The 72,089-nt window shown below is 37.8% G+C and overlaps 1 long non-coding RNA gene across 1 annotated transcript; it reads left to right on the top strand.

The window, feature by feature from the left end:
• Positions 1–44,861: 44,861 nt before the first annotated feature.
• LOC138833444 (uncharacterized) lies at positions 44,862–47,277 on the top strand. The gene is made up of 3 exons (XR_011373915.1): positions 44,862–44,957; positions 45,149–45,341; positions 47,003–47,277. It is a non-coding gene; the product is annotated as an uncharacterized lncRNA (long non-coding RNA).
• Positions 47,278–72,089: the final 24,812 nt, after the last annotated feature.

Here is a 72,089-nt window from a genome sequence, read left to right as displayed (position 1 = left end):
ACCCCACTGTATGCCCCCTGTGTTCACTGCACTTGATATTGGAATACTTTGTGCAGGGGAAGTGAAAAAAGAAATTGTTTAAATTGGGGTACAGGTGGATCCATTGCAACAATGAGATGTGCAAGACGTTATGTTGAAAAACGAACTTTACAACTTTAGCGGGAGGGGGGTCTGAGGAGGGACCACGGGGTGGGGGTGGTGAGTTGGGGTGGTATAGGAAGGGGAATCAAAGGAGGAGGCCACAGTGCTTGATAAGATATGTACTCATTACCTTGCCCATGTAATGGTAACCTCTCTGTATGGCATTTACACAATTAAAAAAAGTAAATTCCTCTGCCATATCTGCCTTGCTTGCTTTCACTCCCCTCATGTTGGCCTACTAGGAGGCCAAAATAACATGAAGCTCCAGAAACCTTTTGTATAGAATGGGAAACCACCGCATGGGATGTGAGGAGTGTATTACAAGAGATTGGGAACTGAACACAGGTAGAAGGGATCATAGATTCAGCCTCAGCTGCCTTATGAATCATTGCCCAGTTACCAGCTATAAGCCTTTGCTCCAAAATCTATGTGGCGAATCCTGCAATTCTTACTGAATCATCCAAACACAGACTTAGATAGGCATCCAGCATGACACAAAATACACATTTCATGAATCAGAGAAATCGGTACGGGAGAAAATGTGCAGAAAGAACTTAATTTAATCAGGTTCACGTCATTTTTACAGGCTTATAATTTGACTGAGAGAACAATATCAAATTCTCTTAGCCTTCACAAAATCAAAATATCCAAGCAATACACCACTGTAATGAAAAAAATCTTTTTATTAAAGTGAGTATTTGGAATGGGAAAAAATCAAATATTATAAACTTAAAAATTGATCAAATACCAAAAGACAAAGAAAGACACTGATCAAGAACGAAATACCAATATGTTTAGTAAATAAATGAAATGTTTGAGATTCTTATCCACAGAGGAAATACATAGGAAAATAAATAGGAAATTCACTAAGATCCCATCTTACACACCAGAAGAGCTATCACCACGCAAATAAAAGAACTGCTGGAGAGGTTGAAAAAATCAGGAACTGTGTTTGGTGGTGTGGCATTGTAAACTAGTGAAACCCATATGGAGATCATAATGGAAGTTTACACGATACAAAAAACACAAATATCTTGAAGACCATTATTGCAAATTGGATACATACTGAAAGAATATAAATCAATATGAACATATATGTTCATGGCAGCAATATTCATAGCAACCAAGCTGTGTAATCAACCTGGATGTTCCATAAAGAGAGAATAAAGAAAATGCACCTTTCATAGCTATAAACATGTTTTGGTATATAAGAGAAGTGGATGTTTCTACTATATCATTGCTAAATATTTTTGGATAGATACCTAATCTTAATTTCACTGGTTTTGTGGCATTGCGTTTTTTTGTTAATGAAGGACTTCCATATTGATTTCAGAGCAATTACAATAGGATGAAAATATCATATAAAATGTGCATATTAGATAAAAATTTAAATTTATAAATGAACACATACAGATCATCATATAGAGTTTATAATTTGAAGCACTTTTAAGAACGCAACAGTAGGGGGAAAAGACATTGTTAGAAGCTTAATAACAAATACAAATATGAAAAAATACAAAAAAAGGTGCAACTAATTGGTACTAACAGTAACAAAATATTTTCTTCAGGTTTTAAAAATGAAACTATTAAAATAATACTTAATAACATCAAATAAATATGGCATGGAATAAAATATAGCATAGACATATTTTCCCAAAAATTTGTTTTATATTATAACAAATGGATTAAAACAAAATGTAATTACATGTCTGAAGATGATAACACTTTCAAGTGTCATTGATTGAATCCAGCAAAGGAAAGTAACCGACAAGTACAGGGTAAGAACAACCTCGGTTATGGAAGAAGATACTTAGTAGAACTTGGTGAGGAAACAATGTGCTCCTTTTTCCTCATCAAATTAGTACAGCTACCTTTTGAGAGAACACTTGTAATGTAGGCAGAGCAGTGGAGTTACTAATGTAGGTAGTAATTTATTTTATTCCCAAATCCTGTGATGTGATTCCCAAATGATGTGAGTGATCCTAGATTTTCTGAGCATTTTTTTCACACAGTGTTTCTAATTGCTCCCAATGCCAATGATTCTTCTGACACTCTCATTTCTCCTTGTTTCTCAACTCAACTCCTGTGACCTTTATTTTCATGAGAAAGAGCTGAAGAAATATGAGGATGGCCTGGTGTCTGAGGTAACATCCACTCCTGTTTAGCGGATCTGGGGAAGGACCACCAAGTAGGCCTCATAATCAGATATTAATTGACCTCTTTGGAAATGGAGAAACTCACTCCCTCAGGCAGAATCTGTCATTCCTTGACTTTCTCTGAAGGGATTTGGTAATAGGGAACAATTCAGAGAATGAGCTTTCCCACCACCTACCACAGCCTTGTCAGAATGAAAAGGAACAAAATTAAAAGTGGCCTCAGTTCCCATCGGGCTAATCAAAGGCCAAGATACCACACATTCCTCCTCATCAGGGACCTTCTGGTAGGAATAGAGTCTGGGCAAAGTCTAAGATGGTGATAAAATGAGACTGGGCCTAAGGAGGACACAAAAGAATGACCCTCTGTTTGACTACAAGTGAGTTGTGTAGTGAGACATGACAACTTCCTTCATATATGAAAATTCACTAAGTGAGTTATATCACTGCCACTTTTCAGGAGATCAGGGTCTCCAAAGGAGAAGTTGTTAAATGTTGTGACTGCCAGTTTGCTCTCTAGGCTGTTGTCTCTCCCACCCCTTCCCATGCCAGGAATGCATTGCTTCTTTTAGGCACTCAACTACTTGTCCTGACTCTTAAGCAGGAATACTGTAGGCTATTCTTTTGCCAACCTCTTGCATTTGAGGTAGAATAGGCCCAGGCACAGCTCATGCCAAGGGGTAGATTCAAGAAAGTGAGTATAAGTTCATATTTGTATTGAAAAACAATCATATTGAAAGAATTAAATGAAATTAATAATTGAGAGATTTAGGGTTTATAGCAGCTAAATTTAAGTAATTAATACTAACACATTTAGAATCATGGATTAGGAAGAGAACAGTGAATAGTTTCAATATAATTTGCAAAAGAAACACCATAGCCAGAACAATTAAAGGAACTATTGGCATAGTTCCATTTACAATCTTAGGAGTGACCTTGGATTGGAGGCTTTTAGAATAATATCTAAAAGAGTGGGACTTGCTTGGCACTGGTGCCTCACACCTGTAATCCTAGCTACCCTGGAGGCTGAGATCTGAATATTATGATTCAAAGCATGTCCAGACAGAAAAAGCCAGAAGTGGTGCACGGCTCACGTGGTAGAGCACTAGCATTGAGCTCAGGGACACTGTCTAGGCCATGAGTTCAAGCTTTAGGATCAACAATCAAGCTTTAGGAAACAAAAATGATAAAAAGAAATAAAAGAAGGACTTAAAGATATGTGATGGAATGAGGCTGATGTGTAACTGTTTAGAGAACCTACAAGGAGACAAAATTTGGAGCCAAATAATATCTATTCATGACTAATCAAGGATGCAAAGCAAATGCCAAATTCCTTTTCTCAAAAACTTGCAAACTTGGGCTGGATTAGTGGCTCAGTGGTGGAATGCTTGCCTGATATGCATGAGGCCTTGGGTTCGATTTCTCAGCACCACATAACCTGAAAAAGCCAGAAGTGGCGCTATGGCTCGAGTGATAGAGCACTAAGCTTGAGCTGAAGAGTTGAGGGACAGGGCCCAGGCCCAGAGTTCAGGCCAAATGACTGGCCAAAAAATAAAAACTAAACTAAACTTCCAAACATATCTTTTCTCATAGTTGAGGAGAGGCTTCTTTTACAGGTATTCTCCTTATCTAGCTCAAGGGGATCAGAACTTCAGTAGAATTTTCCTGTTGAGGTGTAATGTGCTTAACTGTACTGAAGCTAATCATGGCTAGGAAAGTATGGACTGATACGTTTGTTGTATTTTTTCTTATAAATATATAATATTCTCAGGTATTATATGAAATATATTTTATAATAAACAATAATTATACATTTTAAATAATATATTAAATATATTATAATATAACATACATATTAACAGACTTCCTAATTTTAGGGTTAGGAACAAGCAACCTATTAAAAGAAAATTGCTTGAATCTCTGAGTAATTTCTCTACAACAAGACAATTCCACGTTTCATTCTTATTACCCAGAGAGCAACATAGGAAAGCGGTGCCCATGGAGGTGGTTCCCTGGATTTTGGAAACTGTTATTGCATATATATATGAAATATTGTTTTATACTAGTGAATATATCTAAAACTATAATAACAGATAAATAAGTGCACACCTATGTGCACACACACTCAATCACTTTCAAATATAAGAATTTCTTTTCTATGCTGCCTGTTCCCCTACAGAGAGAGTACATGAGTTGCCATTGAATTATCCTGGAAGTTCTTTATCTGGCTACTGTAGCTTCTCATCCTTTGTTCTTTAAGTAGCCAGAGGTTATGTGTTCAACATACTTGTTACAGGCAAAAGTATCCACCCTGACACACAGAGAAACTTGGATTTCAGAAATGCCACAAATAAGTGTGAGGTACACAGTACTTTTCAAAATTGAATAGATTACATATTTATTAGAAAGCTCATAAGAAAAAATATTCAGTGTAGGATGAAAGACTTCAGAAAACTACAGTTTAAATTACGTATAACTGGGTGGAGGTAGCTCATGCCTGTGATATTCGCTAATCTGGAGGCTGGTATATGATGATCACAGTTCAAAGCCAGGTTGAGAAAAGTCACTGTGAGACACTTATCACCAATTAATCACTGAAAACTAAAATTGATACTGTGGCTCGAAGTTGTAGAGAGCTAACCTTGAGCAAAAGACCTCAGGAGCAGTGCCCAGTCCCTGAGTTCAAATTCTGTAATAGGTAATAAATAAAAATAAAAAATAAATTACAATGCTGGGAAGTTGGCTCAGTGGTAGAGTGCTCGCCTTGCATGCTTAAGGCCCTGTGTTCGATTCCTCAGCACCACATAAGCACAAAAAAAAGCCAGAAGTGGCTCTGTGGCTCAAGTGGTAGAGTATCAGCCTTGAGCTGAAGAGCTGAGGGACAGTACGCAGGCCAAGAGTTCAGGCCCCACGACCAGACCCAAAATAAAATAAAATAAAATAAATTACATATATTTTTTTTACCAACTCTCTAAAAGGAAAATAGGATATGACATATGGCAACATAAGACTTCAAATTACAAAGATCCAGGGCAATTCCTCACTCTTGACAACTAGGAGTAATCCATATTTAAAAAAATGATGAACGTTTTATACCAAATTTCAAAATAAGTTCTACAAAGTAAATGCAATAAACATGCATTCCACAGTCTAGTAACATCATATGGTGTAAAGAACCTGATTAACTGATTCATGAAAACCAATACTATGCAGTTGAAACATACAATATTTCAGGTGTCAACTTAGCACAATACTTTCAATCTATGATGTCTGTTTGTTTATTATCCAGCCATATCCATCCCACAATGGCAGAAAGCTCTTCCTGAGAAAGTCCAGAGAGCTGTCTACTGTGAGTGCTCAATGTAGACCTGTTCCCATTCTCTATTATTTGGGCATGTGATAGATTGAATATCTGATAACTTGGAAAAGGCACAATTTGGGACTGGCTAAATAACTTTTTCCCATTGAAACATCTAATTTCAAGGCCATTGAAAGATTAGAGATGGTGATATTCTCTTTAAAATTATGTATTCAAAGGAGACAAAGTTATTTAGGCTTTGAAAGAATTGACTAGGAAGTAAAATGCATGTGATTTTTGTTAGCTCAGTAATTCTCAAAAACATAAAATGAATTCAAGTATTTAATATATACCCATATGCGTGCATATATCCATGTATGTATGTATATCCATGTATGTGCGTTCATCTATTTTCTGTGTAGCAAATAGTACAAATGAATCTGTGCAATCACTACTCAAAGGCATGAATAAACAAAGAGAATGAGCATAGAACTCATATTTAGGAATCTATGGCTAGCCAAATCTCTGAAAATCTTTTACATCAGTTTGCATGTGTCACTTACTGCAGTACAGGGACAGTACGACAACAATTGGATACCAGGCAGAAGAAATGAGAAATGAGAGATACAAAGGGTACAATACTCTTTCTGAAGGGTAAATAGGATTTCCTCTGTGTGTGTGTGTGTTTGTGTGTGTGTGTGTGTGTGTGTGTGTGTGTGTGTGTGTGTGTGTGTGTGTGTGTGTGTGTGTGTGTGCATTACATTTCCTTGAATCATTTCTCTCTTGAGGGGTATCTGGGCTGATTCAGTAAGCATGGTTGTGCTGAAATATTTACTGTATCCTGGTTTGTAATCTTTCAGGTAAATGCCTAGGATTAGAGTTGCTGCATCATATGTAAGTGGCTAGTTAAAACAGGGGTGAAGGGGGAAAAGTACAAGAATGACCAGGAGAAAAGGGGGGAAGTGCAGAGAGTAATCCAGTAAATATCCTACAAAATTAAGAAGAGTGAAGGAAGAGGTGCATAGAGGAAAGATGCGAATGTTGAAATGGTTGGCATTGAACAAGGTATATTGTACACAGAAACTGCTTTGTTTAATAACTCCTTTGCTACTTAAAATAATAATTAAAAAATCATATTCCTAAAATATTATGCAATTAGAAGAAAACTATGAGAATCTGCTCAGATCACCTCTAGGGTCATTAAATGTTTAGGATAAGTTTTAGAACAGCACTAATGATTCATATCAACTGAAGAAAATTTAATGATTTCCAGCTATTTAAGATAATCATTTTTGGAGATATGGCTCAAGTGGCAGCTTGTTACCTAGTGAACAATGCTATCAAATATTGAATTCAATGTTGATCTTGAACAAAAGTAAAAACAATCAATAAAAGTCAGGCATTTTCCATGGCACTGGTAGCTCATGAGTTTAATCCTACCATTAATCAGAAGGCAGACATCTTGGGATCTAAGTTCAATGTCAGCTTGGATAGGAAAATCTGTGAGACTCTCATCTCCAATTCACTGCCAAAGATATATGGAAGTGGAATCATGGCTCAAGTAGTAGAATGCTAACCTACAGCAAAATGTTCATGGATAGAACCCAAGCCTTGAGTCCAAGCCTTAGAATAGTGCATATACAGACACAAAGGAAGTAAGTCACTCAAGTTCTCAACCTTCCATTTCCATAATCTTAACTCTAATCCTGATCAGAACCCTAAGAATAACCTTGACGATAATAGTAACCCAATCCTATAATTAATGGAAAATATATCCTGACAGATACTCATGGTCTTTGAAATGATTTGCACTTTTCTCCAAATCCTACAGATTCCCTGACTTGGACTCTGAAATCATACCCTATTATGAATATTAACCTCAAGTCTTCATATCAGGAAAGCTATCATAGTTTCCACTGATCTTAACTTTTACTGAACTTCCCTATCTCCAAAAAGAAGTTGCAGGTTTACTTACATTATACTCTAGTTCCTAACCCTAACTATATATTTAAACCTTACTAGAAACCTAACTCTAAATTTAACCCTATTGAACCCTGAACAGTAAAATTAGGAAAACTCTGTAATTTTTGTTAAATTTCACACTTATTTTACTTGAAAATGTTAGCAGAAATCTCAGTTTTACCTTATAGCTTACCCTTACCTAAGCCTAAGTCTAACCTGAACTAGAACAGTAACCCTAACCATAGAACTGATAGCCTTTGGATTCTAAAAGCCATAAAAATACATTAGATTTATTCATCCTAACTTTGATTCAACTCACCTCTCTAAAAATAATTTGTAGTTTTACTCGTTATCTTGCCATTTTTTTAACTCTAACCTTAACTGGAATATTGAGGCTAACCCTCACACTAACCATATCCTAATCTTAATATAATTAGCAGTTTCCTATTTCACATTCATCCTAATTCTAACATGACTTGTTATTCAAAGATAGTTCGAGTTTGACCCTAAACTTTCCATTGCCCTAATGCTAACACTAACCACAGCTGCAACTGAAACCTAACTTTCACCCTAATGAGAGTCCAATTCTAATGCTTAAGAAAAATACTCTAGTTTTAATCAGTTTGCATTCTGGAAATGAGTTTCAGATGGCCCTGATTCCCACAAATTTTCTGACTCTTCCTCTGAAGTTATCTTGTTCCCTAACATGAACCATTATAAAATAACTTGCCCTCAAATTCTCTTATCAGGAAAAATACTATAGTATCCATTGATCCTACCTTTTCTTGAACCCCTGTAGCCTATAACAGTTTCAGATTTACTTACCAGCTAGTTCATTACTAGGTTAACGCTCTTAACCTAAACTGGATGGACATTCCATCAACATTTTGTTATCAGAGGATTATTCAATATTAGCTCTATGTTGATTGATAATGACTGAGTTTGACCGAAAGGTGAGGGAAAACCATCTACACTTCAATGAGGTTCTGACTTGTGTTTTAGAAAGGGTTATGAAAGCTCTCCATTAGAAAACTAGCAGCTGTGCTTCTAAAAATTCCTTGCGTGGTTAGTTTCTGATAATGTCTCAATTCAAGTACTTCTCCTTGGAGTTCCATATTATTCAAGATGCTGTATTAGATCCTTTTACATTTTGCAGACATCTCTTGGTGATGAAATTTGAGCTTTTCAAAACTGCTCTCCCAATACCATCCACAAAATGCAGAAAAAAAGACAAAAAAAAGAAAAAAAATTGTTTCTTTTGATAGTGCAAATACTTTTATTTCCATTTCAAACATAAAATGTAGTAAAACGTTTCATAGCAATTACACTGAACTAGGTTGTGGAAACATTCTAATGTAAATAATATACTGTGTTCAAGTAAAATGTTTGAGGATCCAAAATTTTAATATGCCTATGGTCCTAAAACCAATACCTTACTGATATTGAGTGATAAATACAACTTCCCATAAGTACAGAAGTTTTCCTTGTATCTTTTTAATATATATTTTTATTGTAAAGACACTGTACACAGGGGTTACAGTTACATAAGGAAGGTATTGAGTACATGTCTTATTGAGCATTGTTACCCAATCCTTTGTTTTTCCCCTACCATCCCTTCCTTTCACATCACTCAAATCCTCCCTCCAACCCCCTCTGATAGTATATACACTGATAGGATATTCTCTTACTACTTTGGTTGTTGAGAGTGTCTACAAGAGCAAGCATTCCGTGGGGAGCAGGGAGACACCATATGACATTTATTACTGAGATTTCTGAATGACTTGTTATCACTTGTACTGCATTTTGCAAGTCGAATCTCATGTCTTAAAACGTACCAGTTTTAAGAGGTAAGAGGAGTGGTAAAAGAACTCTTAGAGACAAATACATCTTCAACATATTTGGTTCCAAGCATTCCGTCTAAGGCATATTCAACATCTAGTGAAACTTGTGTTGACTGTAACTATGTGTCTTTCTCCATGTGTGCATTTATACATGTGAATATGTATGTGTGTATTTGTGAGTATAGTAACATACATGTGTACATATATAAGGGCAAATACATATATGCATACATTAATAATATAAATATATACACACATATTTGCATATATATCAAGTGTTCAGTGATTTAATCTATAGTTCCTAACACATTGTCATTCTCACAAAGTGTACATGGTAAATTACTCTGAGGACCTGTGCTCTATGATGGGTATCCTTTGTACTCACTTCTCCATTATCTTGTTTTTCATCCCTGTGAACAACTTCAGTCTACGTTCGATAGGATAGCTTTGTTTCATTACATGTAGTTACTCACTGATACTCAAAGCAAAAGGTTGTTTGTAAAAGAAAAAGTACTTTTAGGTCACAGGTTAAAATTATCTTATCCATACCAATGATTCTTAGAGAGATAAAATTTATAATAGTAATAAAAGTGAAAAGGAATTCCTAGATCTGTTGTTTTACCATTTAGAATGGCAAATAATATCACATCACTGTTGTAACTCTTAAATAAGGCAAGGGTAACTGATTGTCTTTATCATGTTCCCACAAACTAGTGGATCCTGAAGGATATTAGTAGACCACCAGAAATTCTAAGTAGCAGACATGAAGCATGAAAGAGAAAGTGAGGAAATGAGAGAAAGTATAAGAGAAAGAGAAATATCATAATACTGAAAGTACATAACAGATAAATAAGAGCTGCATGAGAATATTCATATGGCTATCTTTAGATACTACATGTACATTTAAAAGTAATTGTTGTATAATAACCCATCAACATAAAATATAAAGAGTTTCATGGAGGTCAGAGAAAGATGGTAGAGGAGAACCTAGAGGCTAAACAAACTCTCACATACAAAGCAGCTTTAGTGTTCCAGTGAACAGTACTAGCCAAGATAATCACACCAAGTGTGCCATCACTGTACACATTGTTTGGCTAGAGAGGGAAGATCCAGGCAAGAAGACAGATCTGAGCACTTGACAGTAGTTGCGGTTGTGGCAGCAACTACGGCACCCATAGCCACCATATCTACAACAGAGAGTCCAGGACAAAAGCGCAATATGCAGTGGGTGAGAGGATTCTATTGAACACCAACAAGAACTGACAAGTAGCAGATAAATTCATCCTGCAGATCATAGACCAGTGATAGCCAGGAAAAAAGACTCCTGTCTGAGTAGAATCCTGACATCCTCACTCCTTCTCATGGAGCAGAGGAGGGAAGACTGCCCCTCCCCCGCACCAGACATCATCTTTGATACTGAGAATGGCCAGGCTGAGCAACTAGCTACAACTCAGGCCTTGGAAGAAAGAAAAGAGTCATTTAGCAGGTCACAGGAATCTGACTTGACCTTCCAGGCTCAGATGCACTCAGGAGAAACTCACCTAGCGCAAGCAGAGAGAGTTCTGCCCCCCCCCCAAAGGAGTGACTATCTTCACTGGGTTAACAGAACCAGAGGATGCCCCTACCTACAGCAGCCTAGACAATCAATTGAAATTCAGTAAACATACATCTTGAGAATGGATCTAGGCTGGGTTCTGGGAGTGTCTCAGGAGCTAGCCCCTCAGGGAAAAGATAATGTTTGCTGAAATGCCCCAACCCTAAACAGAACTTAGCCTCATCATAGCATCTCCAAACTAGAGAAAACCACCAACTTTCTCTTTCGTGATACTCAAAGCAGATCTCCCTCCCACTGAACTAGCCTGAAGGAGGATCACAAAATCCTAGATAAAGCAGAGCATTTTATTGGCTGCTTAAACAAACTGATGTAAGAAATCAATCAAGCCACAGGAAAACCAAACAACACAAGCAGACCAGACACTCCACGAAGAGACTGGTTACAGACAAAGGGGAGACACAGGATCTTCTCATTCCTCACCCCTCGCCCCCCAAAAAATTAAAGAACTCTTTTGGTACCATTTTTTAAATTTTTTAAATTGTTTTCTATTAATCTTTTTTTCTTCTTCTTCTCCTAATCTTTATTTTAGGTGTGTGTGTATGTGTGTGTGTGTGTGTGTGTGTGTGTGTGTGTGTGTGTGTGTGTGTGTGTGTGTGTTGTGTGTGTATGATTTTTGAAAAAATCGCTATTGACCTTTGGTCCATTTTAATTTTTTGTATTTTTTGTCTTTCTTTTTTTTTTGTGACTTAATTGCTGTTTTGCCTCATCCCCAGATAAATACCCATCATCGTTTATTAGAACTTATCCCTTATTGTGTATATAATTAATCCAGAAATGTATTACTTAATTCACAAACTTTTAGGCTTAACATTTTTTTGGTCTTTTTATTCTCCCAGGGCTGAGCACCGAAACCAGGGCCTTGCACATGGTGGGCAGTTGCCCTTCCTCTGGGCTAAAACCCCAGAAACAGGCTTAACATTTTAATAGAAGTATTATATCTTTATAACATATAATTTTCAAGTAAATACTTTTAAGAATTTTTATTTTTTAGTTTTTCATGTCTCCTTTCTATCATCCCACTCTTGTCATCCTATCCTTTTCTTCTCTCAATATCACTTTTTAAAGTCACATAATTTTTAAGTGTTTCACTTTTTAAATTTAAATTTTTCTTTTTCCATTTTTGATTTTCTTCTTTTTAATTTCTCTCCTGTCATTCTGTCCAAGCCCTTTCCCTCTCTGAGATTAGGACTTGGTTAAATTTACTTTAACCTCTCCACATACTTCTAATCCTATTTTACCCCACATTTCTCCCTAAACATAATTTTTTCTGATTTGAAAAATTCGTCTTTGCTGTTCTTAGCCCATTAATGCATAGTTGTTTGATGTTGAATAGATTGTATCTGTTGAACTAGGTTGTATCTACAGCCATTTTGACTGTGCAACTACAGGACTTTGGTTGATACTTGCCTTAAAATAGTGTTTTAGAAAAAAATTGGTGTCACTTTCATATCAAGTGTGCAGAACAAGCCGGAAAACAGGAGAAAAATGGCAAGTGTGGGTATATCAACTCTCATTCATGATAATCCAGTGACAGAACAGTTAATGAATAATCTAGAGGAGACGTCCCACAAAGAACTAAAAACTCTACTGGTAAACGTGGTGAATGAAAAGACTGAAAGCTTGCAAAGGACTCAGTTTGAACGTGATAGGGAGAGAGAGGAAGCAAACCAAACAACAGGAATCTCGTGACTGTGAGGAAACTACTCAAAGATTGATACAGTAATTTCGTGAACAGGTTGAGAACAAAGAGAAATAAAGGAATTGCGTGAGCAGGCTGAGAACAGTCAAAGAGAAAGAAAGGAATTGTGTGAGCAGGAGGAGAACAGACGAAGAGAGACACAGGAATTGCGTGAGCAGGCTGAGAGAAGTCAAAGAGAAGTACAGGAATTCCATGAACGTGAGGAAGCTAATCAAAGAGTAGCAAAGGAATTGTAACAGTAGTATGAGAATAGACAAAGATCAATAGAGGCATTCATGGAATCCAAAAACAGACATCTGAAAGAATTCAGAGAGACCACAAAGGGAATGCTGAATGGAGCCCGACAGCAGGAATGGGAATCCAAGTAAACCATAACCAATCAACTAAGTGATTTGAGAACACCAAATTAAGTAAGTAAAGAAGTTCACACAAGATCTAAAACAAAGCACCAACAAAGAATCTGAAGCCTACAAAGCTGACCAATTAAAAGGAAAAGAAATAAAAAACCAAGTAGGAAGATTAACAGTAGGTTAGATAAATGGGGGAAGATGGAGGAGGAGAAGCTGGAATCTGAACAAGCTCTCGCATAGAAAGCAGTTTTAGAGTTCCAGTGAACAGTCCTAAGCCAGAGAATCACACCAAGTGTGCCATCACAGGACAGAGAGTTAGACAAGAGAGGGAAAGCCAAGGAAACACATCAGCTGCCGCTACGGCGGCAGGGTCGCGGCAGCGACCACCGCTGCGGGGTCATACCTGAGACACAGAGAGTCCGGGACGAAGGAGCCAGACGCAGCGGACGAGCGGATTCTACTGAACACCAACAAGAACCGACAAGGAGCGGACATCTTCATCCTGCTTTTTGCAGACCAGAGACGACCCAGGATCCAAGACTCGGCGTGAGTACAAGCCCGACGTCCTCACTCCTTCTCAGGGAGCAGAGGAGGGAAGGCCACCCCTCCCCACCCAGCACCGGTGATCTCCATCTTGGATACCGACAAAGCTCAGAGGAGCTGCTAGTTCCAGCTCAGGCCTTGGAATAAAGCGAGTCATTTAGCAGGTCACAAGAACTTAACGGCGAAGTGACCTGCCAGACTCAGCTCCATTCAGGGAAAAGTCACCCAGCTCAGGCGCCAGCCATTAGAGTGCCTTGCCTCACAGGTAACCAGAGGCAGAGGCTGCCCCTCCCTCTAGCAGCCACCACAATCAATTGAAAAACAGAAACCCTGAGAATGGCTCCAGGCTGGACGCTGTGAGCTTTATCACAAAATAGCCCCAGGGAAAAGCTATTGTGTGCTGAAAGGCCTCAACTCTACCCAGAACCTAGCCTCATCACCACATCCCCCTTTTGTGATTCTCAAAGCAGATCACCCTGCCAGAAAACTAACCTGGGAGGGGGATCTCAAATTCTTGGGTAAAGCAGAGCATTTTTCTTCCTCTTCCAACCAACAGACTTAAGAAACCAATCAAGCCACAGGACCTCAAGCTGACCAGAGACTCCAACAAGAGGCTGGCTACAGACAAAAGGGAGATACAGGATTCTTCCCACTCCTCTCCCCCCCCCAAAAAAAATCAAAAGACTTTTTTTTTTCTTTTTTTCTTTTTTTTTCTTCTTCTTCTTTTCTTTATTTTGCTTGTTTTTGTTTTTTGTTACCTTATATATATATATATATATGTATATATATATATATATATATATATATATATATAAATTTTTTCCCTTCTAAAACTTTTATTAATCTTTAATTTTTGCCTCTTCTGAAAAAATAATTGTTTTCCAGTAATTTTTTTTTCTCATCTTATAATTTTTATTTTAGGAATATGTGAATCAGCGTTTTCCTTTCTTTTCTTGTCTTCTTTCTCTTTTTCTTTCTTTCTTAATTATCTTTTTGTTTTTTGTCTAGCTCTACTGAACTACTGATCTTTTCTTCTCCCTTTCCCATCCTTAAAGTTTTTCACATCTCCTCTATGTCCCTCCCCTTCTCTGAACATATTCACATTCCTCTCTAAATAGACGGTCTTTTAACCTCTATAATAACATTAATTTTTACGTTTCTATTTTTTTCTGGTCTCTCTTCATTTCCCTTTCCGTCTCTTCTTTTTCTCTCTCTCTCTACTTGCATCCTACCCAACCCATTTCCTGCATTGTGATTAGGACATAGTTAACTCTCCCTGTGCCTCCCCACACCAATCTATTCCTATATTTTACCCACATCTCTCCCTAATCCTAATAATTTCTGGTTTTCCAAATTCTTTTCTGCGCTTCGAAGTCCTTTAACATATAGTTGTTTGATGTTGAATAGATGTATCTGTTGAACTAGATTGTATCTGTAGACTATTGACTGTACAAACGCAAACTTAGGTTGATGGTTGCCTTAAGATAGTGTTCTAGCACAAAACTGCTGCAATCTTCATCTCAAATGGGCCGAGTAAGCCGGAAAAACACAAGAAAAATGGCAAATTCGGGTATCTCAATTCCCAATCTTGATAATCAGGGATTAGAACAGATAAAGAATAATCCAGAGGAGAGTTCCCAAATAGCTCTACAAACACTAATAGCAAACATGATAAATGAGAAGTTTGACAATGTACAAAGGACTCTGTATGAGCGTGATAGGGAGAGAGAGGAGGCATCCCAGAAGTTTATACAGGAATATCATAAGCATGAGGAAGCTACTCAAAAACTGATACAGGATTTGCGTGAACAACTTGAGAATACTCAAAGAGAAAGGGAGGAATGGCGTGAGAACTGCAGGAATCCCACCAACGGGAAGAAAGAGAACTGCAGGAATCCCACAGACGGGAGGAAGCTAATCAAAGAGTAATTCAGGAATTGAGAGACCAGGTAGAGAATACACAAAGATCAGTAAAGGCATTCATGGAATCCATTAACAAAGAGCTGAAGGAAGTCAGGGAGACCACAAAGGGAATGCTGAATGGAACCCAACAGAAGGAATGGGAGTCCAAAGAAACCATAACCAATCAACTAAGTGATTTGAGAATAAACAGTGAACACCAAATTAAGGAAGTAAAGAAATTCATAAAAGACCTAAAACAGAGCTTCAACAAAGAATTTGAAGCCATCAAAGCTGACCAATTAGAAGGAAAAGAGATAAAAAACAAAGTAGAGAGTCTTGACAACAGGTTAGACCATGCAGAAGATCGAATCTCAGGGATTGAAGACAGCCTAGATATTATAGAGAAAGAACATACAACCATCCAAGACAAGTCCAAGAAATATGATAGGTCTATCCAACACCTGGAAGAGACTATCCCAGAAATATGACAGGTCTATCCAACACCTGGAAGAGACTATCAGAAGGCCCAATCTAAGGATAATGGTTGTAGAGGAGCACCTAGAAACAGAAGTTAATGGTCTAGGAAATTTGTTTAACAGGATCCTAGCAGAGAACTTCCCAAACATACAAAAAGAGAGGCCTATTCAGATACAAGAAGCTTTTAGAACCCCAAATAGACCAGACCAGAATAGGACATCCCACCGTCATATTATACTCCACACAGGATCAACCCAGACCAAGGAAAAGATCCTTAAAGCTGTCAAGGAGAAAAGGGTAATCACCTATATTGGGAAACCAATTAGAAATACCTCAGATTTCTCAGCAGAGACAATCAAAGCAAGAAGAGCCTGGAATGACGTATGCCATGCCCTAAAAACAAACAACTATCAACCAAGAATACTGTACCCAGCTAAACTCTCATTCATAACTGAAGGCCAAATAAAAACCTTCCATAGCAAAGAAAAATTCAAACAATACATCTCCACCAAACCAGCCCCACAAAAGATTCTTAAAGATGTCCTACACATAGAAAACAAACAAGACCGCAACAAAGGCCAAGAAACTGCACCCAAACTGAGAATCCAAGAACCTTAGGAAGAACCCAGTTTTCGCAGCCCCCAAGAAGGTGGATAACATGGCAGGAACTCCCAAATACCTCTCAGTCCTATCTCTTAACGTTAACGGACTGAACTCTCCAATTAAGCGACATAGACTGTCTAGTTGGATTAAAAAACAAGACCCTTCTATCTGCTGCCTGCAGGAGTCACATCTTGCCCGTAAAAACAAACACATTTTCAATGTTAAAGGCTGGAACAAAATCTACCACGCAAACGGCCCTCATAAACAGGCGGGAGTTGCAATCCTAATATCAGATAAAATAGACTTCAAATTAAAATTCGTGAGAAGAGAAAAAGAAGGTCGCTACATACTAATTAAAGGATCTCTCCTTCAGGAGGATATTACAATTCTAAATATCTATTCGCCAAACAATGGAACAACCAAATTTATCAAAGAAACACTACTTTCCCTCAAATCCCATATAGATCCAAAGACATTAATTGTTGGGGATTTTAACACACCACTCTCCCCACTAGATAGATCCACTCCGCAAAAACTCACCAGAAAAACCGCAGATCTAAACAGCTGCATAGATCAACTAGACTTAACAGACATTTACCGAACATTTCACCCAGCAGCATCAGAATACACGTTCTTCTCAGCAGCACATGGAACGTTTCCTAAAATAGACCACATTTTAGGCCGCAAAGCAAACTTGTCTAAATTCAGAAACATTGAAGTTATACCTTGCATTCTCTCTGACCACAAGGGAATAAAATTAGAACTCAACACCAAAAACCACCAAAGAAAGTCCGGTATCACATGGAGGCTGAACAACACACTGCTGAATCATGAGTGGGTCATGGAAGAGATTAGAAAGGAAATTCAAATGTTCATGCTATTCAACAAAAATGAACACACAAATTACCAGCTCCTCTGGGACACAGCAAAGGCAGTACTCAGAGGCAAGTTTATAGCTCTGAGCTCCTACATCAACAAATTGGAGAGATCTGAAACTAACAATTTAATGACACATCTAAACCTCCTTGAAAAAGAGCAGCAAGATAAACCCCAATCCAGTAGACAGAAAAAAATAATCAAAATTAAATCAGAATTAAATGAATTAGAATCCAAAAAAACTATAGAAAGAATCAACAAAACAAAGAGTTGGTTCTTTGAAAAACTTAACAAAATTGACAGGCCCTTATCAGAATAAGGAGAGAACACACCCAAATTAATAAACTCAGAGATGAGAATGGAAACATCACCACGGAAACAACCAAGATTGAGAACATTATAAGGGAATACTTCTCAAAACTTTATGCTAATAAGTTTGAGAACTTGACAGAAATGGACCTTTTCCTAGCAAATATTGACATGCCAAAACTAAACCAAGATGAGTTAAACCAGCTTAACAGGCCCATATCAAGCATTGAAATAGAAACAGCAATAAGAGACCTTCCAACTAAGAAAAGTCAAGGACCAGATGGTTTTACAGCGGAAAACTTCAAGGACTTCAAAGCAGAGCTAACACCAATACTTCTCCAACTCTTCAATGAAATTGAAAGAGAAAGTTCACTACCGAACACATTCTATGAAGCCATCATAACCCTCATCCCAAAACCAGGCAAGGACTCATCAAAGAAAGAGAACTATAGACCCATTTCTTTGATGAACATTGATGCAAAACTTCTCAACAAAATTTTGGCCAATCGACTTCAACAATTCATCCAAAAAATCATAGACCATGATCAAACAGGATTCATTTCAGGGATGCAAAGCTGGTTCAATATACGCAAATCAATTAATATTATTCATCACATCAACAGGAGCAAGAATAAGAACCACATGGTTATCACAATAGATGCAGAAAAAGCATTTGACAAGATCCAACACCCCTTTATGATGAAGGTTCTGGAAAAATTAGGAATCCAATGAACATTCCTCAATACAATAAAGGCTGTATATGACAAACCTACAGCAAGCATTATACTCAATGGTGAAAAACTAAAGCCATTTCCTCTTAACTCAGGAACAAGACAAGGATGCCCACTCTCTCCACTTCTCTTCAATCTAGTATTAGAATGCCTAGCTACAGCAATAAGACAAGATGCAGACATAAAGGGGATCCAAATAGGGAAAGAAGAAATAAAACTCTCCCTCTTTGCAGATGACATGATCTTGTATTTAAAGAATCCCATAGACTCCACTCCCAAATTACTCAAGCTGATTCAAAACTTTGGCAAAGTAGCAGGTTATAAAATTAACCCCCAAAAATCAATGGCTTTTCTATATGCCAACAATGAGAAAAGTGTGGCTGAAATTAGGAAAGCAACTCCATTTGTAATAGCCCCACAAAAAATAAAATACCTAGGAATTAACCAAAGAAGTGAAGGACCTCTATGATGAAAACTTTAAAATCTTGAAAAAGGAAATCAACACAGAACTTAAAAAATGGCAAAACGGCCCACGATACTGGATTGGCAAGATTAACATGGTGAAAATGGCAATACTTCCCAAGGCTATCTACAAATTCAACGCAATACCTATCAAAATTCCACCCTCATTCTTCAAGGAAATAGAAGAGGCAATCCAAAAATTCATATGGAACAATAAAAGACCCCGAATAGCAAAAACGCTCCTCAACGGAAAGAACACTGCTGGAGGAATATCAATACCAAATTTCAAACTCTACTATAAAGCCATAGTAATCAAAACAGCTTGGTATTGGCATAAGAACAGACCTCAGGACCAATGGAATAGAACTGAAAACCCAGAAATGAACCTACAGACCTATAGCCATCTAATCTTCGATAAGGAAACTAAAACAATAGAATGGAAGAAAGACAGCCTCTTCAGTAAATGGTGCTGGCAAAATTGGTTAACTAAAGGTAGAAAACTAAAGCTAGATCCTTATATATCACCCTGCACCAGAATCAACTCCAAATGGATCAAAGACCTTGAACTCAAAGCAGACACTCTAAAAACATTACAGGATGGAATAGGAGAAACCTTAGGTCTCCTTGGCTCAGGCCGAAATTTTCTGAATAGAGACCCGGAAGCACAACAAATCAAAGAAAGGTTGGACAAATGGGATTGCATACGGTTGCAGAGCTTCTGCAGGGCAAATGACATAGCTAGCAAGATCAATAGAAAGCCCACGGATTGGGAGAAGATCTTTACTAGCCATACAACGGACAAGGGTCTCATATCTAAAATATACTTGGAACTCAAAAAATTAAACCACCCAACAACAAATCCTCAAAGAAACAACTGCCCAATAAATAAGTGGGCGAAAGACTTAAAGAGAAGCTTCTCTGAAGAAGAAAGAAGGATGGCCAATAGACACATGAGGAAATGTTCAACATCCCTAGCCATAAAAGAAATGCAAATCAAAACAACATTGAGATATCACCTCACTCCAGTTAGAACAGCAAAAATCAAGAACTCTAACAACAACAGATGCTGGAGGGGATGTGGACAGAAAGGAACCTTACTTCATTGTTGGTGGGAATGTAAACTTGTTCAACCACTTTGGAAAGTAGTATGGAGGTTCCTCAAAAGATTTCACATAGATCTTCCCTATGATCCAGCAATCCCACTTTTGGGCATTTACCCAAATGTTTACAAACAAGACCACACTAAAGCTACCAGCACAACTATGTTTATTGCAGCATTATTTACCATAGCTAAGATATGGAACCAACCCAGATGCCCCTCAGTAGATGAATGGATCAAGAAAATGTGGTATATATACACAATGGAATATTATGCCTCCATCAGAAAGAATGACATTTCCCCATTTTTTAGGAAATGGAAAGGCTTGGAAAAAATTATATTAAGTGAAGTAAGCCAGGCCCAAAGAAGCATAGGTCCCATGGTTTCCCTTATTTGCAATATCTAGTATAGGTATGAGTCAAGCAGAAAAGGTCAGATAATGTGATGTTGGGAAAATGAACCCTTAAATATGTATTTTAATGTTTTCGTTTCTTTCATGCATATGTTTCTAACGCATTTATAAGATTATTTCTTTGTTGCTTTGTATGTCCCTCCCCCACAGTGTAACCCCCGCTTTCACTATATTTGATGTCAGTATAACATGTGGAGGAGATGGGGGCAAACAAGTCGTTTAAGGATTCAGGTGGACCTGTTGCAACAATGAGAAGTACAAAATGTCATGTCAAAACCAGCTTTACAATGTCGGGGGGGGAAGGGGGTATAATTGGGTGGGGGGTGGGGGGAGGCTGGGAAGCGAGGTGAAGGGTAAACAAAGGAGGAGGCTGCAATGCTTGGTAAGAAATGTATGCCTTATCCTGCCCATGTAATTGTAGCCCCTCTGTACAGTATGTTCTCAAATAAAATAAAATAATATTAAAAAAAAGAAAAGAAACATGTGTAGCTTTATGTACTTTCCTGTCATCCACTGATGGCTATTGTTAGGGAAGCTGTGGGCGGAACATTATTGTGACATTTCACCGTTTTTCCAGGAACCTGAGTTCTAACTTTCAGTAAAAGTCTTTATTTACAATGGGTACTTTCATTAAAGGCCTTCACAATGGATACTTTCGGGAAAGGGCTTCAAAATGGAGTCTATGTCCAGAATGCCTGTACTTTGGCTAAGGCCTCTCACTAGGTGTGTGTGTGTGTGTGTGTGTGTGTGTGTGTGTGTGTGTGTGTGTGTGTGTGTGTGTGTGTGTGTGTTTGGCATAAGAGAGTCAGACACACCTGAGGTTTGGGGTAAAACACACTCCTTCCCTTCAGCATTGAGTTTTGGTATCTAGTGGTTTTCCCCCCTCCCCAATTTTGAATTCTAAAGTCCTTCTAAATACTTTTATCCGTTGATCTTCTTGATATTCAGATTCTTAAGGTCTGCTTATGAACTTCAACATTTGCTTCATGAACGTGTTGCATTTCTTCTAACTTGTATAAAGCCCTTTGCTCTCTTTAAGTGCAGTTTGTGCTGTGTTAGTGGTTTTACTTAGCTCAGACTGTTGTGGCCCAGGCTGTGACTGTTAATTCTGAAATTAGTTTAGGCCAATATGAGATACTATCCTTTCAGTATATCTAGTGAAAGAAGTTCAGCATCTTTATTGGAATAATTTCCTGGCTGTAAATACAAACAAAAACATCCAGTGGTATAAATGTACAATCAGTTATTTTTAGTTAATTGTGCACCATTGTAATGAAAAAAAAATTTACTAAAGTATTTGGAATGGGAAAAAATCAAATGTTATAAAACTTAAAAATTGATCAAATACCAAAACAAAAGGAAAGACACTTATCAGGAATGAAATACAAATGTAAGTGTTTAATGAATAAATGAAAAGTTTGAGAGTCATATCCACATAGGAAATACATAGAAAAAGAAAAAAGGAAAGTCATTGAGATCCCATCTTACACACCAGAATATCTATCACCACTCAGATAATTAAACTTCTGGAGAGGTTGAAATAAATAAGGAACTGTATTTGGTTTTTGGCATTGTAAACGAGTGCAACCCATAGGGAAATCATAACGGAAGTTTACACAATACCAAAAAGACACTTATGTTGATTACCTTTACCGCAACTAGATACATATTGAAGTAATATAAATTAACATGAACATTCATGCCCATGGCAGCAATATTCATACCAACCAAGCTGTGTAACCAACCTAGATGCACCAGAAAGAGGGAATAAAGAAAATGTGCTATTCGTAGCTTAAATATGTTCTGCTATATAAGAGAAGTGAATGTTTCTACTGTATCATTGGTAAATATTTATGGATATATACCTAATCCTAATTTCACTGGCATTTTTTGGCATTGTGTTTTTGCTTTAATGAGGGACCTCCCTATTTATTTTCAGAGCAGTTAGAATAGGTTGAAGATATCGTATAATATGTGGATATTAGATCAAAAATTAAATATATCAATTCACACATACAGGACCATGATATATAGTTTATAAGTTGCAATTTTAAGAAGGCAACACTTGGGGGAAAAGACAATGTTAGAATCTTAATAACAAATACACAGTCAAGGAAAAATACAAAAGAAATGTGCCAATAATTAGTGCTAATAGTAACAAAACATTTTCCTCAATTTTTAAAAATGAAACTATTAAAATAATACTTAATATCATCAAATAAATATGCCATGGAAGAAAATTTACCATAGACATATATTTGCACATAATTTGTTTTATTTGATAACAAATGGATTAGAAGAAAATGTAATTACATGTCTGAAGATGATAACACTTTCAAGTGTCATTGACTGAATCCAGCAAAGGAAAGTAACAGATGTAGAGAGTAAGAACAACCTGGGGTATGGATGAAGATACTCTGTAGAACTTTGTGAGGAAAGAATGTGCTCCGTTTTTCTCATCAAAATAGAATTAGGACAGCTACCTTTTGACTCAACAGTTGTAATGTAGAGTAGTCGAGTTACTAATTGTGTAGTAATTTATTACTTTTATTCCCTAATCTTATGATGTAATTCCCAAATGATGTGAGTGATCCTAGATTTTCTGAGCCCTTCTTTCCCCCATCGTTTCTAATTCATCCCCCTGCCAATGATTCTTCTGCTACTCTCATTTCCCATTGTTTCTGAACTCAACTCCTGTAAACTTTTGGTTCATTAGAAAGAGCTGGAGAAATATGAGGACGGCCTGGAGTCTGAGCTAACATCCTCTCCAGCTTCGAGGATCTGGTGAAAAACTTCCACCTGGACCTTAGAATCAGATATTAATTGACCTCTTTGGAATTGGAGAAACTCACTCCCTCAGGCAGAATCTGTCATTCCTTGACTTTCTCTGAAAAGATTTGGTACTAGGGCACAATTCAGGGAATGAGCTTTCCAATGTCAGAATGAACAGGTTCAAAACTAAAAGTGGACTTAGTTCCCACAGGGCCAATCTTAAGCCAAGAGATCATACTTTCACACTTTTTTCCTCATCAGGGACCTTCTGGTAGGAATGGACTATGAGCAAAGATTAAGATCGAGATTAAGTGAGACTAGGCCCAAGGAGGACACAAAAGAATTACCCTCTCTTTGACTACAATTAAGTTGTGTAGTGAAACATGACAACTTCCTTCATATATGAAAACTCACTAAATGAGTTATTTCACTGCCACTTTGGAGGAGGTCAGGTTCTCCAAAGGAGAAGTTATTAAATGTTGTGACTGTCAGTTTGCTCTCTAGGCTGTTGTCTCTATCACCCCTTCCCTTGCCAGGAATGCATTGTACTTTCAGGCACTCAACTACATATCCTGACTCTTAGGCAGGAATACTATAGGCTATTCTCTTGCTAAACTCTTGCATTTGAGATTGAATAGTCCCAGGCTCTGCTCATGCCAAGAGATAGATGCAAGAGGTGAGTATAAGCTCAGATTTGTACTGAAGAACAATCAAATTGAAAAAAAATTAAATGAAATTAATAGTTGAGTGATTTAGGGTTTATAGCCACAAAATTTAAGTAATTATTAGTAACACATCTAGAATCATGGATTACGAAGAGAACAGTGAAGTTGGTTCAGGATACAATGGAAAAGACACACCATAGCTATAACAGGAGTTGAGAGTTTGAAGGAACTATTGGAACTATATGCATAGGTGCATTTACTACCTTAAGAGCGACCTTGGATAGGAGGCTTTTAGAATAATATCTAAAAGACAGGGACTTGTTAGGCACTGGTGGCTCATACCTGTAATCCTAGCCACCCAGGAGGCTGAAATATGAGTATTATGCTTCAAAGCAAGCCAAGGCAGAAAAACCCAAAAGTAGTGCTGTGGCGCAAGTGGCAGAGTACTAGCCTTGAGCTCAGGGACACTGCTTAGGACCTGAGTTCAAGCTTCAGGATCAGCAAAACAACAACAACAAAACAATAATGATAAAAGAATAAAAGAAGGACTTAAAGATATGACATGGAATGATGATCATGTGTAACTGTTTAGGGAACATAAAAGGAGACAAAATTTGGAGTAAAATGGTGCTTATTCATTACTAATCAAGGATGCAAAGCAAATTCCAAATTCCTCTTCTCAAAAACTTCCAAACTTGGGCTGGGAAGGTGGCTCAGTGGTAGAGTGCTTGCCTTGCATGCATGAGGTCCTGGGTTCGAATCTTCAGCACCACATAAGCAGAAAAGCCAGAAATGTTGTTATGGCTCGTTTGGCAGAGCACTAGCCTTGAGCAGAAGTGGTGAAGGACATTGCCCAGGCCCAGAGTTCAGGCCCTTTGACCGGCCAAAATAAAAACAAACAAACAAACAAAAAAACTTCCAAACATCTTTTCTTATAATTGAGGAGAACCTCCTTTTACAGGAATTCTCCTTATTTAGCTCAAGGTCATCAGAACTTCAGTAGATTTTCCTGTTGAGATGTAATGCACCTAACTCTACTGAACCTAATCATGGCTAGGAAAGTATGGACATTGATATGTTTGTTGTATTTTTCCTTATGAATATATAATTCTGTCAGCTATTATATATAATATATATTATAATGTACCATATATTATACATTATATATTAAATATATTATAATATAATATATATTATGTATTAACAGACTTCCTAAATTTAGAGTTAGGAACAAGCAACATATTGAAAGAAAAATACTTGAATCTCTGAGTAATTTCTCTACCACAGGACAATACCAGGTTTCATTCTTATTACCCAAAGAGCAACATAGGAAAGCGATGCCCAGATGCCCATGGATGTGGTTCTCTGCATTTTGGCAACTGTGATCAGTATATACATATATATATATATATATGTGTGTGTGTGTGTGTGTGTGTGTGTGTGTGTGTGTGTGTGTGTGTGTGTGTGTGTGTATACATATATAAAGTATTGTTTTATAATAGTGAATGTGTAAAACTATAGCAACAGATAAATAAGTGAACACCTATGTGCATACACACTCAATCACTTTCAAGTGTAAGGATTTCTATGCTCCCTATCCACCTACACAGAGAGTACATGAGGTGCCCTTGAATTGTCCTGGAATTTCTTTATCTGGCTATTGTCCCTTCACATCCTTTGTTCTCTAAGTAGCCAGATGTTACGTATTCAAAAATACTTGCTACAGACAAAAGTATCCACCCTGGCACACAGAGGAACTTAGATTTCAGAAATGCCACAAATAAGTGGGAGGTACAGCAGTACTTTTCAAAATTGAATAGATAACATATTTATTAGAAAGCTTGTAAGAAAAAAACTTCACTGTAGAATAAAATACTTGAAAAAAACTACAGTTTAAATTACACATAGCCAGGTGCTGCAATAGAATATAAATAAAAATAATAAAATAAATTACATATAATTTATTACCAAGTCTGTACAAGGAAAATAGGATATGACACATGGCCACATATGACTTCAAGTTACAAAATTCCAGGGCATTTCCCCACTCTTGAGAACTAGGAGTAATCCATATTTAAAAAAAAAAAAGACGAACATTTTATAGCAGATTTCAAAATATACAAAGGAAATGCAATAAGCATGCATTTCATAGTTTAGTAACACCATATGGTATAAAGAATCTGATTAACTGATTCATAAAAATCGATACAATGCAGTTAAAACATCCAATATCTCAAGTGTCAACTTAGCAGATTACTTTCAATCTATGATGTCTATTTCGTATATTATCCAGCCTTATCCATCCAACAATGGCAGAAGGATCTCCCTGAGAAATTCCAGAGACCTGTCTACTGTGAGTGCTCAATGTAGACCTGTTCTCATTCTCTATTATTTGGGCATGTAATAGACAATATCTGATAACTTGCCAAAGGCAAAATTTGGGACTGGCTTCCAGTAATGAAATTTTGGTTCTCAGAAAAAAAGGAAAATTGAAGACAGATTGAAAATCTACCAGATCCCTGAAAGATTTCTATCATTGTGCTAAAACTGTACCCTTGTACTGACACTTGAACAAACTGCAGTAATTATCATTCCAACCACATGTCCAAAAATTGGCTTTCCAAATATTGGCCTGTTTTCACTTTGGTAAATCAAGACACACTATTGTTGCCCCGTTTTACTTAAATTATCAGCTATGGTTGGCCCAAGGTATAGTTGACTTTACCAATTTCTTAAATTTTAGTTCATCATACAATCACTTCATAGGCCTTAAACATTAAAAATACCTATCCATATAAATCTGCATTACATACTTATTACTTTTTCTTCATTTGTCATGTTTTACATATTTGTACCCCAGGGTTTAGGTCCATAATATTCCTTCTCATGATTGTTACCACTGAGTATATGTAATAATTTATTTTTTCTCCAGCTCTCTTCTTTCTTTAATTCAAGTCCTTAATAGCATCCTGTCTACTGAAAACTCCTAGCTACTGATTTAAACAAACTATGAAGATCCCCAAATGAGCTTTGTTCTTTATCTACAAACCAATCCTTCATTACTATTTGATTATCAAAATACCTCGGAGTCATTTCAGACTTACATACTTTTGCACACCTCTTATTTAATCTATGACCAGGTTTCGAATACTTTAGTAACCATATATATATATATGGTATATGTGTGCTAGTACTATGACTTAAATTTGGGGCCTAGATTCTTTTATTTTTCTTTTCTGCTCAGGCTGACAGTCTTCCATTTGAACCACAGCTCCACTTTTACCTTTTTGGTTCTTAGTTGAAGATAAGTGACTCATGGTCTATTTACCTGTTCTAGCTTGAAACTATGATCCTCTGTTTTCAGCCATCTAAATAGCTAGATTTAAAGGCATGCTCTCTTAAACCACCCCTATTATATTTGAATTAAAAAAATTTAAAGAATGAATATTTGTAGTATTTTCAAATCAGTATGTTTTCTTTTACCATAAAACATATTGCCTTAAATGTTTTTCATTATTCCAGCTCACTTGCCAAGAAAGGAAAGCAAAATTTCACAACCAAAGAACTTCTGAATGTATCAATGTTCAAGCATGCTAGCCACAATTTCTTTGCTGGGAAATAACAAAGGATGATATCATCTACAGGCTAAGCAGGAGAAAATGTCCTGCACTGAAGTTGCTGAAAGGTTGATGAGGATGAGGACAAGAAACTTTATCCAGAAAGTTTCACAAAGTGTTTGCAGTGGTAAGCTGATTCTAGTGGATAAGTGTAGCCAATCTTAGAAGATGTTTATAGCGATTAAGATTGTACATGTGCTTTCTTGAAGATATATTTTTATAGCATAGTTTGTCTACCGTTGAAAATGAGAAAGTTAAGATAGGAATATTGTCATTCCGTCTATCCTTCACAGTATAATATTAAAACCAGTTTTATACATATATTATTTATAGTAATTATAGAGTATCACTAATTATACATATATTATAAATATATCATTTACATGTTATGTAATATATTACATATATTATGAACACTTAATTTAATTTTTCTACTTGTCTGTCCAGGAATTAACCTAGCAATATCTTTGAAAATTGATAGTAAAGTAGGGTCCTTACAATTTTTATTGCAACATATAGTTTTACCCAATAAGTAGTTATTTATTCTGAATTGGTTTAGAAATGAAATATCATATCATAATATACTTTAACATTCAAAAATAATTACATAAGAACATGCCAAGGATGGAATTAAAAAAAATAATATGACTCATGTCTGGAATCCCACCTACTTAGGGGCTGAAATCTGAAGATAACTATATGAAGCCAGTCTGAGTGAAATGGCTCAGGCACAACACCCAGGCCATAGTTCAAGCCTCAGTACTGGCACACAAAAAATTATGTGACTAAAGCATACAAATATATTTATTTAAATAAAGTTGTCATTCTTTGTATCCTTCACAGTATAATACTAAAATCAGTTTTATACATATATTATTTATAGTAATTATAGAATATCAATAATTATACATATATTATAAATATATCATTTATATGTTATATAATATAATACATTACATATATTATTCATGCATAATTTATACTGACAGCACTAATATCCATTAAATTTATATATGTTTTAGAATAGGAAATAGATTTTCTTTGGTACAAAAAGAAAGTAATTAGTCAAAAAAATTATTCCTTTTGGATTATATATCCATAACTAACTATTTCCTGTGTATTCAAGGTACTTAATGATAAAAAGCCTCTGCTCATCAGCACAGGTGTCTTTTATATGAATTTGTTCTCCTTAAATAATCACTCCAGGAATGCTAAACAGTGGAAGCTGAATGATGTTCACTCAGGTATTTCTTTAGACGTTAAACTGATCTTTATTTGGTATAAAGATCACATACAATGTCATTACCCACACACTTTTCATTTTAAATATATATATATATATATATATATATATATATATATATATATATATTCTGTAGCAATGCTATTGCCGTTATAACCATAATTAGGAAGATAATGTGGGCTCATCTGCTCCATAGGTCTTGAAAGATAATGAATGTGACACTTACAGAATATCCTCAGATATGCTTGGTGGAAACCTGGATTTGAATTATGGGTCTACAACTGATCAGTATTAGGTACTTGGGAAATTTGTTTGGTTTTGTTGCCTAATTCTGTTTTTAATAAATTACTTAATTAATTTCCTAACTTGAAGAACTGTCAAGAGCACTAAAGTTACCCTAATGCAGGTGTAGTGTTTGTAATGGTGTCTGCACATTGTGTAGTAGGTCCCAGAGAAGTCAGCTTCCATCAACATGGTCACAGCATCCTTCCTGATGGCCTTAAGAAATATATACCCAATTGATGTTAATATCTGTGAAAATTTGTCTTTACAAAAAAAAAGTCACTAATGTTGGAACTATTCTGTGGCTTTTAATCTGGAGTAGTTTTATCTAAATTTCATTCTTACTCTATTAGTGGTAGAAGTAGCATTCTTTAGTGCTACTCTTCACGTTTCTAATTTTGTGTTCCATTTGGAATACTATTGTAACTTAGTTTATAATCTTTGTTATCAGAATAAATAAACTACAAGTACTGAAGTTTTCAATAAAGAGAAAATTTTAGGTATGCATTACATTTTATGTGCTTAATAATTTCCTGAAATTATTCATTTTAGGTTATATATCCCTAACAAATATTGTTTATGCTTTCTTGTATGATTTATATAGATTTTTATATGATTTTTATGTGATTTCTTAGAGAGCCATAAATAAAACAGTTCAGAAGAGGAAAAGAGTAGGTAAGAAGTCATAATTATGGTGTTTTTAATGGCTAAGTATAAAGAACATGTAACAAAACAGTTGGAAGATTCATTTGCTCTTTTTGCTATGCTCTCACCCTTCTTGGAGAAAGGTTCTCACTGTGAAGTGTCAAGTGGTCTGAACCTTTCAAGCCTTGTCTCAGTGACAGATGTGATGGGATTTGGGATATGTGCTCCCATGACAGGCTTTTAGGAAGTTCACAATAAAGCAATACCAGTACATATAAAGAAACTTTTGTGAGTGATGTGTATTCACTTCTTCAATTGCCAAAATTAAATTCATATGTCAAAATTACTTACATTAGATGCAGTTCAACTGGCATCACTAACACTTCCATAAATCAAATGCAAACTAAAAGTTCTACTTCAAAAACCAACATCTAAGGCAGTGTTGGAAATACAAGAATATACACAATAAATCTAAAGGAGTAAGATCTTTAACACTGGCAATGATCAATGATAGCTGAATTTTTAACTAGGCTTGAAAAGTTTAGGTGTCCACTATGTGATTAGAGTTGCGGAGTTGACCTTAGTATCAAGATTGGAGGTAAAATTCAAGGGCAGCTAAGGTTGCTGCAGTATTGTAGCTAGATACAGTGTGACTGTCCCTGATAATGCTAAAACACAGAGTAGAACCTAAGTCAGTAAAATGTATAGGAAAGATTCTCCACTGAGAATCATTGCAGGGAGTGATCATCACACTTGCGTTGAAAATGTACAGCCCATCATTTTAGATTAAGCTCTAGCGTATTTCTGATCTGAAGACAATTATAACACACCAATGTGCCATGAGTGCTGAGCAGTGTAGGTATATAGTACTCTAATATATGTGAAATCCTTAGAAGTATGGAATGGCCTGACCCTCACACTTCATTCTGTGCTGTTGAGTTTCATGAAGAAATGTTCATAATTAGGCAATTCACACTCATCTAAGTATGAATCTAGCAACTGAGATAAGACAGGGTCATCACTCCAGTGACAAAGTTTGTGACCTATGAAAAAAATAACATTATTTCACAATGTATATGAATTCCTGAAAATTTATGCAATAACAAATAACAAATGTACAAAAGGGACAATTGTCCATCTCTTATATTATTAGAAGTAAAAATACTCCTGAATTATACTTTATTGCTAGGGGATCACAGGATGACTGCTGATGTATGGTAATTTTCCAGGTGCTCCTATAAGTTTGTGATTCTTCTCTGAGGAAGTGTTTTTCCATAGTTTGTTCTGAAGTGTTCAGAATATCTGTACTGTCACTAACCTCAACCATGGAACAGCAAAGATGGTGGGATACCTGGCCAAAGAATTGAGAAATCACAGGAAGTGATAAGAAAGAAGACACTAGAGGAGCCAAAGCCTCATTGCTAGATTCTGGATCCGAAAATCCTGCTTAACATGCTTTATATTCATTCTACTAGAGTGGTGGAGGGTGAGAGGCTACAGGTATGTCCACAAACTAAGGCATCAATCTAGCTTGTGGTTATAACTATTAACATGTGTTATTGTTTGTATACATATTGATCATTGAATCCCTTATTGTTAGGGAGCAGAAGGGAGCAATAGTCATTACAACCATAGCACAGACATCCATCTTGTCTCCAAATTCTTAAACTTCTAGTGTCCAACAGATCTAACTTAAATACTCTTGAGGTAATAAAGCATACCCCTGTCTTCTCTTGACTGTTTGACTTTTCCAGAGCAGAGCTCTCAGCCTTTTGATTGCTGTTTGAGATGGCTTCTCAATCTATCCCTTTCCAGGCTCTAACAGCTTGACTCTAGAATCCTTCACAAGTACAGTTACCGATGTATTATTTTGAAAAGGATATTTTTTCTAGGGTAGACTCACTTTTAAAATTTTTATTTTATTTAAAGGTAATGTACAGAATGGTTACAGTTACATGAGTAAGGTATATACTTGTTGAATAGTTACCCACTCTATTGTTGTCCTCCTATCTCTTTGACCACCCCACCTCCTCTGACCCCAAAGTTGTTAAGTTCATGGCCAATATAGTGTCTTGTGAATATCATTGTTGCAATGGGTCACTCTTGGTACTTCTTTTATTATTATGTTATTTCCCTTTCCTTCTCCAAATCAGATAATGTATATACAAGATGGAAGGTACCAGAATCAAGACAGAAATTGCCAGGGATAAGCCAATGGCAAAAGACAAATGAAATAAAATAAGATCTAGATACACTACTTTACCGACATCAAGGTTGACATCTGAAAAAAAAAGACTTGTTGTTTCCATGTCTTGGAGTTCATTTCAATTAGCATCATTTTGTATGGTCAAATGTACATAACTCTGGAGCCAGCAATCCCATTCCTGGGCATTTTTCTAAATGATCTCGAGCTAAAACACACTAAAACTACAAGCACAACTATGTTTTTTGCAGCATTACAACCATAGTTAAGATATGGAACCAAGCCAGATGCCCCTCAATAGATGAATGTATCAAGAAAATGTGGTGCTGGGAAGGTGTCTCAGTGGTAGAGTGCTTGCCTTGCATGCATGACGCCCTGGGTTCGATTCCTCAGCAGCACATAAGCAAAAAGAAAAAAGCTGGAAATTGTGCTGTGGCTCAAGTGATAGAGCGCCAGCCCTTGAGCTGAAGAGCTGAGGGACAGCACCTTGGCCCAAAGTTCACGCCCCACGACCGGACCCTCCACCCTCAAAAAAACAAAAGAAAATGTGATATATATCCACAATGGAATTTCATGCTTCTATCGGAAAGAATGACACAGCCCCTTTCTTAAAAAAATGGAAAGTCTTGGAAAAAATCATATTATGTGAAGGAAACCAGACTCTAAGAAACATAGGCTCTATGGTTTCCCTCATTTTTTATTAATTAAAATATGCTTAGGATAGTCCTGCAGATAGGTTCACTTTTTAAGCACGTAATATTCCTTTTTTTCTCTCCCTCTTCCTCTCTCATTCCGTGTGTGTGTGTGTGTGTCTGTGTGTGTGTGTGTGTGTGTGTGTGTGTGTGAGAGAGAGAGAGAGAGAGAGAGAGAGAGAGAGAGAGAGAAAGAGACTGACTGAGTCTGTAATATTTGAACCAAGCTTTCACTCTGTTTGCTTGAACAATTGAACATAAATGTTTCGTGGATTGCTACCCCAGCCATCTGTGAATCATGATCTTCCAATATCAGCCTCATGAGATGAGATACTGGCATCCACCTCTATTGCCAAGTGTCATTTGTTTTGTTTTGTTTTGTTTTGTTTTTGTTGTTTTTGTGCATCCAAAATCCGTAAGGAAAACAAATCTTTTATAATCAGGACTATTCACCTAAAATGTGTGTTGTTTACAGATTACTTTAATAATGTTTCCCTTTTGCATCCACATTATATGATTTGATTTTTTTGAACTCTATTGTTGCAGTCAAGCCATTTATATATAATTTGAATCGTCTTCGTTTTGTAGTGTGTTAGGTGTTTCAAAATAGAATTTATCAAGGTTTAACTCTGCACTACTGAAGCAAGATCTTTATGATTATTCAATGTCCTGTAAATCATAAGTTTATCACTTCTCATGGCACCATTTGAGCACAAGTAGTTTCCCATAATATCTCCACATATTTTAGACCACAATGCCATGCACTCTACTGCCAAATATGGTAGGGCATCCTTTATAATTCTCCTTGGATTTTCACTGTTATTCTCTCTTCTCTCCAGTGCTAAGTCCAGTGATGGTCATGTTGATTTTCTCCGCTGTTTCATTCATCATTGCATCTTGGGAACTACTGGAATGCACTACTGTACTTCTGTCTATTCTCCTTGTGTTTTGAGTTGTACCCCTCTCAACTCGAAGGGCCAGAAACTGGGGATATTTTCTTCAATCTTTATCTCAGACATGTATCTTTACTTTCTAGCAATACATTCATTGAATTCTTCCTGTAAACTCTAATGCCTTGAAAATTATTACTGCATTTTCATGTCTTTGTTATTTGGCATTAGGGAAGAACATACATCAGTAACTGTAACAGGTAAAAGAAGCTTGTGATCATGCCTCAATAGATGTTGTTCATTGGATAATGTTTACCTCAAGGTTTGCCTGCCTGATTCCTTTTCATTGTTTTGTTTATTTTTCAATGTAGACTTTTCTTCTCAAAATATTTATGGGCCTAGTGAAGATCAGTTCCTACTGTAATTAGTCATTAATTTTATTCCAACATCATTTCATAGATCCTTCTGAGTTTCTTCAGGGTCTGTATAGTAGTGCTTCACATTCTTAGATATGTTTTAACATCGATGTATCCAATGATAAAGACACATTGCTTAAGTCACCATTTTGATGACTGAAAGGAAACCATGATGCAATCTCACTATATGGTAATTTTCTAGTTTTAAATTCTTTTACATTCAAATTGATTATGGAGAACAAACATTCTGCAGACAAATTTATATTTTCTTAATTATTTTTAGTATACTTGCCAATATTATATAAAGTTAAAACATTACTACTTACTTACTTTTAGGATTTCTAAAATGATCAGAGTAAAAGTTCTATTCATTCACAGTTTTAAGACAATAGAGTGTCCATTATGACCAAGTGAGTCATTTAAAATTTTTATTTGTGATCCTTAAAGGTTGTGCTTGGGAACCAAGTCCAGTGCTTCCTGTGTCTTAGTCTACTTTGTGCCTCTGAACCTGATGTGATTTTATTTTCACTGAACTGGAATAAAGAAAAATTTCACTAGGAAGGAATTATTGCCTGGTTACTTTCTCCAATATCTCTCGCATACATTAAAGGAATATAATTCTAAACTGACAGAAAATGGTGATCCTATTAAGAGTAACTGTTTATTTTTTGTAGCCTCACTCTTCACTCTCTTGCCCCTTTCCTATTTCCCCTTCCCATAGAAATTGACTGGATCTACTGGAAACCCACTTCCAGTCAGCCTCTTCCTTAAAATCCCATCCTTAACTAACCTATCCCCTAGTAGTCCTACTATAAATTTTCAAAGGTCTGATTGCAGCCAGACTCCTTCCTGAAAGCCCTCCTCTGCTATAGGGAAAGCTTTCTTCTACACTCCTTCCTGGAATCCCTGCTCTGTACCACCAGAAACCAGGCCACATCCATATCTCCTCCTATGTCCCAACTTGCTGCACCAAGCACCCCGCCTACATCAGGCTCATCCCTCAAATCCTCACTTCATCCACCAGATACCCCACTCCTAACTACTCTAGTCACTCATAGTCCCATTGCTCCCATATCCTAGTACCTCCAAGCTCCTCCCTTCCCTACCCCACCCCAACCAGAGTTCTCCCTCCAGCCACTCCTGGTTTCATCAGAAACTCTGCCCATAAGTAGTCTACTTCTCAGTGGCCTAACCTCTCAAACTCGGCCTTGAAACTACCTCTTCCCACAAAGCCCATCATGCTACACCAAAACCCTCCACCTCCCTATAATTGTTCTTGAAGGCCCCCCCCCCTTGCTTGGCTAGAAGCTTCTCACACAGCCCATCTCCTACCTGGAAAACAAGCCCTGCTTCACCACAAACCTCTCCACCTTCCATATCTACTCTCTCAATGCCCTGTATTGCTCCCCAGATAATCCCACCCCCTATTGCATCCTCCCTCAGATCCACACCCTACTCCACCAGATACCCTGCCCATAATTATCCTACACCTTTGTAGACCTTCCACTCCTTCTCAAAGCCCTCCTCCAATTAGCCCCATGGCTCCAAGCCCTGACCTGCTCTAGAAAACCCTCACTAGAAAATGCCCACCACACTATCTCATCTCTCAACACCCACATTGCTCCACTGTAAGCCAATGCAACAGTTGGCCTCCATCTGGAAGCCTCACCAAACTCAATTGTTAATCCCTGTCCCACTGAAGTCCCTTTTTGAAGGTTGCCTTGCCCTACTGGAAACCCTGTCCAAAGTCCTTTTCCTTCCTTGCAACACTGAAATCCCCACCCAAACTTACTCCTTTTTTCAAAGTGGTGACTGGCTACAACAGAAAGCCCATCCTAACTAGTCTAGTCCACTGGATCCTATCCCTGCTCTCACAAAGCCCTGGTCCTGAAAAAATCCTCCATACATTATGACTACATCCTGTTCTACCAGAAACCTACCTCCACCCTCACACACTTCCCAAAGGCCTGCCATTATCCACCAGAATCCCCTCCCCTTACTAGCCTACTTCTTCCTAGCACCGCTCTGCCCTCTCAAACCAGACCCTGAAAAGCCTCTCCCTCATAGCCTTGTTCTTCCTTCTCAAAGCTTTGCCCCAAAGAGCCTCCTCCCCAGTGACCCCACTTTCTTCCACAGAAAACCCATCCACCTGCCAGCCTCCATCCTAAAGTCCCACCTACTCCACAAGAGACCCTGTCCCTAACAATCTAGTCCTTCCTGTCCCCTCCCTGCTGTCTCAAATCCCTACACAGATGCTTTCACCGTCAAAGCCTTGCCCAACTCCACAACAGATGCTCTGCCAGTACCAACTCCTCCTTTGAACCAGACAGGGCTCTATCAGAAACACCACACCACCTCATCCATGAATTTCCCACCTAGTAACTTTTATAACAAATGTGATTTTATACTGGTCATAGAATTTATACTAATCAATATGATAAGAAAGCAATATTGCAAAAAGACAACAAAAATTAGATAGCTATTAGCTGCCTTAGTCTTGCTTGGGGTTCTGTTACCAGGCAGATTCACATTGTGTGAAAAAGTGTGAAGATTATTCCTCTAATTGGAAAGCATTTTTTGAAGTACCAGTAAGGTTTCATGAGTGATCATTTTATTTCTAGAAAATTCGTGCACATTTGTACCCATTAACATAAAAATATTAGTTATTTTAAATCCTCTGGTTTTGTTGAGGAAAGAGTATTAGTGTGTAAAATGATGAATTTCAACTCATCTCCTCAATGAATAATTTGGGATTTGCTTGCCTTACTATTCCATTGGTTCTGAGGTCTGTTCCTGTACCAGTACTAAGCTGTTTTGATTATTATGGCTTTATAGTAGAGTTTGAAATTTGGTATTGCTATTCTTCCAGCACTGTTCTTTCTGTTTAGGATCGTTTTTGCTATTCAGGGTCTTTTATTATTCCATATGGACTTTTGGATTGACTCTTCTATTTCCTTGAAGAATAATGTTGGAATATTGATATGTATCGCATTGAATTTGTAGATAGCCTTTGGCATTTCACCATGCTGATCCTTTCAATCCAGGAGCATGGGAGTTTTTGCCACTTTCTAAGTTCTGTTTTGATTTCCTTTCTCAAGTTTTTAAACTTTTCATCATAGAGGTCCTTCACTTCTATGGTTAAGTTACTTCCTAGGTATTTTATTTTTTGTGGGACTATTCTGAATGGAGTTGCTTTCCTAATTTCAGCTACACTTTTCTCATTTTTGGCATGTAGAGAAGCCATTGGTTTTTGCGGGTTAATTTTATACCCTACTACTTTGCCAAAGTTTTGAATCAGCTTGAGTAATTGGGAGTGGAGTCTATGGGATTCTTTAAATAGAAGATCCTGTCATCTGCAAAGTGGGAGAGTTTTACTTCTTTCCCTACTCGGATCTGCTTTATGTTTGCATCTTGTCTTATTGCTGTAGATAGGCATTCCAATAGTAGATTGAAGAGAAGTGGAGAGAGTGGATATCCTTGTCTCCTTCCTGAGTTAAGAGGCAATGGCTTTAGATTTTCACCATTAAGTATAGTGCTGGCTGTAGGTTTGTCATATATAGCCTTTAGTGTATTGAGGAATGTCCCATGGATTACTAATTTTTCCAGAACCTTCATCATAAAGGAGTGTTGGAACATGTCAAGTGCTTTTTCTGCATTTATTGAGATAACCATGTGGTTCTTATCCTTGCTCCTGTTGATGCGATGAATTATATTAATTCATTTGCGTATATTGAACTAGTTTTGCATCCTTGAAATGAATCCAGTTTGATCTTGGTGTATGATTTTTTGGATGAATTGTTGAAGTCGATTGGCCAAAATTTTGTTGAGAAGTTTTGCATCAATGTTCATCAAAAAAATGGGTCTATAGTTTTCTTTCTTTGATGAGTCCCTGCCTGGTTTTGGGATGAGGGTTATGAGGCCTTCATAGAATGAGTTTGGTAGTGAACTTTCTCTTTTAATTTCACTGAAAAGTTGGAGGAGTATGGGTGTGACCTCTGCTTTGAAGGCCTTGTAGAATTCCACTGTAAAACCATCTGCTCCTGGGCTTTTCTTAGGTGGGAGGTCTCTTATTGCTGTTTCTATTTCAATTCTTGATATGGGCCTGTTAAAATGGTTTAACTCATCTTGGTTTAGTTTTGGCATTTCGATATTTCCTAGGAAAAGGTCCATTTCTGTGATGTTCTCAAAATTATTAACATAAAGTTTTGAGAAGTATTCCCTTATAATGTTCTGCATCTTGGTTGTTTCCGTGGTGATGTTTCCATTCTCATCTCTGAGTTTATTTATTTGGGTGTGTTCTCTTGTTTTTCTGATAAGGATTGGCTAAGAGTATATCAAATTTGTTAATTTATTCGAAGAACCAACTCTTTGTTTTGTTGATACTTACTATGGTTTTTTTTTTTGTATTTTAATTCATTTAAGAATTTTTGTAGGGCTGGTTTGGTGGAGATATGTTTCAATTTTTCCTTACTATGGAAGTTTTTTTATTTCACCTTCGTTATGAAGGAGAGTTTAGCAGGGTACAGAATTCTTGCTTGATAGTTGTTTGTCTTTAGGGCCTGCATACCTCATTCCAGGCTCTTGTGGTTTTGATTGTCACCGCTGAGACATCTGAGGTGATTCTAATTGGTTTCGCTTTATAGGCTATTTATCTTTTCTTCTTGACAGCTTTAAGGATGTTTTCCTTGGTCTGAATTGATCCTGTGTGGATTATAATGTGATGGTGGGATGTGCTATTCTCGTCTGGTCTATTTGGAGTTCTAAAAGCTTCTTGTATATGAATAGGCTTATCTTTTTGCATGTTTGGGAAGTTCTCTGCTAGGATCTTGTGAAACAAATTTGCTAGACCATTAATTTCTGCCTTTAGGTGCTCCTCTATATCCATTTTCCTCAGATTAGGCCTTCTGATGGTGTCTTCCAAGTGTTGAATAGATCTATCATATTTCTTGGATTGTTGTATGTTCTTTCTCTACAATATCTAGGCTGTGTTCAATCCCCGAAATTTGATCTTCTGTATAGTCTAACCCTATTATCAAGACTTACTACTTTGTTTTTTCTTTTCCTTCGAGTTGTTCAGCTTTGATGGCTTCAAATTTTTTGTTGGAGCTTTGTTTTAGATCTTATATGAACTTCTTTACTTCCTTAATTTGGTGTTCAGTGTTTTTTCACAAATCACTTAGTTCATTGGTTATGGTTTCTTTGAACTCCCATTCCTTCTGTTTGGTTTCATTCAGCGTTCCCTTTGTGGTCTCCCTGCCTTCTTTCAGCTGTTTATGGATTCCACGAATGGCTTTAGTGATCTTTCTGTATTCTCATCCCGCTCTCTCAATTCCTGTATTACTCTTTGATTAGACTCCTCATGTTCACGCAATTCCTGTAGTTCTCTTTGAGTATTCTCAGCCTACTCACGCCATTCTTGACTTTCTCTTTGAATGTTCTCAGCCTGCTCACGCCTTTAATTTATCAATCTTTGAGTAGCTTCCTCATGCTCATGATATTCCTGTATTGACCTTTGTTTGACCTCCTCTCTCCCTATCACGCTCATACAGAGTCCTTTGCAGGTTTTCAATCTTTTCATTTATCATGTTTACCAGTAGTGTTTGTTGAGCTTTTTGGGAACTCTCCAATGGATTATTCACTATCTGCTCTCTCCCGTGATTATTATGAGTGGGAGTTGAGATAACTGGACTTGCCATTTTTCTTGTTTTTTTTTTCCGGCTTACTCTGCCCATTTAGGATGAAAGTAAAACCAGTTTTGTGCTAGCACACTATTTTAAGGTAAGCATCAACCAAAGCCTGTAGTTTCACAGTCAAAAGTCTGCAGATACAATCTAGCTAAACAGATATAGCTGTTCAACATCAATCAACTATATATTAATGGGCTACGAACAGCAAAGAAGTATTTGGCAAACAGAAATTATTAGGTTTAGGAAGAAATGTGGTTAAAAATAAAAATAGAGTGATGTGGAAAGTCCGAGGGAGAGTTAACTTAACTAAGTCCTAATCTCAAAGCGGGAAATAGGTTGGATAGAATGATAATAAAGAGAGAGAGAGGAAAAGAAGAAAGAAAGAAAAAAGACAAGAAAAAATAGAAAAACAAAAATTAAAAAATTAAAAAGTGCAACATTTATAAATTATGCAAAATGAATATGTGATATTCAGAGAAGACTGTGGATAGGATAGAAAGGAGACATGTAAAACTCAAAAATAAAAATGCTTGAAATATTATATAGGTATAAAGAGGTAGTACTTCTATTAAGGAATTTAAGACTAAGAGGTTTAAAATTGAGTAATAAATTTCTGGATTAAATGTATACACAACAGGGAGTTAAAGTCTAATAATCTACTATGGGTTTATCTGAAGATGAGCAGAACAGCAACTAAGTCATGCAAAGAAGAATGAAAGAGAAGAAAAAGTGAAAAGAATGAGAAGGAAAGAAAAAAAGGGTCGAAAGGTCAGTAGAGCTAAACAAAATCAAATTTTTATAAAGAAAAAAAAGTACACACACATATACCCTTAAAATAATGTTATAAGAGGAAGAAAAAATGTTAATAGAAAACAAAATTTTTTAATGTTAAAAATTAAAATTTAAAAAAATTAAAATTTTTTTATAAAGGTACAAAAAATGCTCTTTGATTTTTTTTGGGGGGGATGGGAATATCCTGTATCTCCCTTGTGTATGTAACTAGTCTCTTGTTGGAGTCTCTGCTTTGCTTGTGGTGTTTGATTTTCCTGTGGCTTAGATGGTTTCTTAAGTCAGTTTGTTTGAGTAGGCAGAAAGTTCTCTGCTTTACCCAGGATTTTGTGATTCCCTCCCAAGTTAGTTCAATGGGAGGGAGATCTGCTTTGAGTATCTCAAAAGAGGGAGATGGCTGTTTCCTCTAGTATGAAGATGCTGTGATGACGCTAGGTTCTGGGTAGAGTTGAGTCCTTTCAGCAAACAGCAACTTTTCCCTGAGGAGTTAGCTCCTGAGATACTTACAGAGCCCAGCCTGGAGCCATTCTCAGGGTTTATGTCTACTGAATTTCAATTGGTTGTCAAGGATGCTGTAGGGAGGGGTAGCCTCTGGTTCAGTTTACCCAGGGAAGAAATCCACTCCTGGGTCTGGCGGAGCTTGCTCAGCCAGGCTGGGAGAATTTTCCCTGGGTAGAGCTAAGACTGGCAGGTCAGGTGAGGTTTCTGTGACCTGCTAAATGACTCTTGTTTCCTTCCAAGGCCTGAGTTGGAGCTAGCTACTCATCCATACCTTTGTCAGTATCAAATATGGAGATCTCTTGTAGTGGGGATCTGGAGAGGTGGCCTTCCCTCCTCTGCTCCCTCAGAAGAAGTGAGGATGTCAGGCTTCTACTAACGCTGGAGTCTTAGTTCCTGGGTCCTCTCTGTCTACAAATTTCAGAATGAAGATGTCTGCTCCTTGTCAGTTCTTGCTGGTGTTGTGTAGAATCTGCTTGCCCGCCATATTTTGCGCCTTTGTCCCGGACTCTCTGTATTACCGGTATGGTGGCAACAGCCACTGCTACTGCGGCTGCAGCCGCAGCTGCGGGCAAATGGTCAGATCTGTCTCCTTGCCTGGATTTTCCCTCTCTGGCCTAACTCTCTCTCCTGTGATAGCACACTTGGTGTGATTCTCTGGCTTAGGACTGTTTCCTGGAACACTAAAACTGCTTTCTATGTGAGAGCTTGTTTAGCCAGCTTCTCCTCCTCCATCTTCCCGGAACTCCTACCCTATTTTTTGTACATGCCTTTCAACCATGTATGGCATGGGCAGCAGTTCAGTAAATAAACTACTTTACCAGACTGAATTCCGTGTGGTGTTCTATTCATTGGCTATCTTATGAAACTCACCTAATTAATATACTTAACACTTCAAAATTTCTAGTTACAAATCCATGGATATTTTTGTGACACATGTAAGTTCAGTATTGACAAAACATATGTACTAACTCATCGTTTAGCTGTATAATTCTGCCTAGAATCTTTAATAGCAACTTAATTAACCATAAAGTCTATTTTGTTTGCTTTCCTTTGTTTTGTTTTTTTGCTTAAAGTAATAGAAGAGTGGGTGGGATAATCTGAAAGGATCTCTAGCTTCATATTTTCTCATTACCCTCTAAGTACCTCTATGATGAAAACTTTAAAAACCTGAAAACGGAAATCAAAACAGAACTTAGAAAGTGGCAAAACTTCCCATTCTCCTGGATTAGAAGGATCAACATCGTGAAAATGTCAATACTTCCCAAGGCTATCTACAAATTCAATGCGATAACTATCAATATTCCAAACTCATTCTGCAAGGGAATAGAAGAAGCAGTCCAAAAATTCATATGGAACAATAAAAGACACCGAATAGCAAAAATGATCCTTAATAGAATGAACAGTGCTAGAGGAACATCAATACCAAATTTCAAACTCTACTACAAAGCCATAGTAATCAAAACAGCTTTGTTCTAGCACAAGAACAGACCTCAGTTCTAATGGAATAGAATTGATATCCCAGAAATGAACCTACAGACCTATAGCCATCTAATCTTCTATAATGGAGCTAGAAAAATAGAATGGAAGAAAGACAGCCTTTTCAGTAAATGGTGCTGGCAAATTTGGTTATCTACTTGTAGAAGACTAAAGCTAGATCCTTGCACCAGAATCAACTCCAAATGGATCAAAGACCTCGGAGTCAAAGCAGACACTCAAATAGTAATTTTTAAAATAATGAACTGCCTAGTGCCTCTGGCTCACATATATAATCCTAGCTATAGTTAGGATTACAGGTATGAGAAACAAACACTAGGTGTGTGTTGTTCATGATGGTTTGTATTGGCATGTTTTAATATTGTTTGTTTCTTATACTACAATGCTCTTATTTTTATTTTCACTTAGGTGGGGGAGTGTTGAACCTTCTTTGGTTGAGATGGAGCCATGTGGAAGTTCTTGCCCAGTATGGCATGGAATTGAAATCCTCCTGCTCTAAGCTCCCAATGGACCAGGGATGATAGACGTATTCCATCACACAGAGCTAGGGGTTGTGGAGCATTGCAGGTAAAACTACACTGGTCTTGAAGTGATGTCCCAAATAGCTAGCTTTACAGGCATATGCCTTCAACACCTTGTTGTATTTCGTTTCACTTTGAAGTAGTGTTTGTACATACTTAGAGATACAATGATAACAGACTACATGCTTAATATATAAAATAGTCAATATAATTAGCAAGTTTATCTCCTAACACTTTGAAGGTAATATATTTTGGTAACTCCTGCCTCTGATAGTTATTTTTTTGGAATATACCATAAACATGAATACATTGATAATGTGCACTTGAAGACTGGAAGTTGATAGAGATAGACAAGTTAAACTATGTGCAGTAAATATATATTTATCTATTGCTGTTCTGAAGAACATTATCATATATTCACCATTACAATACCACCATATATTAACCATGACAATAATTTTCCTGCAGTGTAGAAGTTCCTATTTCATAATCTGCCATCTTTTATCATTTTTACATTCTCCTTATGAGTATGAATGTTTTCTTGTTCCGTTATTAAGATGGAATTAAAAAATTTATAGAATCTACTGAATTTATCTAATTTATTTAGTTTTGTGTTGTTAAATCATTACAACCAAGGTTTCATGAAAGTTATGATAACAGACTATATCACTAAATTTTATTCTAATTACATCTTATTATTGTATTTTGATATTAGGTTTTGCTGTTGTTGTTTTATGATATTGAGTGTTGTGAAGCTGGACTGAAACATGCAACCCCACTACCTCCAGTAACAATGTTTATCACCAGGTTTTGGAGGCTCTCTCCTCTCCAGTTCACTACAAAAACTTGCAGTGGAACTTTGGCACAATTGGTAGAGCACTACAGTGAAGGGAAAGATCCTCGGGATTGTCATATAGTCCTTGCTCAAATCTTAAAACACCTTTATGCACAGACACACGTTCACCCACATACACACACACACACACACACACACACACACACACACACACAAGTACATGCACAAAATGGCAGGCAATATTGTCTCTTAAATTCTTATCCAGATATTGGACAACATCCCACTTATTTGTGAAGGGTTTTCCTTGATTATTTTGAAGGAGGAGGACAGTTCATGGGACACAAACGACAAGACTTTAGTGAGGAATGCTTTATAAATGCCTAGCTTATAAAAATAACAGGAGTACAGTTTTTATCTTTAAATATTACATTCCTTCAAATATAGTATTTTAAAATAATAACCATTGAATTATGAGAAGACAACGCAGCACCTCTTCCCTTCTCCCCTTCCCCTCGTTCATAAAATGTAATAAAAGTTTCAAAAATGCTCTTCTGTCTTACAAAATGTTTGACTACATGTATAATGTTTGTTTTTCAATACTTTTTTTTATTTTCCCACCTCTAGGTACTTACCTTTTTTCCAGCTGACAGCACACAGAGCCTTCAAGAGCAAACAGAAAATTAGGAAACAAAAAACCTAACTATGTCCTAGTAAGTGGATGTCAATAATACATGCAAGAAACACATGGCAGGCTGAGAGGGCCCTGAGAGGCAAAATGATTTGTGCAGGATGAGAAGAATAGTGACAAATAAGGGTGGGATCTGAGCTAGGAAGGGCTCTTTGAGACTGAGACCATGACTTTATCTAGGCCTAGCTGATAATGTTGGGATTTGACAATATCCACATGTGTATAGAGTGAAGTAGGAAGGGAGATTTCAGTCTACAGTTTGTCTTTGGGATGGTCTTATGTGAGCAAGCAGCTTAGATGATTAGGCTCTGAGATATGACTCTACCTCCCTCATAATGGAATAGAATATGGAACTCTGAGGGCCAAGCAACTGTAACTAAAAGTCAACTCAAGCCAGCTCACTTGGCCTGTGGCTCAGGAACAAGAAAGATGCTCCTGTATTGTTTTCAAAGTTCAAGAGATTCAGGTCTCAGGCATGAGTGGTGTGTGCCTCACTCGATGCTGCAGACATTGATCAGTGCTAAACCACGAAACCAATGTCTCAGGCCTTGTTATAAGAAGAAACCAAGGCAACTCCGGCAAGGTAAAACTATGACAGGAAACCTATTTAATCTCATCCTAGCCCACACTAGAACCTTCTTCTTGTGTGCTTTTATATGAGTAGACTGAGAGAATATTTACTGTGTAGTTTTCAATCCACTCTATTACAATTACTCAATTTAAGTGTACTCCCATTTCCATGTTTCAAAGATCCATTCTTTTTTACCAACCCAGTGTGACAATGAGTCAGCCCAAACCCTGAATATGCCTTATAATATATGGTGCCTGGACTCAGGTTTGCTGGAAATTCTGGAAATGGACCTGGTCCCTGCCTACCAGAAAGGTGATCTCTTCTATGTTGGAAACTTCCTCCACCACTATAGAAAGCGGGGACAATAGAGCAGTTGCTGGATATTCTGTTTAAAAAGTGAGTATTCCTTAGCCGGGTACCGGTGGCCCACACCTGTAATCCTAGCTACTCAGGATGCTGAGATCTGAGGATCAAGGTTCAAAGCCAGCCTGGACAGGAAAGTCCATGTGACTCATCTCCAATAAACCACTAGAAAACCGGAAGTGGTGCTGTGGCTCAACTGGTAGAGTGCTCACATTGAGTTGAAGGCTGAGGGATAACATCCAAACCCAGAGTTCAAGCCCCACGACTGACAAAAAAAGTGAGATTTCCTCCTTCAAACCCAAGACTGATGAGACCCCCTCCAGAATATTGGAATAATTGGTACCTCTCTGAGACTGTATCACTGGGGTCTTATCAAAGGAGCTTGGCTTGAGACAAAGAAGAGCAGTCTTCGACTAATTCCTTAGGACTGGGCTGCCAGAACATTTCATTTGCCTCATAAGCTAATGGAGCCTTAATGATTTTCTTGCTGAAAGAATAGGATTAAAGGAATGAGCCAGTCTCATCCAACCTCCACCCTCATCTAGGAAATCACTATCTTGGAGGCCTTTGAAGGAATATAGACAGAAGAAAGGATGAAACTTGAATTTGAATTTGGGGCCTGAGTCCTGTAACATTCGTAGCACTCTACCAATTGAGCCCCAAGTCTAGTTCTGGCCTTTGGCTGTTTAAATGAAGATAAGTGTCTTTAGATTTTACAAACTAGACTGGGTTCAAACTGATTTCAATCTGATCCTCAGATCTCACTTCCTGATTGCTAGGGTTAGAGGCATGAGCCATTCTGCAGTTATTTGGAAAGATGTATATAAGCACACTCACAGTATTTCCATGAAATTGTATAGACATATCTTCACTTTTTTTTTAAAGTTTTTATTCATTTTTTTATTTTTTTATTTTTTAATATTATTTTATTTTATTTGAGAACATACTGTACAGAGGGGCTACAATTACATGGGCAGTATAATGCATACATTTCTTACCAAGCATTGCAGCCTCCTCCTTTGTTTACCCTTCACCTCCCTTCCCAGCCTCCCCCTCCCCCACCCAATTATACCCCCCTCCCCCCCCACCGACATTGTAAAGCTGGTTTTGACATGACATTTCATGTTTACATTACCATTTGTGACTTAGACAGTCCCATGTGTGTCCTGTTCAGAAAAGGAGAAGCAAAGAGTTAACTTCTTTCTCCCATTGGTACAGATCTTTCTACCATAACTGGGAGGAAGATGAACAAGTGAAAAAGTAAGTGGACATTGGCACAAAGAGAAAGTTTGTCCTTTGAAACTTGGTACCTTTGATGTTTCTGAATCAAAGTCAATTTTCTTCTTTGCACATCAGTTGTTATTTTCATCAGAGGGTTGAGGTTTGGCACATCAGCGGATAGCAGATTACACAGTTGTGGATGTGGTTGTAGTTTTGGACTCTCATGGATGCCAGGGAGGGCTGTATATAACAAGTCAGATCCATTGGGGAAACAACTTTCTCTTCTTATCACAGGGAGAAATTTTTAAGATTATATTTGAGAAATTTCTAGAAGTGGGTTGTGAGGAGCATCCTGCTTGCAGGAGTCTCTTCCCACTTCCCAACATGCAAGTCTTGCCAGAAAGAGTCTATAGTACAAGGTTCAGGATGGAGAGGGTGGGCTCTCATTTTCCTTTTCACTAATCTTCCCACAGCATTGTTTATTCTATCCTCCCTATGTGGATGGACTTCTACCCTGATGATTTCTATGTGCCTAAGAACCATGACACCCTGAAAGAACTTACACAGAATGTCAAGATCAACATGGTCTCTTCAGACCTGCTCTTCTGCTTACATATTCTTCTGGACCAGCTGGAGGAACCCATGACCCATGATACCAAGAAAAAGAGGAAGAACTTGTTTAGATGCCTCAGGGCTCGTGAGGAGGGATGGAACCTGGGTCTCTAGGGATGGGCCCAATTGGTCATGAGACCTTAGTACTCCTCAATTTGGCAAAATGTCTATGGATATTCTATGCCAGGTATAATCTGTTCTCCTTTTGAAAGAACTTGGAAGTAGCCACTCATTTGAAACACCCTACATTCTAATCAGTGTTCAATCCAACCTCAAATTCTACAGCTTCTCCCATTAGATCCTCAGAAGTTTAGTCACACCTTAACTTCTAGGGTCTACTCTAAGATTTCTGTACCTATTTACATTCTCAGGTTTGCATCACCGTAAAGCAGCTCCTGCAGAGCTCCAGATAAAGAACCTATCAGTGATGTCGTCAATGGTGACTGATTGAGATTGGAAGATCTCCAGAAAGCATGTGAACATAGAGGATTTTTTTTCAATTTGTAGAAAGGCCCAAGTAGGTTTTGAGTCCTGTGGACATCCCACTGGTTCTGAACCCCACATGTGATGCAGGTGTACCTGCACATAACACCAAGGATGAAGACAATCCAGAATGTCTTCCATTGATGTTCACAATCCAACTAGATCGCCACCAAGCCAGTCAAAAAAACACTTCTTGGTGTGCAGGGTAAATGTGTGCTAATGGAAAATGACCCCAGTCTATGTTCAGGAAAACCAATGAGTGAGGTCCAAAATCTAGATTCAGTTGAGGAAAGGGAATCTTTCCTCACAATACCCAGACCAATCTGACCTCTTGCAGGGGATTCAATTTCAAATTGAGAAATTAGAATCTGTCTCTACCTGGACTCAGGAAGAAAATCCTGTCTTTAATGAGGAAGTAGATCTCTTTGAGGACTCTGTGGGAGAATTTCTGATTCCTTCTCCTTTTCCTGAGACAATCCTTTTTTTTCTTTATGTCCTGATGTAAAAGGTTCACCCTATTTATTTTTTAACTTTATTAAAATAATGTTTTTGACATATTCTAAAATTCATGAATCCTAAATATATTTCTTTTTAATCCTACAATCTGAAACATTGTGCATATGTGTTCTGGGGGGGAACACAGAGAGACAGGGGGCTGTATTAGAGAGCCTACAGGATATAATGGGAAATGTTAAATGCACAGGGAGTGGCAAGGAAGCCAGGCCATGCCTGCATGGGGTCATAAGGTGGCTATAAAAGGTCTAGTACATAGAAGATCAGATGTCCTAGAAGGCTATCCTGTCAAATGGGACAAATGCCACAATACTTATAGTGGTATGTGGGCTCTCTTCCAACAGTGAGTTCGAAATTGAAAACAACTTCATTGTGCTTTGGACAAATATGGAAGAAAAATTTGGCTCCAATATTATAAAAAAGTCTACTTAGGGCTGAAAATATATAGAAAATATGTATAATGGAAAGCAAAAGCCATAATAGGAAAAAGAAGGTTTACATAGATTAACAAATACAAAATCAGGAAGAAAAAATACTCCACATTTAAATCAGTTATATGTAAATACATGTTATATTCTTGATGTTATATATAGTATATTACATAGTATATAAGACTGAATATGATTTTTCCAACTACAATGGCATTTAAATTTTAAACTTGAGTTTTTTGCACAAAATATTAGTGTAAATATTATTGGGGAAAGTAGTGATATAATTTGATTATAATTATAAGAATATATTTGTGTGTTTCTATATATAACACTGATTATAAATAGATGAATAAACATATACATATATTTGTATATATCTGTCTATGATGTGAATAAAATGAAAGTGAATGTAATGAAATTGACTATAGTATGTATAAAAAAGTTGAGTCCATGAGACTCAGTCCTGTAATCCTAGTGATGTGGGAAGCTGGGTTATGAGATTTAGTATCTCTTACAACCAAGTCGTAGATTTTCAGAGGAGGTCTGGTCCCTCCAGTGTAGCAAATAAACACATAGGCAGTGGGATCACACCCCCTGACCCCAGAGGAAAGTCAGTAGAAATCAGGACAAGCCTCTTATCTTATGACAGTCTACACAGTTCCTGTACCAACATGGCAATTTGTAGAACATCAGATGGAAAGTTGGCATTCCCTCCAAAAGGTTCCAAACTGTAGTCTCTGATCATACTGAATTAAACATTATTTCCCTTCACAAGATGCAAACACATAGAAATATGGCAAGGGCTCAAGATAGATGGTCAAAGACTTACAAATACATAAAATTATATACTCTATTTCAGTAATTCATTGACAAATCATCAAAGGCATGTCTTGAATTTTTTTAAAGGAAATGGAAACATACTCTGAGTTTATCAGGAACTGGGTGATAGTTTGGTTGTTGAATTGTTGAATGCACTCCTGGGCAAAGGAGACACATATCTTGGGGAAATTGTGTGGGGGTTGGTGTCCTTACACACCTTCACAATACAATGGTCATAACTTCTATGATGTCATAGCCATCTTTGCCATAGCAGCAAATAGGTCTCAGGCACTGATTTTGCCCTAAAGTTGGCTCAACAACAGCAAAAGGCACAAAGAATGAGAGGGAATGAATACTAGCCACTAACCTTCAGCTTGAACAGCTGTCCTGACCAGAAGCTAGGATAAATTGAGCTGGGGAAGGCTGATCTCCATGTAAGACCCCTGAGCACTAAGGACTAGGCACTATTACAGGTGTTGGAGAAACAGAAGTGAATGTGGCTCTCTCCTCAGCAAGTTCATGACGTAAAGAAAACCAGAAATCATAATGATAATTTCTATAAATCAGAGACATGAAATTGGTGATTTTGTGGCAACAACTTCATCTTGGGGATGTTGTTATGAGAGCCAACATCCAGGTAATTATCTAGGAGCAGGTACTCCAGACAGTAAGGACAGCAAATACATCGCCCATTGATGGGAATGGAGCTAATTTGCTTCAGAAAATGAAAACAGCACTGACATGCTTGCTTGTGAATTAAGAATGGAAAGGTACAAAGAAGAAAAAGATCCAAAATGAAGATATGTATAAATTAGATAGATATTGGATGCTGCCGGTTACAAGAAGAAAAGTTCTGATTTTAGTTTAAATCTAACAACCCACTGGAACCAAAGTGCTACAATAGTAGTCAGACACATCTGATTCAGTAAAGAATACTTTTAAAATGTGATTCTACCTGGGCTCTGGTGGCTCACAACTGGAATCCTAGTTACTCATTTGTCTGATATCTGAGGATCAGGTTTGAAGCAAGTCCAAGGAGGAAATTTGGTAAGACTTATTTCCAATTAACTACCAGAAATATGGACATGAAGCTGTGGTTCAACTGGTAGAGCACTAGCTTTCAGGACAAAACTAAAGGACAGCACCCAGGCCCTAGGTCCAAATCCCAGGACTTCCAAAACAAAGAAGCCAACAAATAAAATTTGGTGCTGTCATTCATCACTTAGCATTCTAATTCACTATATTTGGTATAAGCCTTGGAAATTGTATCCTTAGCAAATGTTCGCCCCTGATATTTTGCTGCATTACCAGCTTTCAAAGCCCTGGCATCAACACTGTCTCCTCCTAGTTAGCATAGCATTCTACCACTGGAAATTTGAAGATATATTTTATTAATCAGAATTCTGATCATCTTTCCACATACATCAAATGAGTAATAGCCACATTCTACTATTCTGAATGTTTTTAATCCTCCTCTGAGTTAATAAGCATTAAAGCTTAAAAATTCTACAGTGGTTATCAAGTTAATTCAATAGTCATTCTTCCACCCAATCGTGTAACATATGTTTATAAAAGGCGAGACTATATGAAAGTGTGCACATTATACCTTCTAACTATAATGCTCTCAAGAAGTAGGGTTTTACAGAAACTTCCTGATTGCTTTGTCAAATGAAAGTATAAGAGATTTAAATAAGCTACCTAACATCTAAGAAGGAAAATGCTATTGGCTTTACAACAAATTCATTTGACTGAGGAAATGGGTTTCAGAAATGCCAGAGGCAAAGGGTATTATTCAAATCACCTTATCATGAGGTACAAGCAGCCTGTCTAGATCAACCTTCCAGGAAAAAAGCAATGAATGAAAAACAATTAATGCTTCTAAAACAAGCCAGTTGGTGGTGGTTCATGCTTGTTATCCTAGCTACTTTGAAGTTTAAGATGAAAGGATCTCAATTCAAAGCCTGACCAGGAAGAAAACCTTCCTCTCTGCAACCAGCAGACAGGAAGCATCAGCTCTGTGCCTGAAGCCCAGCTGGATGGCCTCTGTCCACAGACATCCAGACACACAAGACCACCCCCATCTTAAATATTATCAAAACATTCAAATAATATCTCCTGTTTGGGAGATAACATTTAAAAGTTATATCAAAAACATTTCATGAGTTCCAGTTAAAATGTCAGAGTGAAAGTGGAAATATGTACTTACTCACTCACTTAAAGGAAAGTTACTGACAAGAATGATGTTAATGGGGCTAGAGGCCCATTTGGTAACTTATTCACTCCACCATGTTTCCTCACAACTTGTCAGTCAGCCTGAACAGTGAAATTTTTGAATGCAAGGAATGTGTTTGAGCATGTAGCTTGTGAAAGTAATAATGAAAAGCTAAACACTGGAAGCTCAGGCCTGTAAAACTAGCTACTCAGGACCCTGAGATATGAGAAACTCAGTTCAAAGACAACAGCAAAAAAGACTTCTATCTCCAATTAAACAGTAAATGAAGAAAGCTGAGCTGTGCTTCAAATGGTAGAGTATTAGAATTGCATGAAATGCTAAGGGACAGTATCTAGGTCCTGAATTCAAGCCCCAGTACTGGCTCCCATACACAAAATACTCATGGCAACACCACAGTATATGCATATGTTAGCAAGGGATGTAGATAAATGGAATAATGACATCATTTACCTCACTTTTAGTCTCAAGCTTTCTGTACAGTGTACCTAAATCTGTGAAAAGCCCTAGGTTAAATCTTTCCTCAAAATCAGCAGATACATCCTCATTTCCCTCAGCACATTCACACATACACATAAAGGTCTATATTTTTCTAACTAATTTTTAAATACATAACCATACACACATGCTTCAGAATTCTGTGCCATTGTTTAGGTTTCATAGGGAGCACAATATATCCAGGTTCCGGCTCATTCTTGTAATCTTAGATGTTCAAGAAGGTAGGATCTGAGGATCACAATTTGATGCCAACCCAAGCTAATAAATCCTCAAGATTCTTATATTCAATTAAGTAGCAAAAACCAGAAGTGCAGATGTGGTTCGAGTGGCACAGTGACAGCATTGAGTAAAATAACCTAAGCAAGAGCTCCAGACCCTCAGTTCAAGCCTGAGTACTGGCCCACTAGCCCTCCAAAAGTAAAAAAAAAAAAACCAAAACACCAAATCAAATATATGTCAAAATATTTTGTAACTTTTGTAGCAAAGTGCAATGAGGTAACATAGTTTCTGGTTTGTTGAAGCTTTGGTGGGGAAACCCCAAATTCAACATGTGTTTAAGTGATGTAACAAACAAGCAACCAAATAAAATTTCCCAGTAAAGAATCTTCCTTAGTATTCCCTGGACCCCCGACAAAGGGACTTTTTCCTATGTTTTTTGAAAATCAGTGTTTTTTTTTCAGTAAGGGAAATAGTATAAACCTTTACTATAAGTTTAAGAGTCATTGGAAGCGCCAAATGAAGTGAATGTACAACAAAAAGCATACAATATTATAATTTTCTATGCCTCTGTTGAGAGACTACAAACCTGTAATAGTGTGGCCTCTCAGAAAGAGAAGGGGGATGCTCAGCATCACTGGTCACATAAGAAATGCAAATCAAAGCCAAAACCACATTTTGATGTCCCTTACCCCAGTTAGAATGGCCATTATCAAGAGAGCAAATAATAACAGATGTGGAGGTGGATGTGGCTAAATGGAAACACACTAAACTGATGGTAGGAATGTAAGCTGGTTCAAACACTCTGGAAGGCAGAATGGAGGTTCCTCAACAGACTAAACCTAGAACTCCCCTAAGATCTGAAGTATGTCCTGAGAGGAGACTTGAGATGGTTCAGTTTCTTTCATGGCTTCGCCTTTGTTTTAGGGATTTTAGAAGAGGAAAAACCTTTAATCAAGCTTTACTAGAACTTGGTTCCAACCAGCCCAGTTCCTGGAATGGACAGAATTGCCCTATGTTCCCTCCCCTTAACAACCTAAGTCACCTTGATTGTTCTGTTACAGACTGACCAATAAAACAGATAGATTGTAAACTGGCTCCTACTGGCAACATCTCGAGCTTACCGAGCTTACCGTAAACTGTACCTTTTTCACGTGCTTATGGTAAACTCCACTAAACTCCTCCTTTGTGTATTCTTACCGTAAACTCCGCTTTTTGCGCGTACTTCACCTTACCCACTGAATTAGTGAGTCATTTAACCTAAAAGTTATAGGCGGGTTTAAACAGCCATTATGTGACAAACTAACCTCATTGGCCACCTCCATGTGATCTAGTATAACTGTGCAATCTTTTGTATGTGTGTCAATCTCATTGGTTACCTGCATGACCAGGTTTGGCCTCCTGAATTTTGCCTTTAAAAACCAAAGTACATGGGCCCCTAGGGGTCACAGTACCAGCTCCCACTCCTGTGCTGTGGCCTAACCAGTCAGTATAGGAGCCTTCTTAATAAAGTCGCTTCTTTGTTAACAACTTTGTTGCTGTGGGCTCTGTCACTCTGGACGAATAGGTGGTCTGGCCTGCTTGAGTAGGGGTCTTCCTACTACAGATCCAACAATCTTACTCCTCAGCATTTATCCAAATGATCTCAAACTAAGGCACAATAAGCTACCAGCACAACTACGTTCATTTCATCATTGTTTACCATAGCTAAGATACAGATCCAACACAATTGACTCAATAGATAAAAGAATCAAGAAAATGTGGTATATTTACACAATGGAATTTTATGCTTCTATCAGAAAGAATGAGACAGTCCCTTTTGTAAGAAAATGGAAAGACTTGGAAAAAAATCATATTAAGTGAAGCAAGCCAGGCCAAAAGCAACATGAGCTCTATGATTTCCCTCATTTGCAATGAATAGCATTACCCTGTTACTCCTTAAAGTGGGTCATAATAGCTCAGGAGTTATGAACATATATATGACCATACAAAATGATGCTATTTGAAATGAACGCCAAGACATAGAAACAGCAGGTCTTCTTTTGTTTAATTGTCAAGCTTGATGTAGCCAATGTACCACAGCTAGTTCTTTCTTCTTACTTTATGTCATTTTTCTTTTCCTATTGGTTTTATCCATGGAAATTACTGTCTTTGATTCTGGTACCCTGCATCCAGTATATTCATTTATTTGATTGGGGAAAGGGAAGAGAAATACCAAAATGCTGAAAGAAGTACAAAAGGTGAACCATTGCAACAATGATACCCACAGGACACTATAGCAGAAATTAACTTTACAATGTAATGGTGGGAGAGGGGCAATGGGGGAAGGGACAAAAGGAGAAGAAAACTGAAGTGGGTAACAATGTTCAATGAGAAATGTAACTAACTCATGTAAATGTAACCCCTCTGTACAGCATCTCTATTATAAAATAGATTTTTAGAAATATAAAAATTAAAAAAGTGTTTTTCTCAAAAAATCTCAATCTGATACCAACGGAACTACTGAGTTCATGTCAAAGAGAGTTTGGGGACTTTCAAGAAGCTAGTACTAAGTACATATAACCACAATTAAGTGATAATAAGAAAAGTAGCTCTTTTTATTGTATTATATTAGTAAAGGAAAATTTCATTTCTGTTTCCTTATAATTTATGTTTGTGATCTTTGTTGTTCCCAAGTCAGACTAATGTCTTGTTCTTCGCTTTCTTTGGTATGTATAGCTTGGACATGTAATCTGAGGTATAAGAAGCATTCGTTGTTCAATTTGGAGGCCTAGCATAGACGCACTCCTCCCTGGCGAAGAAGTTAGACTGGAGGACCCCTAACACTCACTGTGGTTTCTCTCCCACAGCTCACTGAGGAATTTAGGAGTTTGAGACTGTGACTGCTAATTAAGTGCCTCTTATGATTAAGAATTATTGGTAGAATTTGAAAAAAAATATTTTGGTAATAAATAGACTAGAAAAAATGTTATTTGCTATTTTTTATCACTGTATTTCTTTTTGTCTAAGTATAAAAGCCACCCTTACACTAATGGCCTAGAATAAGCAAAATGAGCTTATAGAGCTCAGATCATTTCTTTCCACAGAAGATGACAGCAGAAGAAGAAATACAGGTCCACAACTGGCCCAAGCAAGAGAGAGTGATGTCTCCTTAACTCGTAGGATCGAATGCTCAATGAGGAGCATTCAGGACTAATGACAGCTTAAGGACCTAACATTCCCTGTGTTGTTCCAAGATAGGAAGCAGTCACCAGTCTCCCATAATACTGTAGCTGCCACACCTGACTGGTGACCTTGGCTGTGTACTGAGAACTCCCAGCAGGGCTTTGCCATGGCCACTGGAGAGTCAGGATTGCACTCTAAGAGGACATAGAGGAAGGTGGTAACATGGCCTGAGTCAGGGTTTTGTCAGATATATATGATTTGTAACAGGCACTACTGTCTTCTGGCTAAGAATGTGGGGTCCTGCACACTAATTTAGCACAACAAGTGTTAGCTTCCACCATTTCCTTATGAAAGCCAAAAGAAGGTCATTAATGCCCTCTGGGCATATTTTCATCAATATTTAGCAGGTAAAAAGCTATATAAAATCAAGTTCATCATGAGGAAAAAATCCAGATCCCAAATTGCAGGAGCATTTACAAAAAAATGTTTTTCTGTACAAATCAAATGTGACAAAATATTTAAAGTTATTGAAGCTTTGAAAGTTAAATTGATTTCATTTTTACTATGATTGCAATTGTCTTTTATATTTCAACTACTTAACGAAAAGAAGGTAGGCCACGTACGACCAGTGGCTGACACCTGTAAGTCTAGCTATTTAGAAATCTGAGATCTGAGGAAAGTGAATTGAAGCTTGACTAGGTAGGAACAACTTGTGATACTTGATCTCCAATTAACCATTCAAAATCAAGAAGTGGAAGTTTGGTTCAAGTTGTATTCTTTTACCCTTGAGTAAGAAAGCTAAAGGTCAGCTCCCTGAGTTCAAGCCCCAGTATTCACACACACACACACACACACACACACACACAAACACACACACACACACACACACACACACACACACACACACACACACACACACTATCTCAAAAATAACCAGTGACCAGGAAACAGACACAAGATGGTATTTTTCTTACACTTTTCATTTTTGTTGTTTTTAAAAAATTTATCTCTCTTTGAGAAGTTAAAGGGGTTATAGAAGAGGAGGGACAAAGGATAAACATGTGAAATAGCGGTATTCAATTGGTACTATTTTGAAAATGATCTATGCAACTTGTTTGTGTGGAAGGATGGGAAAACTGGAAGAGATGAAGAGAAAGGATGACATTGTCCAAAAAGAAATGTCCTCAGGGAAGTAGAGCTGTAGCTCAATATGAGTGCCATTCTTCAGCAAAAGAGCTCAAAGACAGTGTCCAGGCCCTGAGTTCAAGCCTCTTTACTGACTAAAACAAAAACAAAGACAAAAGAAATGTAATCACTACCACATGAATGTAACTAAAACCTCCACAGCACAACAGCAACAATAATAGTAACAGATGAAGAAGAAGAAGAAGAAGAAGAAGAAGAAGAAGAAGAAGAAGAAGAAGAAGAAGAAGAAGAAGAAGAAGAAGAAGAAGAAGAAGAAGAAGAAGAAGGAAGTTAATAAAACCAAACCAATGAGAGAAAAATTGAGAGAGCAAAGGAAGGGCTGACCTTTCAAAAAAAGAAATATATCCATACCTGATTTATATGACTGTATCATCTGTGTAATTCACTTTTAGAATAATAATACAAACGAAAAAAATATAGTGCAGGAGGCATAACTCAAATGGGAGGTCAGACTAATATGTATGTGATACCAACGTCAAACCCATTACCAATTTCCCCTTCCAAAATGAATCTTCTCATCATTTGTGCTTTCCCTAGCTTATGAAAGGGAGTGCAAACAGTTAAAGAGAGAGAAAGATAATCATATAATGCTCAAAGCTGGGACCACATACTCTTATGCACAAGCTGTAAATAGTCAAGCTTACACAGAAATTCAGTATCATCCAAATCAGCAAGCAATTCACTTTGAAGGATAGGGATAATGGGTGCAGGGTGTCCCTACATTATTTCAAAAAGAGTAAAGCCAAGCTGATAGGGTGAATTTCTTACTCAAAACAGGGCAAAAGGAAGGGGAGATACACAGTCTGTGCCAGTCTCCAAGGCCAATTTAGTTAAGGTATCTTTTAGAGACCGATTCATTTTTTCTACCTGCCCTAAACTCTGAGGTCTATAAGCACAGTGCAATTTCCAGTTCGTCCCAAGTGCTGCGGTTATTCCCTGACTTACTTTTGAGAGAAAGGCCAGTCTGACCTGATGGCGGATGGGAAGCCATATACCTGGGTAGGATTTCTTCCAGGATCTTCTTAGCCACGGCATTCACGGTCTAATGCTTTTTTGGGTAGGCTTCAACCCATCCTGAAAAGGCATCTATGAAAACTAGCAAATATTTATATCCAAATTTTCCAGTTTTAATTTCTGTGAAGTCTACTTCCCAATACACACCTAGCCTATCTCCACGGAGTAGAGCTCCTTTTGCAGCTGGTTGATTAGGGGCATTGGTAAGCTGACAGGCTTTACAATTTTTAACAATGTCTTCAATGAGTTGATTTCCTTGCTTAATTTTTACTTCTGAGTGTTGGACCAAGTCCTGCATTCTTCGGGTTCCCATGTGAGAGACCCGATGGATTCTCTTAAGAATCCCCTTGCCCAATCTTTGTGGCAAGATAAGTTTCCCCTCATGAGTTTTCTACCAGTCTTTGTTTCCTTCTCTGTCCAGGGGTTTATAGGCCATGGGAATTTTCTTTATCCACTCCAAGTCTTCTTGGGAGTACTGAGGCTCAGAAAGCAAAGCTCATGGCCCTGGGTCTACTAGAATCAGTACTTCTGCTCTGGGCTGGAGGGCTGCCTCCCTAGCTGCCTGATTGGCCAAGTTATTTCCTTTGGTTATAGAATCAGTTCCCTTTTGATGGCCAGGGCAGTGCATAATGGCAATATTTGCTGGTTCCCATATGGCCCGGATGAGGCTTAAAATTTCTTGTTTGGTTTTAATAGTCTTCCCTTAGCTATCAGTATCCCCCTCTCTTGGTAAATGGCTCCATGCACATGCACGGTGGCAAAAGCATACTGACTGTCTGTGTAAATGTTTAGTCTCTTCCCTTTTCCCACTTTTAGGGCTTTTGTTAGTTTCCCTAGTTCTGCTCTTTGTGCAGACGTTCCCTGGGGGAGTATTTCTGCCCACACTATCTCAGTGTCCGTGGTGACTGCTGTACCCGTGTACCCTTCTCCATCTCAAATGAAACTGCTGCTGTCTGTGAACCAAGTAAGCTCAACATACGATGGTGGCAAGTCCAACAAGTCTGGCCTCTTTTCTTGGCCCTTTCTCTCTTTTCATGTTCAATTTCATGTTCTCTGTCTTTCCTTTCCAGTCTTTGCTCCTCGGTCTCTCTTATTGTAAATCTTTTCCACCGTGGCTACTAGATCCCTAATACACTTTTTACCAAGACTGTCTAGAGCCTGCAACTTTCGCTGTATATCTGGTGCAGCCTGATTTATATAGACAATCATAACCATCTGAGCCGACTCCAGGGTCTCTAGATCATATGGGGTATATTGACTAAAAGCTTCAATGAGCCACTCAAGATATGCTGCTGAACTTTCCCTTCCTCCCTGTCTAACATCATAAACTTTGGCCATATTTGTAGGTCTGGGAGCTGTGGCCTGGAGACCTGCCAACAGAGCCTGCTGGTAGATGAGGAGTCGCTCCCTACCTTCAACCTTATTGTAGACCCATGTTGGTTGGATCTCAGGAAAAATGGCAGCGATCAGGGCAGGATCCATGATGGGTGCTCCTGTGGGGCCAGTGATATGTTTCTGGGCTGCCTCTCAGATATGGTCTCTTTCTTCCGTTGTAAAAAGGACCTGTAAAAGTTGACTACAATTATCCCAAGTGGGCTAATAAGTAAAGAGCATAGTTTCAAGCAAACAAATTAAATCCTGGGGTTTCTCAGAAAAGGGGGCATTTTGGGTGCACGAATTGTATAGATCACTGGTAGAAAATGGCCAATATTGGCGTTGCTGTTGACCATCCACATCCACAGGACCTACAGCGCCTAAGGGAAAAACAGCTGCACTAGAAGGTGGGCTGATCCCATGGCATCGTCGAGTGACTGGCCCCTCAGAAACTTTAACAAAAAAGTAACTCACACGTTAAGCCAAATTATATCTGAATGTTTAATGTTACAGACACTGGTGTTCATTCATTCTAACCTTGATGCCATTCATTATTCTTAAAATATGTTGCAGTTTTACACCTTTTTATATCTTAAATCTTATTTACACCTTACTTATATACACCTTTTTATATCTTACATCTTTTTCTTATTCTAACCCCAGCTCTAACTGGAACACCTTTCCTAATCCTAAGCCTACATATAACTGAATCATATTGTTAATAGCACACCTCTATTGCACATTTATTCTCTTGCTCAGCATATAGGTCTAAATTTTACTTGCATTTTGAGCATAAATTTTAAGTGTTTTTCTATTTCCTGTCATGTTTTCTTTGTTTGTTTTTTGTTTTTGTTTTTGTTTTTTGTTCAGCTGTGGGGCCTGAACTCTGGCCTTGGGCCCTGTCCCTGTGCTCTTCAGCTCAAGGTGAGCTTCAACTGCTTGAGCCACTGCGCCATTTCTGGTTTTCTAGTGATTTATTGGAGATGAGTCTCAGGGACTTTACTGCTGAGCTGGCTTTGAACCATGATCCTCAGATATCGGCCTCCTTATTAGCTAGGATTACAGGCGTGAGCCACCGGCTCTCATCTTCATTTTTTTTTTAATTTTATTTTATTGTAAAGACGCTTTAAAGAGGGATTAGTTACATGTGTAAGGTAATGAATACGTTTCTTGTTGAGCATTGTTAGCCCCTTCTTTGTTGTTCTCCTACTCCCCTTCTTCTCTTACTCCTCCCTCCCCATGGTGTAAAGTTCATTTTTAACATATTGTCTTATGAATATCATTGTTGCAATGTGTCATCCTGTGTTGAAGTTAAATTTTCTATTTATCTAACCCTAATTCTAATTCTGTCTGTGATCCTAACCCTAACTATAATAATAAAGATAGCTCAATTCAGAAGTTAACAAAAAATATTCAAGTTTTTATTCATCCTGTTAATCCACTGTCCATCTTGAATCAAGTTGCAGTTTAGCTTAAATCTTTTTTTTCCAAATTAGATTATATGTGCTCATATAAAGATGTAATTTTATGTAAAACACAGAAGATTTTTGGGAGAAGGAGTAATGAAAAGGAAATAGAGGGAGCAAAATCAAATGCTTTAAATATATTATAGAATTGCCACTTCTGACAATTAATAACCATTAACAAAATAACTAAAAATTAATAAAAAAAACACACTGCCTTCTAGCGTTCTTTAAGAGAGCCATGATATGTCTTGTGAATAAAATACTTGTGTTAGATAAACTTTGTTCTTGCATATTTTATATTATTATTGGCCAATTATTTAAGTTAATCAATACATATACATCAAATAAGATTCCATGACAAAAAATATTAAACAGTTACTTAGTAATTGTTTGAGAAAAAGTTATAATCATGAGTTTTAGGAAACTAAATTTCTATTTCCTCACAAAGCAATGATTTGGGTTTACTAATCTAGTACTTTTAGTAAGTTCAGAGAACATAATTGACATGAAAAACAACTAACTGTACATCTTGTTTCTTGAATGAGTGATATTTTAAACATTGTCTTTTATTAGGTTTAGTTATCAAAATAAATGCAATTTTATCTCCTTTCAGGACAAGTACTTTCCCTGCAAGGAAATGTATTAGTATATTCAGGTATTTAAAAGCTAAATATTCTATGTTTGATATGAAGCTATACATATTCAGAATGACACGATTTTTGTATTTGTAAATGTCTAACCTCTGGGATTTTTGCTTCATCAATATAAATTATCTCATGAGGTTGTTGTGAAGACTCCAGTAACAAGTGTGGTCAAAAACATTTCCTGAATTCTAAATTTTAAATTTAATCATTTTAGCCTTTGATTATATCACTTATTGTCTCTTCAGAGCAATTAAACTAAAATAAATACTACTTTTTAAACATTTCACTCACATAGTAAATTAGTAAATAATATCAACACACGTCACAAAGTATTTCAGACTCATCAGATTTGGTAAACTTAGTGTGAAGAATGTAGCGAGTAGAAGGTTCTTATACTCAATATATATTTTTGGTTAAAGTAAATTAAATTATATATCTGGGTTTCTAATTTGAATGTTAATCACATGGAAACAGGAAAATAATTTAAAAAATAATTACTTTGGGACCATTTTTCTGCTTAAAATTATGAAGCAGAAATATCTCTAAGAAATATATCTTTCAATAAAATGTTTCAACCCTTAGCAAAAGGCTTTATAAAGTTTATCTCAAATAGCTGGGCGCTGGTGGCTCACGCCTGTAATCCTAGCTACTCAGGAGGCTGAGATCTGAGGATCGTGGTTCAAAGCCAGCCCGGGCAGGAGAGACCGTGAGACTCCTATCTCCAATAAACCACCAGAAAACCGGAAGTGGCGCTGTAGCTCAAGTGGTAGAGAGCTCGCCTTGAGCTGAAGAGCTGAGGGACAGTGCCCAGGCCCAGAGTTCAAGCCCCACGACCGACAAAAAAAAAAAAAAAAAAAAAAAAAAGTTTATCTCAAATATAAATATATATATAAAATTTATATATAAACTTCAATATAAAGTTTATCTCAAAATAGAAATTCTGCAACTAATCTAATGTATGTTTTCATGCACAAAATGCTGTGATTTCTAGTCTTGTTATGTGATTTTAATTACATTTTTTAGTTGTGACATGATCCCTAATTATATTTATTACAAAATTTTGTAATTATACAAATCATGCCTGTACACACTAATTTACATAAGCTAATATTCAAACAAAATTATCTTTTTTCCTGTCTCCAACAGGGAAAGATGATGTGCTGAAGTATATTAAATGAAAGCACTCTAACAAAGAGTCTTTATAAAATCGAAATTTGCAACATGAGGATGGTAACAGGAGCACTTTCTACTTGGCTGAACAGGAATTCTTGTTTCTACAGTACTTTCTTACCTATTATTCACACAGGGAAAGCCATAAAATTTGAAGTTCATATGAAGGAATTTCATTCCTAAAAGATGTGGCAACCCTGCTCAAAAGCTCCATCTTATCACTAGTTCTTTGTGCTTGCTGGCTGATCTATTTCTCTATCATATGTTTCATATTATCAAGCATAGTAATAATTCAGCTGTAAGTACATTACAGAAGACTCCTGAAAATCACAGCTATTGCGGTGTAATAATCAGAAGAGAGATTATATTACTCTCCAATTCCTCCCTTTGGCCTTCAATATGCCAATTAATTTTCAAAATAATCATGTACGATATTTGTTTATTTTTCCCTTTTTAGGGATTAAGCAAGTGCTTTTTGAAGCAAAAAGTGATGACAGTGGTATCAAAGCTCTGGTATGAGCACCTTGTCGCTAACAAGTAATCCTCTATGGACTGTAAATATGGAAGCCACACTAAAATTCTCTACTCTCTTCTCTCTCTCTCTCTCTCTCTCTCTCTCTCTCTCTCTCTCTCTCTCTCTCTCTCTCTCTCTCTCTCTCTCTCTCTCTCTCTCTCTCACACACACACACACACACACACACACACATACAAACACACACACAGCTGTCACCCAGACACATCAGAGATCAGTTCCATTCCTTTATTATGATAGTTGATTGATGTTTGCTCCATTTCTTTATCTCGACTACAAGATCGTGCCTGGACCTTTATCTTTCCCTGAGATCAAGTCTCTAGTTCTTCGTATACTGTGTATCTGTGTATTCATATTATTTTCCTCGTTGCCTCAGGCCAATTAACAATACCCTGAATACAGTATCCTCAAACTTGACATTCAAGTCAAACTCCATGAATTTATACTACTGTTTCAAAACACTAAAATATTCGATCTAGAAACCAAGAAAACACCCACCTTGTTACTTTAGTAGCAATGGACATCATGAAAGTAGAGGAATATAGATCAAGAACTGAGGTAAGGGAATTGGAGTATGTCTAAAATGTAGAATACTGGATGTGTGTTACAGATACAAAATTATCATCTATAGGCTCATTTATTGAAAACTTGTCATCCTATATTGAAAGCACAATTTACATACAGTTTTCCAGTTACTTTGCTTACCTATCACTTCTGATCACAAATCCTCTCATGAATTTTTATAGTATCTTTGAATAAATCACACAATTTGCATGTACTTATCATCTTAAGGAAAGACAGTCTGCTTTTACATCTTTCATTCTATATGGCAAACCATTATTTTTTTGTTTCCCTGTTTGCTGAATAAATGTATTCCTGGAAACAGGATATTCACATCTAATCTGGGTGTAATTTTCATTTTTAAAATTTGAAATATAATATAAACTTTGTTGTGACTAGTCATTTTCTAAAAATGAGAGATATTCATGAACACATATTTTGGTACCTTTAAGTAAATTGAGACTTGATGTGGTATGGTAGTTCTTGTGTCTAATTGATTTAACCATTAGATTATTCATGAATAAACATGTGCATTGCACATTTTTTTTTTTTGTCGGTCGTGGGGCTTGAACTCTGGGCCTGGGCGCTGTCCCTCAGCTCTTCAGCTCAAGGCGAGCGCTCTACCACTTGAGCTACAGTGCCACTTCTGGTTTTCTGGTGGTTTATTGGAGATAGGAGTCTCATGGTCTCTCCTGCCCGGGCTGGCTTTGAACCGCGATCCTCAGATCTCAGCCTCCTGAGTAGCTAGGATTACAGGCGTGAGCCACCAGCGCCCGGCACATTTTTATTTTTATATATAAAATAGTCCCCAAGGATTTACTTTAAAGTGGTAAGGGGGGTTGTCTTCATGTTCCATACTTTATATTTATTTCAGTAAAAGTACTAGAAATACATGATGTTTACTAGAGCAATATAAAAGATGAGAATATATTTCTAAAGAGAATAGATTTATTGATTAAAATATAGAAAAGAGTAAAATAGTTAGGTTTCTTGCTTGAGACTGCATTAATTTCATATGAATGTAGCTCAAGATGAGACTCAGAGATAAATTCATATTAATATTATTGAGATTTCAATCACATATAAGCAATATAGGTATTTTAAGGAATTGGTCATTCAAAGCCCTAGATACCTAATGGATGAAGAATGGTATTGAAAACAGCAGAGGAAAACAATTCAACATGCAGCTATTATTATTTTGTAGTACTAATATGAAAGAAATGGAGGTTTTGACTTTCTGAAGAAGAAAATTTAGCCAGTAATTTCAATGTAAGGCATCAATTGTAACGGCTCTAAAGTCTTTTCCTCCAAGATATCCAAGAGTACTATACTCATTCTCTGGAGTAAATAAGTAATTATTTTAATTAGCTTTGCTTAATATTAACTTACTTGTAGCAAATACGTTAAAATGTCTGCTCGCTTTCTTTCAATGTAATAACATACATTTTTGTACCTGTACTCGAGTCACCCCCACCCCGAAGACCACCAGAGACCACGACCAATACAAATAACAAAGGAGTCGTTTATTTGCAAATTCGAGGTTGGTCCACCACGCACTCAGTAACCAGTGAAGCTAAGAGGCCCCCAGCAGAGAATCAGCACAGTTTTTTATAGTATTGAACAAACAACTTTAAAGAAGTTTTACATGAGAATTTACATGATTGGCTAAAATTTTAAGCAAACTAAGCTATGCATATGTGATTGGCTAATATTATTATTGATGTTATTGATGGGAATTGTCTGGCCACTGGGTCACTGTGTCCTGCATGGCCACCCAGTGTTTGGTCAACGCATCTGGAGAAAATTCCTGTGGCTTTCCCTAGGATAGTTTATGTCTCAGTTGTCTGGGTATTGTTTTTCTTTTTGTGTCATTTCTAGGTCAAACCCATGGTTATTTTTATAATTCATACCTCACAAGATGGTTGCTAGTGTGTAATGGAGTTATTTAGGCCTTCCTTGTGCCTCTTTAAGCTTTAGGCTCTTCATTTCTCCCCTTTCTAATATGCACCTTAAGGGCCAATCATGGTCCTTACGGGCCTGCACTATGTCTTTTGTCAGGAATCAGTTGATATTGTGTTCTCAATACCATCAGCTGCATGTTATTAACGCATTTCTTAACAAACATCACTAGTAGATTGACAACGCAAAGCTTTACTGTGAACACAAGTACCAGAATGATAATGGGGCCATCAGATTGGATATTAAGATGGTTATCCAAGGGGAATAATTAAACCATGATTCAAACCATCCTTCTTGTTTTTCTCTTTCTCTTTTTCATTTTGCTAGTCCCTCTCTTACTTTAGCTAAAGATTGTTTTACAACTCTGGAATGATTGGCGTAGAAGCATCATTCTTCCCCGAGGGCAGCACATAGACCGCCTTGTTGTAAGAAAATTAAGTCCAGCTCCCATCTGTTCTGTAACACTAGCTCATCTAAGGAGTCATGTGATTTTTGAAGGTAGACTATAGTGCTTCCCAGGTTTTTGATATCCTCATCTATAGTGGCAAGAAGGCTAGCGTAAAATATTCTCTGAGTAATTAGGGATGCCACCCAAGTTCCTAGTCCAGCTAAGCCCACTAGAACCTCAACTGTTACTGCTGTTATTATTTCATTTTTAGCTTTTCGTGGCCAATAGCTTGCTGCAGACATCTTTTTCATCATGTCTTCCTGAGAATGGTAGAGCAGTTGTGGGATAAGTTGTACTATGACACAAAAACTGTTAGTCCTATTTCAAACTTCTAAATGGATGCAGGGGGTTAGGCTAGTTGAACATGCCCACCAAGCATCTTGAGGAGGTAATAGGTATCCTTCCTCTGGAATCCATTCTTGAGTCTGATTACTTAAGTGAGTAAAGTTAGTTGGTACTCGTTCCACACATAACCCTTGTCCTATAACTGTCTGTAGAATAAGTTTTGCTTCCTTTTGTTCCCATCTGCATGATTTACTTGTTTTAACATTAGTCACATTCTGTATCAATGCAATACTCTCATAAAATGGAGGTCTCATATCAGAACACATCCAATGCGAGCTTGTAATATCAGCACGGGTCTGATTGATCACATTGTAAGTTTGAACCAACAGCTGCCGTAAGGAATCCTCTTCCCAGGGGATGCTCTCCCCAAGTGATGGGGTCACTACAGCCCAGGGCTCTTTCTTGTTGTCTACTTTGGGTTTATGGCAGAGACTGGTTTTAAAACTGTGTTTGGTCCCATTGCTGAAGGGGAATAACTGGCTGTGGCAATTGCTTGTAGGGTTATGAGAATTCCATCATGTGTCTCTCCCCATCTGTACAATCTTAGTCCCCAGGTCTTTCCTAATTCCCATCCTAGGGCTTGTTTGTCCTTGTCTGTGAACTGAACTTACACTCTGGCATCATACTCCTAGGAGACCCTAATTTGTTTACGTACAGACATCCCATTAAAATGGATGCCCATTGGTCCTGGTTTGTTAAACATAACAAGGTCTCATCCCTTTCCTTTCCATTTTCCTGAGGTACTTGTTTTGCAGCCCCAGCTCTTACAGTAAAAGTCCTCTGGTCCTCCCACAATTACTAGTCCTTCCTTCCCCTGGGCAAACATACCATTGCCTCCATCTACATTTCATAAGCCTATGTCCTTCCCATACACCATTAGCAAGCTGACACAAGTTACATGTAAGCTTGTCGGGGAACCATAGGGACAGTCCTTCTTTCATGGCCAAAGGTAAACGTTTACCCATTACCTGATTGCTAACAGTCTAAGTCCAATTATATGGGCAGTGGGGATTGCCAGCACTTACTACTATGCTAATACAATTTCCACTTAAGTTTTACACCAATATCCAATTCATGACTAAGTCCTTTTGCGGTTCAATTTGAGCTTTAAAGGATTTTCTTTGGAGCACAAGACTTGGCACACTGGATCCTCAACGAGATCTGCTATGGTATCTGCAGGCTTTGCATGAGAATGGTGGATCCATGTAGTGATGCCATCGACTTTGAGGGCCGTTGGAGTCATCAAGATGATCACATAAGTTCCTTTCACCTCGGCTCCAGGTTTTCCTGTCGGTGTCTTTTCACCAGGACCCAGTTTCCAGGGTGGAAGTGATGTGGGATTGATGGAGGGCCCCACTTGTACAGCACCTTCAGTCCCTCTGTAAGGAGAACAAAATTTCCGAGTAATCATCTTCTCTAAGCAACTGTTCTGACAAATTAAGAATTGTGGGAAGGGGCACTCCGAATACAATTTCATAAGGGGAAAGACCAATTTTAAAAGAGGAATTGCATACACTGTATAAGGCAAAGGGAAGGAGAGTTACCCAGTCACCCCCGATCTCCATGGTCAATTTGTTCAGCCTCTCTGTTAGAGTTCTATGGATCCTTTCCATCTGTACTGAACTTTGGGGTCTACAAGTACAATGCAATTTCCAATCTGCCCCAAGAGTACTTGCAAGTCCCCGACTTACCTTGGACAAGAAAGCTGGTCCATTATCTGATCCTATCATAATAGGGAAGCCAAACCTGGGTAAGATCTCTTCTAGTAACTTCTTAGCCACCACCTGTAACTTTTCGTGCTTTGTAGGAAAGGCTTCTACCCATCCTGAAAAGGTATCTATGAAAACTAGAATGTTTATATCCATACTTGCCAAGTTTAATTTCCATGAAGTCCACTTTCTAGTAAGTTCTTGGTCTCTCTCCTCTTATTTGACTGCCTGTTCCTGTCTGGTTCTTCTTTTCATTTGTCAGTTGACATGCCTTACGGTCCCTGACAATTTTAGCATGACTATTTTTGATCATAAATCCAGCATTTGTCACCAGATCTTGCATCTTCCTAGCACCCACGTGGGTGCTTTGATGCAACTTAAGCAGTACTTTACTCCCTAACTACTTGATAAGATAATGATGCTCCTAGAATCTCTTCACCAACCATTTAGGCATTGTGCCTTCAGCAGTTGATCAATCCATTTCATGTCCTCAGTGGTGTACATTGGAGTGTCCAGAAGAGTTCTTGTACCAGAGTCTGGGAGATTAATCATCATTATAGATTACCTTTGTATTGCCAACTTCCAGGCTGTTCTGTTGGCCAGGTTATTGCCTTTACACACAGCATCTTTAGGTTTTTTATGTCCAGGGCAATGAACAATGGCTAACTTAGGAAGCCAAACAACAGTAATTAAAGTCAAGATTTCATCTTTATTTTTGATGATTTTTCCTTCAGTTGTCAGTAATCCTCTTTCTTTGTAAATAACTCTGTGTACATGAGCCATTGCAAATGCATACTGACTGTCAGTGTACACAGTTAGTCTTTTGTCCTTTCCCAGTGTTAGAAGTTGGGTCAGGGCTATTAACTTGGCTCTCAAGGTTGATGTGCCTACTGGTAGAGGTTCAGCCCAGACCACATCAGTCTCAGTCACTACTGCCGCTCCAGCATAACTCTATCTCTGATAAACAAAGCTGCTTTCGTCTGTAAACCACATGAGTTCAGCGTCAGGCAACAGCTGGCTCCTTAAGTCCTCTTGGATGTTATAGCCTTGGGCCAGGATCTCTGACAGTTATGTAGCAGCATGTTTAGTTCCGGATCTGGTAGCAGTGTCACCGGGTTGAGAGCCGAGGGAGCCTGTAAATTGATTCTGAGAGGGTTGATTAGCAGTCCTTGGTAATGGGTTAACCAGGCATTGCTGAGCCACCGATCTGGTGGTTGTTTTAACAAACCCTCAATAGTGTGTGTGGGGGGGTGGTCACATAGAATTCCTTTCCCATGGTTAGCTTATCTGCGTCTTTGACCATCAGAGCAGTAGCCACTATGATTCTCAGACATTATGGCCATCCTGCTGTTAGTGAGTCTAATTTGTTTGACAAGTAAGCTACTTGTCTCCTCCATAGCCCAAATATTGGGTTAGGACTCCTTTTGCTATCCCATTATGTTCATTCACATATAAGTAAAAGGATTTAGTGGCATCAGGGAGTCCCAACACTGGAGCTGATAATAAGGCAGTTTTTATCTGTTCAAAGGCTCGTTCAGGTTCTTCTGTCCATTGAGACAGTTACTTGTCCTTGGTAGCCTCGTAAAGAGGTTTAGCCAGCTCCATAAACCCGACAATTCACAGACAGCAAAAGCTGGCTGATCCCCAAAACTCCCTTACTTGGTGCTGTGACCAGGGTGTTGGAAATTTAAGGACAGTTTCTTTTCTGGCTTTCATGAGCCACGACTGCCCCCTTTCAATAAATAACCCCAGTAAGTTACCTCTGATTTGCAGGTTTGAGCTTTCTTGGCTGATGCTCATTAACCAAGGTTTCCCAAAGTCTGGAATAAATTTCTGTTCCTTGCATGCATTATTTATCGGTTTCAGTGGCAATAAGAAAGTCATTCACATATTGCAACAAAGACCTTATGCAGAGCTTCATTTAAGAGTGCTGGTGAGTTTTTGAATCCTTGAATGAGTCTGTCCAGGTCAGTTGTCTGTTGATACCTCCTTTGACATCTGTCCACTCAAAGGCAAAGAGATCTTGAATTTTGGGTGCCAAGGGTAGGCTGAAAAAGGCATCTTTTAAATCTAATACTGTATACTACTGCTTATTTGGAGGCAGGGTGCTCAGGAGAGTGAAGGGTTTGGGTACGGTAAGGTGAATTTCCTTTACCCTTTTATTGACTTCCCTTAAGTCCTGTACTGGCCTATATTCATTACAGTTGGGCTTGCAGATCGGTAGCAAAGGAGTGTTCCACGCCGACTGGCAGGGTCACAATATACCCAGTTCTAGCAGAGACCTAATGTGGGGTGTTATTCCATCCATGCCACATGGACATAGGGTACTGAACTCTAACTGGGTCCTGGTTTTACCTCGATGAAGAAAGCTGGTTTATGTTTCGCTAGTCCCACTCCACCAGTCTCTGCCCAACCTTCTGGATATCTTTCCAGCCAATAGATTTCTTGTTCAGGAGGCTGGGGTGGTTGGCGCAACCGGTACTCATCTTCCAGGTCGAGAGTCAATACTTGTATTGGTCTTCCTTGAGCATCCTCCACCTGGGGGCCTTTTGGATAGAATTGAATCTGTGCCTCCACCTTGATTAACAAATCTCTTCCCCAAAAGGGATAAGGGCTTTCTGGAATAAACAAGAATGAGTGGGACACTGGTCCCATCCCCAGGTTCACTCTTCTTTTGGTGGTCCATGAGTATTGTTTAATCCCCATGACTGTTTTCACCCAAGAGGTTTTATTTGAGATTTTTCCTTGAGGCTTTATTAAACCCAAGTATTAAGCCTGGGTATCCATTAGAAATTTTACTGGAGTCCCCTCCACTTTTAGCGTTACCCTGGGTTCAAGGAGAGGAACTGAACCCTGAGGTCCCTATTCATTATTAGCAAGATTGTTAACCATTAGGGTCCAGGTTCTATGCAGCTGCCACTGCTTTGTTCAAAGTTCCCTTTTCTTAGGACATTCTTTGGCCTAATGCCTATTTCTTGGCAGTAAGTGCACTGATCTCTGCATAGACCTTGACTATTTGGGCATTGTAGGGTTTCCTTCCTTGTAAGACCATGTATAATTTAGCCAAAATGGTATGATTGCAGGCTGCTGCCCTGAGACCCACCATTAGAATCTTGCAATAGACCCATAATCTCCCCCTCACTTCTGCCGTGTTGTAGTCCCAACCGTTGCTTGGAGCCTGGTTAATGGAAAAGATGCATTGATTAAATTAGGATTAGCAGTAGGCTGCCCGTCATCACCGGGAACTACTTTCTTGGCCTCAGTTTGAATCATTTATTTTTCTTTCGAGATGAATAAGACCCAAAATAACTGCTGGCAATCATCCCTGGTAGGCAGGTGCATGAACATTACACTATCTAGGAGAGAAATCAAATCTTTGGTATTATTCCAAAATTTTGCATTTTGTGTTTTCCAATTATATAAGTCACTCATTGAGAAGGGCCAATAGTGAAGTCGGCGGTCTCCAGTTTCATCCAGTCGTCCAATTTCTCTGAGCGGCAGAATCACTGTGGTGTCAGGGAGTCTCAGGCTGGCAGCTCTCTGAATGTGACCACGAGTTCTTACTGCTGGCCCTTCCAAATTGCTGCTGGCTTCTTGATCCTTGCCTCCAGCTGCCTCCCCTTGCTCCATGGGGGATGGAGGAGGCAGCAGTGAAGGGTATGGGGGGAGATCGGAGTCTAATGAGAGAAGATCCTCACTCCCTTCTTGTAAAATGGGGTATAAGGGGACTGAGGGGGTAGTTGACGTATCTTTTATTGATGCTAAAATCTTGTTTTTATCCACAGAAAGGGGTAGAAAGCGTGACAGACACTTTGGGGTTTCCTACACCAAATTCTGCATACTAAAGTATAGGGAATCTGATCGGGGTGCCCTGTGCTATCTGTTAAAAAAAAAAACCTTCGTTTAACCTTCCAAATAGTATTTAGACCCAAAGTTCCTTGGGGGGGGCATCCAACCTCAAAAGTAGGCCACTCTGACTTATACAAAGTAATTTTTCTTTTTTAACTTCAACATCTAAATTGTTAGCTCGTTCCTTATCATCTTTAAAATTAGCTGTCAGAAAGGTAAGAGATATACTTTGGTTCTGACCCATTTCAACATATATCAATCCACACACAAGACAAGAAAAAAGGAGGAAGGCAATTACAAATGTCACAAAATGAAA

Source organism: Dipodomys merriami, unplaced genomic scaffold (genome assembly GCF_024711535.1).
Source record: "Dipodomys merriami isolate MVZ:Mamm:240054 unplaced genomic scaffold, mDipMer1.0.p SCAF_208, whole genome shotgun sequence".
Classification (NCBI taxonomy): Eukaryota; Metazoa; Chordata; class Mammalia; order Rodentia; family Heteromyidae; genus Dipodomys; species Dipodomys merriami.
The sequence above is the reverse complement of the archived record's forward strand: the minus strand, read 5'-3'. Positions and strand labels throughout refer to the sequence as shown.